Source organism: Myxine glutinosa, chromosome 6, assembly GCF_964187855.1.
Source record: "Myxine glutinosa chromosome 6, kmMyxGlut1.1, whole genome shotgun sequence".
NCBI classification, from domain to species: domain Eukaryota; kingdom Metazoa; phylum Chordata; class Myxini; order Myxiniformes; family Myxinidae; genus Myxine; species Myxine glutinosa.
The window spans coordinates 45679991-45752079 of record NC_136266.1 but is presented as its reverse complement, the minus strand read 5'-3'; the positions used below and the strand labels follow the sequence as shown (position 1 = coordinate 45752079).

General features: G+C 43.5%; 1 protein-coding gene and 1 long non-coding RNA gene across 3 annotated transcripts; one reads left to right on the top strand and one right to left on the bottom strand.

The window, feature by feature from the left end:
* Positions 1 to 49315: 49315 nt before the first annotated feature.
* LOC144892595 (scavenger receptor class B member 1-like) lies at positions 49316 to 54989 on the top strand. Of its 2 annotated transcripts, XM_078779813.1 has the most exons (6): positions 49317 to 49459; positions 50429 to 50502; positions 50612 to 50663; positions 50775 to 50918; positions 51030 to 51070; positions 53806 to 54989. In XM_078779813.1, exons 2-6 carry the CDS (start codon positions 50456 to 50458, stop codon positions 53885 to 53887), a joined length of 366 nt encoding a protein of 121 aa, XP_078635939.1. In that variant the 5' UTR covers positions 49317 to 49459; positions 50429 to 50455; the 3' UTR covers positions 53888 to 54989. The 2 variants fall into 2 exon arrangements, with proteins under 2 accessions (XP_078635940.1, XP_078635939.1); XM_078779814.1 differs by lacking the exon at positions 51030 to 51070 and having other exon boundaries at positions 49316 to 49459.
* Positions 54990 to 59943: 4954 nt separating this feature from the next.
* LOC144892508 (uncharacterized) lies at positions 59944 to 71034 on the bottom strand. The gene is made up of 2 exons (XR_013623710.1): positions 70948 to 71034; positions 59944 to 61060 (listed from the first exon to the last, which is right to left on the bottom strand). It is a non-coding gene; the product is annotated as an uncharacterized LOC144892508 (long non-coding RNA).
* Between the last annotated feature and the right edge of the window lie 1055 nt (positions 71035 to 72089).

Here is a 72089-nt window from a genome sequence, read left to right as displayed (position 1 = left end):
CCAGATAAATAGCATGGGTGAAACAAAACCAGTGCTGTTGTTTTTTTTGACGAAATTTGCCAGATAAATAGCATGGGTGAAACAAAACCAGTGCTGTTGTTTTTTTTGACGAAATTTGCCAGATAAATAGCATGGGTGAAACAAAACCAGTGCTGTTGTTTTTTTTGATGAAATTTGCCAGATAAATAGCATAATAATAACAATTTTGTATTATTTAGTTAACCAGTTTGTGTGAAACCTCAACCTAAATATAAAAATTGATCTGCTTGGTGTTAGTTTAAGGGCTGTTCCAAATTTATCCTGATTATGAGAGATAATTACAGGAAATGTGTACTGTTCTTGTTTGGTGATTATGAGACAAAATCAGCAGAGTGGGAATCGGCAGACAATGGAACAGCTAGCGACGAGTGTTTGTGAGTAACAACCACCCTCTGGTCGAGGCTCATAGGAGGGGTGATGCTTACTGATTCGGCACGCTTACAATAGGTGTTAATGGTGGGATGTCAGAGGTTTTGGTGTGGGTTAATGTTCACACTGTTTTGGAAAATAATGCTCGATGCAACATGATCCTAAAAAGAACCCATCCCCACATCGAAAGATCGAAAGAAGGGAAGGAATGGAAAATTTGTTAAGGTTTGAAATTAATCGGACAAGTGGGTCCCAAGGTATGGTCACCGTACTCGCAAGCCGTTCGCTTTGGCTCTGCGAATGGACCAAACCATTTCATGTAAATAGAGGGGGGGGGGGGGGTTCTGTGGTCGTTCGCTTTGGCTTTGCGAATGGACCAAACCATTGCATGTAAATAGAAGGGGGGTTCTGTGGTCGTTACTGCCACGTGGTTTCAAAGTTTTTGTTGTTGCTTGCACGCATGTTTTTTTTGCAAGCACGTACGGGCAAGCACGTACGTGCGGGCACACCCTAGTATATATAAATAGAGGTAATATTGAGTTATGGAATTAATTGCTTTCAACAATGCAAAGGGTGACAAGATATGGGATTTTAATGGGATTTTAATGGGATTGCATTGTGATTCATTGGGATTATCCATTGGGATAATCCACAACGTTTCACTATCGTTGTTGCAACGTTTTGCTCCAACGTTTTGTAAACATTTAAATGTTGGGTTTTGCTAACGTTTCCACAACGTCGCCACAACGTTTCACTTTCGTTGTTGCAACGTTTTGCTCCAACGTTTTGTGAACATTTAAATGTTGGGTTTTGCTAACGTTTCCACAACGTCGCCACAACGTTTCACTTTCGTTGTTGCAACGTTTTGCTCCAACGTTTTGTGAACATTTAAATGTTGGGTTTTGCTGACGTTTCCACAACGTCGCCACAACGTTTCACTTTCGTTGTTGCAACGTTTTGCTCCAACGTTTTGTGAACATTTAAATGTTGGGTTTTGCTAACGTTTCCACAATGTCGCCACAACGTTTCACTATCGTTGTTGCAACGTTTTGCTCCAACGTTTTGCAAACATTTAAATGTTGGGTTTTGCTAACGTTTCCACAACGTCGCCACAACGTTTCACTTTCGTTGTTGCAACGTTTTGCTCCAACGTTTTGTGAACATTTAAATGTTGGGGTTTGCTGACGTTTCCACAACGTCGCCACAACGTTTCACTTTCGTTGTTGCAACGTTTTGCTCCAACGTTTTGTGAACATTTAAATGTTGGGTTTTGCTAACGTTTCCACAACGTCGCCACAACGTTTCACTTTCGTTGTTGCAACGTTTTGCTCCAACGTTTTGTGAACATTTAAATGTTGGGTTTTGCTAACGTTTCCACAACGTCGCCACAACGTTTCACTATCGTTGTTGCAACGTTTTGCTCCAACGTTTTGTAAACATTTAAATGTTGGGTTTTGCTAACGTTTCCACAACGTCGCCACAACGTTTCACTTTCGTTGTTGCAACGTTTTGCTCCAACGTTTTGTGAACATTTAAATGTTGGGTTTTGCTGACGTTTCCACAACGTCGCCACAACGTTTCACTTTCGTTGTTGCAACGTTTTGCTCCAACGTTTTGTGAACATTTAAATGTTGGGTTTTGCTGACGTTTCCACAACGTCGCCACAACGTTTCACTTTCGTTGTTGCAACGTTTTGCTCCAACGTTTTGTGAACATTTAACTGTTGGGTTTTGCTAACGTTTCCACAACGTCGCCACAACGTTTCACTTTCGTTGTTGCAACGTTTTGCTCCAACGTTTTGTGAACATTTAAATGTTGGGTTTTGCTAACGTTTTCACAACGTCGCCACAACGTTTTACTTTCGTTGTTGCAACGTTTTGCTCCAACGTTTTGGGGACACTCAAATGTTAAATAAACCGGATAAGAATTCACGAGTTATTTAATTATGAGCGATTAATGAAGTACTCATTTAATTAATTACATTTCTTATTAAATTACAGTAATTACATTACAGTAATTACCTGAGGTAATTACAGTAATTACAGTTCCGGTAATTACAGTAATTACAGTAATCATTACAGTAATTGCAGTAATCTTATTACAGTAATTACATTACATTAACTCAGGCACCTTTTGAGTAAGGAAGCTGATATTTGGACATGACACTGACCAAGTGATGTGGCTGTCAAGGAAAATATTGATTTATTGATTAATCATTTAATAAATTAACTCGTTGATTTATAAATGACTTATTTAATTAAAAGTCCTCAGAGATACATCTTCGGATGAAATACTTACAGATTGGTTATGCTATGAGCCAATTGATTAAGGAAAATATTTTGTGATGGCCATATTGGCAATTTCGTGGCCATATTCGTGGCAACTCAGTTAGTGCCACTGCACCTTTAAAATGCATCCCTGCGTTCATTTTTCGATCGATTGAGTTGAAATTTTGAACAATCGGATCTGGACTGTCGCTGTTAACGACTCTAGCACGCACTCGTCCAATCAGGATGGAGCGGTATGGTCCCCGGATTATCACTGCTCGCAGTTTTTAATTAATTTTACTTTTTCTCTTGGTCATATAATTTTGAAGACATGCATGTCATGATAGAGGAAATGTTTGTTCTGTTAAACGGAATAAATGTTGTTTATTTGTGTGGGTGTGTATTTTTGTGTATTTGGATATATTTTCACGACTAATTCCAGTTATCGTCCAGCAAAATGTCTGCTCGTTCTTTTTCCTTTGAGTCGTAAATTCCTGTTGAACTCTCATTAAAATGCGGAATTAAGTACGCTGTGTGATGATGGAGATCCTTGATGACGAATCAGGAATAGTGAATGAGCAAACAAATATCACGGATGGTACACCGGATAGGGAAAATGTAGATGAAACCCCTTTTGCTCAGGTGCTGTGTAGCGCTGCACAAAGATCCATATGAGCGGGGCCTGGGTGCTGTGTAATTAGTACACAAAGAGCCAATTACTAGGGTGCTGAATAAACACAAAGATCCATTTTTTGGAGCTGGTTCTCCCGGTGCTGTGATTTATTCAAAGAACCAAAATCTTGTAAGAATTAAGATATGATTTGTCGACATTATAAATACTTTAATATATGTAACGATTTTTGTAACGATCATCCTGCAAAAGGTCTGCTCGTTCTTTTTCCTTTGAGTCGTAAATTCCTGTTGAATTCTCATTAAAATGCGGAATTAAGTACGCTGTGTGATGATGGAGATCCTTGATGACGAATCAGGAATAGTGAATGAGCAAACAAATATCACGGATGCTGCGGCTGGAGCAGTGGAAGCGATTTTTGAATTGTTCAATGATTATTCGATATTGTTATGACTTATTGTCAATAGGTATACTAAGTGGCCATGAGGTAGCCTGTTGCTATGTACAGTTTTATTCTATTGTTGATTATACCACATAGCTGTGGTGATAAAGGAAATGTTCGTTTAAATAGATGATTATGATAGGACCATGACTATAAGATCATGATGATTATTATGAATGATATCATAGGGTTCAAATGCAGAATGCTGCATGAACTTGGGAAAGAACTTTCAAGCCCTATGGGATAAATTGGGTATTACAAGCGATGGAGTTTCAAAATTTAGCATGATTGAAGGAATTTGACAGTCCCATTTCAGGAGTTTTACGAAATTTATATTGCCAAGAGATTTTGGGTACTATTAAAAGAAAATGATGAGATATTTTTCCCAAAGAACTTTAATATCTGCCATCCATTTTGGCTGTCTCACGAATGAAGGATGAGTTGCCTTTAGTGGTTGCAAAGAAAATTTGTGGAGACCAGGCAAAATGGGGAAATATGTCAGATATGACCCTAGGACAGGACGGTGATTCATCAATTAACATGAGGTACGAACCAGAGGTGACGGTCAATGGATGGACCTGTCCTGACATCATTGGGGAAAGGGCTTATGCAAGGAGTCATCCAAAATGATTAATTTGATTTATTGATGAATATTGATGAATTAATTGAAATTGAATAATTGATTGAATTATTAATTGATTGAATCTAATTGATTGAATTTAATTGAATAAATTTAACTGAATAAATTGAATTGAATATATTGATTGTTTGATTGATGAAAATGCGGTCTCAAGAAAGAAGCTTTGATATCTTTGCGAGATATTAACAATGTGGAGACAACCTGGGAAAATTGAGCAAGGTGGTGAGTTTATATACAGATATATATGTGCGGTTACCATTGTGTGATTTCCCCGTCAACAGAGCGGACACCTGAGGATTCACCCATTTCATACTGACCCTCCGGCTCATCTGCAAATACTGATCTGTGAGATTGGATTGTGCAAAAGCCACGGCTGAGGGAGATTCTCTGGAAATCACCGTGTGAACAGGTGGAGAGACCCTTCCTGGAGGTACGAGTGAAGCTTTAGAGGAACAAACTACAACACATCCAACGCTACTTTGATAAAAGGCAGAATGGGAAATGGAGCCTGCAAGAATACACAAGGACAACCAGAGATTCCACAAAAAGGTACTTGTACACATCATATGTTTGTGTCCCAAACCCATCCCTCTCTGTACCCACCATACCCAGTCGTACCCTGCTGCTCCTGGACTCCGTGTCCTTTCCTCCTGACCTTTTCTCCTGCCTCACCCCTCCCCTCCAAATCTCCCCCATATCCCATCCCTTTCAAATCCCTCCCCTTGTCCCTTCCCTCCCAAACTCCCCCCTCACCCCTCCCCTTCAAATCTCCCCACCCTCATTGCTTCTCAATTTCCCCCCTCTCACTCCCCCTCCTCAAAGCGTCCTCCCCGCTTCTTCCCCCTTCAAACTCTCACCTCCATCTCCCCCAACCTTCTGCCTCGCTCTTCCCCCTCCTCAAATAACACCTCATTGTGGCTCACCCAATCACCATCAAACCTTTTGTCCGCCACATCCTTCCCTTTCTCCGAGCTATTCTGAAATCTCTGACACACCTTCAACAGCTCTCCCTATCTCTTCCACCTCTTCCACATCTTACCCTACCCCTCCTCCCCCCTGTTCTGTATCTGATGCTCCCCCTTCCTCTTCATTAACGGTATGGACCTCAAACATCCGGGGCCTTCGTTCAAACTTAACTGATCTCTCCATACAGGTTGCTTCTGTCAAACCAGACGTGATCTGCTTAACAGAAACTTTCCTCCTTTATGATGTCTCTGATTCCATAGTATCTCTCCCGGGCTACTCCCTCCTCCGGTATGATAGACCTGAGCCTCGTCCTGGAGGCGGGGTTGCTATCTTTATCAAAAACTCTCTTCCTCACTCGCCCTGCACTGCACTCTCTCCACCTCACCCCCAGGAATACCTCTGGCTACGGCTTCCCCTTCGCTCCCACCTCTTGTTCATATGTGTGTTGTACCGTCCACCAAACAGTGATGACTCCATCTACATCTCGCTGTCTGATGATATGGACCAACTTCTATCTACTCATCCCAACTCTCTCTTCCTCATATGTGGTGATTTCAATTGTCACCATGCCAGTTGGCTGGGTGTGGGTACCTCTCTCACCAGCCATGGCTCTTCAGCAAAGGACTTCTGCGACTCACTGGGACTGACACAATCTGTCAATTTCCCGACCCGGATCTCAGTCAACGGAACATCTTCTCTTCTGGACTTGGTTATGACTAACTTCCCTGAAAATGTCTGCTGCTCTTCTTCTGCTCCGATCGGATCATCTGATCATGTCCTTGTTAAAGTGGACATCTCTCTGACCATCCTCAGGGAGCCTGCTCAGCGTCGACGAGTCTGGCATTTCACTCAGGCCAACTGGCACGGTCTTCAAGCAGCCATCAATCATCTGGACTGGTCTCCCATCTCTACCACCTCTGACATCAACTCATCCTGGGAATTCTTCCAAAGTAAATTGCTCTCTCTCATGCACAGATTTATCCCATCTCGTCTTCAGTTGTCATACCCTTCCTCCCGTCCATGGTACACGGAATCTTGTGGTGAGGCTGTTGCCCAGAAACAACTTGCCTTCGTCTCCTGGAAAGCAAATCCAACGGAAGGAAATCTCATTTCCTTTCACAAAGCCCGAAACAAGTGTGTGTCCACCCTCAGGAGAGCCAGGAAACAATATATCTCCGTTCTCAAGACCGAACTCTCTTATCTGTCTCCCTCTTCCAAATCCTGGTGGCGTCTGGTCAAATCCGTTTCTGGTGTTTGTTCCCCCTCCATCCCCTCCCTTACCTCAAACGGCTACACAGCTGACTCCGCACGTGAAAAAGCTGAATGCCTCAACTCTGTGTTTGCCTCTAAATCTTGTGTCCCAAACCCATCCCTCTCTGTACCCACCATACCCAGTCGTACCCTGCTGCTCCTGGACTCCGTGTCCTTTCCTCCTGACAAGGTGGAAAAGTTTCTGTCAACCCTCGACTCTGATTCTGCAACTGGACCCGATGGCATCAGCCCACGGGTCCTAAAATCCTGCTCTGCTGCTCTATCTCACCCTCTCTCTGTTCTCTTCACCCTCTCTTTTGCTCAAGGTCAACTGCCATCTGCTTGGAAATCAGCCAACATCACCGCTTTGCACAAAAAAGGTGCAAAAACAGATCCTAGCAACTATAGACCAATCAGCCTTCTCCCAATTATCAGCAAAGTCATGGAATCCATCATTGCTTCGGATATGAAATCTTTCCTCTTCTCCAATGGCTTGATCTCTGATCATCAATTTGGTTTCAGAGCAGGTCACTCTACTCTGGACATGCTGCTTCTGCTGTCTCAACAATGGATGGAGGTCCTCAATGCCAAACAGGAAATTAGAGCTGTCTCCCTCGACATATCACGTGCCTTCGACACGGTCTGGCACCCCGCTCTGCTCACCAAACTCTCCTCCTTTGGTATCCATGGAAATCTCCACGCATGGCTGGCGGACTTCCTCTCTAGTCGTCGTCAACGTGTGGCCCTGAATGGGTTTCTCTCATCTCCTCTTCCTGTTCAGGCTGGAGTTCCCCAAGGCAGTGTTCTGGGCCCCGTGCTTTTTCTGGTCTTCATCAATGATCTCTCTGACTCTCTCGAAAATCCTCTCTATCTCTTTGCTGATGACTCCACTCTCTGCCGCTCCATTCCTCTTCCCTCAGATCGGCAGTCTGCTGCCTCCTCACTCTCTGAAGACCTGGACAAAATCACAGACTGGTCAAACAAGTGGAACATGTCTTTCAATCCTGACAAATCTCACACTCTTACTATGTCTCTCCGAAAAGATCGACTGGACAACCCTCCCATCTACTTTCTCAACAATCCTCTCCAAGAAGTGCTGTCGCTCAGGATTTTGGGTCTCACTATCTGCCATGATCTTTCTTGGGAAAACCACATTTCCAAGCTGGCCTCCAAAGCCAGTCGCCGACTGGGCATCCTCCGTCGTGCGAAGTCCTTCCTCGGCACACCTGAGCTCCTCACCACATACAAGGCTTTCATCCGCAGCTCAATGGAATACTGTTCTCCCCTATGGGCCGGTGCTCCTGCCTCACACCTAGCTCGGCTTCACGCTGTTGAAACCAAAGCTTTCAGAATTATTGGAATCTCCCGCGATGAAGCTATCTCTGAGGGCCTTTCACTCACTCACCGCAGGCAGGTAGGTGGTCTTTCTGTCTTCTACCGACTCCTCTCCGGCCTTGCACCCCCAGCTCTCTCTGTGCTCTGTCCCCCAAATATTCCTACAGGTCGCACAAGATCTGCCAGCAACCCTCTGATTGTTAAACTGCCGAAATCTCGGCTCTCTGCTCACCTTCACTCTTTCATTCCTCTTTTCTCCCGCCTCTGGAACAAACTCCCTCACTCCCTTCAATCCCACTCCTCCCTCCAGGTCTTTAAAACAGCTGTTCACCACCATCTCTTATCTTCCCCCATCCAAAACCTTGATCTTTTCTACCCCCGCTAATTCACCCCAGATCCACCTTGTTTGAAATTCCAACTTCTTTCCTGGAAGTCCTGGCAGTGTCCATATGTTTTATACCTCTCCCACCGCCCCCTTCCCATGCCCCCCCCGCAAAGCCCTCGCCCTCTCTCAGATCTCTCGATGTCTCCATGTCTCTCGGTCCCTGCTCTCAAATGTTGTGTTTGTGTCCTTCCCCCTCTCTCCCCATCTTGTCTACCGCTCCCGATGTTATATGTTTTATGTGTCGGTTTGTCTTTCTGTGTGATTAATGTTCGCTCTTTCACGAGCCTCGATCTTGTATACAAAAAAAATAAAAAATAAAAAAAAATAAAAAATATGTACGACCGTTATGGTGCAGAAGCTATAAGGCAGGTCGAGAATTGGTATTTGTGGATAAAGGGACATGATGAGGAGTTTCCAAGAGATGGTACATTTGAGCGAAGTCGATTGGAAAGATTGGAACAAAGATTGAAAGCCAGGAAGAGACAGAATCTAACGGTAGACTGGCTTGCATTCCATCTTTGGGATGGTGAATCCAGACAACGGGAACAGCAAGAACGGATAACGGATCTAGAACTTAAAATAAAAAGGATACAGGATACAGTGGAGGAGACAAATGCACAACTGCCCTCGAAATTAGGAATGAAAGGGACAGTTGTCCCATCTGATTTCCAGTTGTCTCCCCAAAAAGGACGGTACAGAGAATTTTTTCGTGTTTCAGGAGACAACGAGAGATTGCAATGGCAACTCAGGGATGTAGAGATGCAGCCCAGCAATACAAATGCACAGGTGCACAGACCAGGAAACGACAGAAACCGGTGTTTCGAGTGTGGACGGATGGGACATTGGAAAAGAGGATGTCCGTATACCAAAAGGAAGACAAGTTCATAGGGTAAACCAAGATCAAGGGTACCAGTGCTGACCGATACCTCAGACAATGATTAGGCCTTCATTGCGACAAATCCCAAATGACGATTGGCCTCAACAAATTAGATTACTGGACAAACATGAATAACTGTCGATGATTCTTGGGTCTGAAAAGTTTTCGGAGCAAGAATTATTCATTTTTTCTTTTGCTTGTAAGCAAATTGATAATTAATTGATCAAATGCCGAAATTGGATCTTTTATGTTGGGCACACAATTTTAAATTTACAAAGTTGGAACAATTGCTTTGCAAATTTTAAACCAAGGGACAAGGGTCACATGATGATCAGGTGGGAATTTCGGACTATTGTTCCACACGATTGATAAGTCAGTGGTCGACTGACATGTAAATGGGTGTGTAGTCAAATTTGGATAAATTATTGTGGGAACTGAAAGGGTAATTTCAATGTGACATCATAGGGGTTTTCTAAGAATAAGCTTTTGGTCCATTTGTGTATTAGCATTTCTAAAATTGAAGGACAAATTTTATGAAATTGAAATAAAATTGACACCCATCTTGATCTGTAAATAATAGTTCCAACGCAAACAAATACGCATAATGCATGTGTGTGTGTATTTTTTGTGTGTCAATGTTAGTTTTTTATTGTTTTGTGTATCAATCTTCCAAGATTGTTGACACCGACAGTGTGCCTGTCTGGAAATGGATAGTTTTATGTGGATGGGATTGAATATGCAGAGAATCCGTAAAATAAAATAGAAATAAAATTTGATTATGAACATTATCTCTTTTGTCAAGGGAGATGGAATATAAAGATTTGATGTGCTGGGTTATGAGCAGCCATTAATTAATAGTAAAATTGTGAGTAATTTGGGGATTCCATTTTTGATAGAATTTATATGAGAATAACAGCTATTTATGGATATGAGCTTCATAAAAAGAAATGAGGGAGTACAAAATTATCCAAATTTGGGAGAGGTCTTACACTGACTTCCCAGAATACTCTGCTCATGGATTTATATATATATATATAAACTTGAATTTTATCAGCATATAAATTGTGCTGCATGTATGGATGTGTATTAGGCATAGATGATATGGGAAAATAGTAAAGAAAATCTTGCTGATTTGAACTATTGTGAGTTTTAAAACGGAATGCATTGTGCATCTTAAACCAAGGGGCAGACATGAACGCGCTGTTACGTTATTTATACTCAGAACGCGCTGTTACGTGTACCTGCAACATATTTGTTAATCTCGCACACCTATATTGGCATACTGGTGTCAGTAGTACTCACTGGGTGCATAGAAATGGATGAGCAACAGTTAAGGGGGTGTAAAAAAAAAACACTTACTTGGATATTTTCTACAAAAGTAGGGGTTTCAATAAGTGGTACCATACACATGGGATTCATCAAATTAAGTTTTGGAGTTCAAACAAAGTCACTGGTTAACAGATGGGAATGGATAGTAAATAAATTCTTCGATGCTGGGTAAATGAAGTGAGATATTACAAAGACTTATTAGAGCTATTGTTCTTCCTTGCAGCAGTGGGAGAAAATTTAGATCCAACATAATGAATCTATAAATGAATGTGATAGGGATAATATCCTCAATTTGTACTAATTATTTGATTGTGGGTAAAGAAATTAATTAATCGTAGTGGATTGTTAACAAGCAGCCTGAAATGTCCTGAGAGTGTGCATCCATGTAATCAGAAATCCCAGATTTGTTTTTACAAACAACATTTTGGTAGAGATCTTATGTGGACGAATACTTGCTTGGTAGATAAAAACGGTACTGCATGCTGGCAGCCACTTCAGTGGCCATTCAGGCCGAACAAATGGAAAAACTGTAATTGAATATGTAATTTACAGATGAGTATTTGGGAAGTAAAAAGGGAATTTATTGATTTGGGAGACATTTTTCGAAGGTTTATTAAAGTGTTGCAATATGACATTTGGCAAGGAAAATTATTGGATGGGAAAATTAGATCTGTTTATAAAATGAGTTTGTTGACCCATTGAAGTTAATTCTTTGAATTGTTGTTTAATTAGCATTTTGAGTTCAAATTGGAAATAGTTTGGTAGAGCTTTGGTTAAAACCTTTGGTTGCAGTGTTTTGGAACAAATTGATAAACCGTAGGAGGTTGATAAGAATAGAAACAAATATGGACCTAAAATAGAAAGATTGTTATGATGATATGAATAAATACTGAGATTAAAAGATTAAATCAAGTGATGTTGCAAATGAAACAGTAGAATTAAGATAATGGCATAACGACAATGTTATGAGTTGTGTCAATTACAATATCAGTGAACTCATATCACCACGAGTGACACACTGTTAGGAAAAAGAGGGAAAAGAAAAAGTGGAGAGGAATTATGGTAATAATACATTATGTTTAATTTGTTGGTTTGAAAAAATTGTTGTTGGGAATTAGGTATTCCCGTTTGTGATTGTAATCATATACAATGCTATTCTTAGTTTAGTAATAAAATACATACCTGATTGAATATTATTTGGGTGACGCATATAAATGAATATAACTTTTGTGTTAAGGAAAAACAACAAATTGTTGAATGTGAAACTGTCGGAAGATATACATGATTATGCTGATTTCATGGTAAGATGTACCCTATCTGATCCAGTGTGTGCGGAAAGCAGATTCAGATGTGACTGAGCATAAGGATAAGACGAGATCACATTTTGGAGGGATTGCTAACGGAATTGGGAAGAAGTTCGAGAAAGAAAATTTGTGGCTAAAAAATGAAGTTAATCGTGGCATACACCCTCTTTCTCAAAGAATGATGAAGACATTCTCCCGTGTAACTTGGAGATGAATGCTTACCTTCACCAAGGAAATTTATGTGACCATTTGCCTGGATCACACTGCAACATATGAAAGAAAGGCGATCACTTACTCTTGTTCGAAGGCTTCGAACATTCACCACATCAGAAGTTGCAGGACAACGACATTTTACCTGCAACCTCTGTGAAATGCGGGGACATATGTTATTACTTCACCAACGTCCGGGGAACCAGCATGGAGCTGCAAAAAACGGCTGTGCCCTTGTCACAACAGCTGTGCACGATTCTGCTGGTTGCTCCTGGTAAGGACCATGAATGACCTGAACACCATGGTCCCAACATCATTGTGGATGCATCCGGCATCCCTGTTCCACATCTTGCTGGCCAATCAACGTCACACCAATACTTGCTGCCCACTCACAATGAGGGAGGAGGCAAGTCGACTACAACTGGGTGAAGGCCGTGTTCAGGAATTACTATGGTTTACAGCAAAAAGTGGCAAGAATGCTACAAGGAGAGCAGGGTCAGTCTATGACTCCGCAATGTTACCACAACAGCGAAATCCTACACGAAGTAGTGCAGGAGCTATGAAGACATTAGGAGAAAATGTTTCATACCAGGATTCAAACACAAGTGATCAGCCCTTCCTTTCAAACAAAGTCAACATTTGTGTGGAGGCAAACGTTTTTTGCCAGATGGTGCAGATGCTTTATAAAACTTGAAAATGAAGTGAAATTGTTGTATCTTGGTGATGGTGAAGTGTTGTTTTGAAAATATATTTGTGATGCAAATGCAATAGATTGAACGATATGGAAGGAGTCAATGACCAACGAAATGTTTTGTGATTCTTGCAGGATGACGGTGTATGCCCAAGGGAATTTGTTTACTTGTAGTGATTGATTGTTTACTTATATTGATGTTTAGATTAATGGTTAATATAAACAAAAACAAAAAGATGAGGGAATTGTGGAAGTGTAACTCAGTGTAACTTATTAATTGGCACTGGTAACTTATTAATTAAACTGGTAACGAAGCAGATACATTTTACATGCAAACTCTGTGAAAGACGAGTTTGTAAATGAGTGTCAGGAATGCGCCCGAACATGATAATCTCTTGTCCACCTGGTCACAGCCCCTGGCTGAAGCACCCCCCTATCGTTTGGTAAACGGAACTCACAACAGGAGGGGAGCGAGCTGATACCAGGACTTGGTACATGCATGACCTCGGGGCATTAGCGGAGAGGGGATTAAGTCCAGTTTGTCCATATAAACGAGAGCAAACGTGGAGTCGACAGGACTTGCTACGAGGAGCTCTGACCAACGGGAGTGGCGGAGGAACATCAGCCGAACGAGAAGGACCATGCGAAAAGAGTTAATCTCAGCCATTGAATTATGCGGTATTATTTGGTAAATGGAATGAAGTGAATAACCAGTTAATAAACCAGACCTTTTGTAAACCTGTGTCCGGTCATTGGAGTCTTGAGTCTCTCAGTTACAAATTCCCCTACAACCTCCTCATGGACCATGGTGCACAGCCAAAGATATTATTAATCCAAAAGGGGAAAAATGGGTAAGTCACGTGGAAGAATGAGCAAATCACCAACCAGATGTCAGATCTGCTGATATTTTTCAGTTTTTTCGACATTCCGAGGCCTCTAACTGATCAACACTCAGCTCTTGTTTGTAAACTTTACTGTAGGGAAATTATATATACATTGGGGGTTATCTCTATACTCAGGTAAATGCTTTGCCTACCTTGTGAGACTTTTTCGAGGAGCAGCAGCAGCAGCAACTCAAGCACATGCGAAGAACAATCAGAAGGAGCACAATTCCTGCAAACAAACACAACCGGTGATCGATTATGGATTACATCTGATTGATATTTCTCAAAACATTATGGACGGATTTGGAAGAAATTTGGTGGACAGGTTGGGTGTGTGACAAGGACGAATCGATGCAAATTTGGTGAAGATCTGGATCTGGCTAGTGTAGTTTTTAAGTGATTCTTCACCATTGGGAGATCGGGCCAAAAACGATATGCAGAAGGATATCTCAAAAGGTTATGGACTGATTTGCGCGAAACTTTGTGGACAGGTCGTGTGTGTGACAAGGGCGATTCGATTCAAGTTTGGTGAAAATTCAGATCCGGATCCGGCTCATATAGTTTTAAGTGATTCTTCACCATTGGGGAAATCGGGCCAAAAACGATACAAAGCAGGATATTTCAAAAAGTTGTGGACGGATGATTTTGATGAAACGTGATTCTGTATTGTGATTTTCTGGTCTACTCTGGGATACAAAAAGTAAACTGTTCACCTGATGGAGGTATGCTCTCTACTGAGTGCAATTCTAGTTTTTATTTGCTTTCTTGTTTGTCCGGGCGATATCTCAGCCATCCTTTGAGCTCGGAGGCTGAAATTTGGGTACAATCGTGACCAAGTACTATATAGGGTATTCTTGATTTATTGATTAATCAATTAATCGATTAATTATTTAATATTTTGATTAATTACTTGATTCATTAATTTTCAAAAAGTTACAGATTCGGATGAAGCAGTGGTGGTTTAGGTATGCCATTTGGTATGTTTGTTGTTTTGGTATATTTAGGTATGTTTAGGTATTTTGTACCCCACTGATAGGTCGGATCTGGACTCGGACCTGAACAAAAATCGAATCGGCTTGTTCTTTTCACTTTAACAACCTGTCCACCAAGTTTTGTCATAAGTCGTCCACAACTTTTTGAAACATCATGGTGTATATAATTTTTGGTCTTATCACTCAATGGTGAAGAATCATTAAAAAAAATTAAAACTTCTCGAATCTGGGATTCAGATCTTTACCAAAATCGAATCGATTTGAACGAAAATCTAAATTGTTACACACACAAGCAGTACACCATGTTTCGTCCAAATCCGTCCACAACTTTTTGAGATGTCATGATATATATAGAGTTTTTGCCCAATCTCTCAATGGTGAAGAATCACTTGAAAAATTATCGGATCCAAATCTGGATGCTGATCTTCACCAACATCGAATCATTTTGCCCTTGTCACACACCCAACCTTTCCAGGACGTTTCGTCCAAATCCGTCTATAACCTTTTGAGATATCTTGCTGAAATACAGACAAACAGACAGATAAACAAACAGGTGTGAAAACATAACCTCCATCCACCTTCGGTGGTCTTTCTATCTTCCACCGACTCCTCTCCGGCCTTGCCCCTCTGCTCTCTCTGTGCTCTGTCCCAACCATATTCCTGCAGGACGCACAAGATCTGCCAGCAACCCTCTTATGGTGAAACTTCCAAAATCAAGACTCTCTGCTCACCTTCACTCTTTCATTTCGCTTTTTCCCCACCTCTAGAACAAACTCCCTCACTCTCTTCAATCCCACTCCTCTCTCCAGGCCTTTAAAACAACTGTTCACCACAATCTCATATTTCCCCCCATCCAAAACCTTGACTTTTTTTACCCCCGTTGATCCACCCTAAACCCACCCCCTATTCCCTGATTTCTTTCCTGATGTAGCCATCTTGTTTATCCCGTGTAACTTGCCGCAGCCCTCTCTCTTCCACAGATCTCCCGATGTACCTGTTCTCTACAGCTGTTGTACTTCACTCTCTGCCCCCCTTCTTGTCTCCCACTCTCTTTATTATATGTTCTGTCTTCGCTCTTATACGAGCCTTGACTTAGTATACAAAAAATACCATGAGAGATTCAAATTCACCCTTTAATCAGCAATAATTTGACTTATTAACAGTATTGCATAAAACATGGGATTTTCTTGATTCAATGCCAAATCCATTGACATACCCACAATGATGACAAACACTGCCAGTGTGAGAGCATCCCATGTGTTCTGCACAGGATTAAAGGATGTGTACATTTCCTGAGCCATTTGCTGAAGACAGGATAAATCGCTAGTGGACACGGTTTCCAAATGTCTGGGATGGTGGTCGATGCCTCGTTCAGCTGAAATAAAGACAAAGAAAGAGAATTGCAAAATTAAATCATATTGTCTTGTGCTTATGAATTTACAATTGATGTGAGTCAGGAGAAGGAAGGGAGCATTTGGGACGTCTGAAGGAGTTGGAGAGAGCGAGGGTTTTGCATTAAACAATTTTAAATTGCTTATGTAAAATGTAGATGGCCTCAAATAAATCATCAACACTTGTGGCCATCCTTGTGCCACACAACAAATCGAAGGGAATCAACGTCCACATCCTCTTCAATCTCATTCTTCCCTCCAGGTCTTCAAGACAGCTGACCACCACCATCTCAGATCACCCCTCCCACACAAAACCTTGGCATTTTCTATGCCTGTTAACCCTCCCCAATCTCACCTCTTTCGACGTTTCCAGTTTTTCCTTCCTGAGAGTTTGCTTCTGTATCTGTCTTGTCCACTCCCTTGTGTTGTTCCTTAACCCTCGTTCTTCCCAACATCCCTTATTTGTCTAAGTCTCTATATACGTATTTGATTCATCATCTCTGTTGTTGGTTTTTCCCCTCTCTTTCTCATGTTCCTTTTGTTCTCATGTTCCGTCGAATGATTCATTCGACGTTCTAGCTCCTTCACGAGTTGTTAGTGTTCAACTTTGTGTTGAACTGGTCGCCACTCCAGCACCAGAAGTCAGGGCAGGTATTTTGAATTTGTCCAGGGTGCCTGTGATACTGTGATAGCTCACCTACACTTTACAAAGGACACTGTGGGAGCTTTAAAGTCCATCAACTAATGCTGGCAAAAAGGACACCAGTATAACGTCCATCTGAGAGACAGCACACAAATTGATGACTTGCCCTGCATGTGAAACATGAGGATGACAATATATACAGTGCATTCAGAAAGTATTCAGACCCCTTCACTTTTTTCACATTTTGTTATGTTGCAGCCTTATGCTGAAATCGTTTAAATTCATTTTTTTCCTCATCAATCTACACTCAATACCCCATAATGACAAAGAGAAAACAGGATTTTAGAAAGTTTTGCAAATTTATTAAAAAGAAAAAACTGAAATATCACATTGACAGAAGTATTCAGACCCTTTGCTATGACACTTCAAATTTAGCTCAGGTGCCACCCATTTCTCTTAATCATTGTTGAGATGTTTCTACACCTTGATTGGAGTCCACCTGTAGTGAATTCAATTGATTGGGCATGATTTGGATAGGCACACACCTGTCTACATAAGGTCTCACAGCTGACAATGCATATCAGAGCAAAAACCAAGCCATGAGGTCGAAGGAACTGCCTGCAGAGCTCAGAGACAGGATTGTGTCGAGGCACAGATCTGGGGAAGCCCACAAAAAAAAATTCTGCTTCATTGAAGGTTTCCAAGAGCACAGTGGCCTCCATAATTCTTAAATGGAAGAAGTTTGGAACAACCAGGACTCTTCCTCGAGCTGGCCACCCGGACAAACTGAGCAATCGGGGGAGAAGGGCCTTGGTAAGAGAGGTGATCTAGAACCGCATGGTCACTCTGGCTGAGCTCCAGAGATCCTGTGTGGAGATGGGAGAAACTTCCAGAAGGACAACCATCACTGCAACACTCCACCGATCTGGGCTTTATGGCAGAGTGGCCAGACGGAAGCCTCTCCTCAGTGAAAGACACATGAAAGCCTCAGTGAAAGAAACATGAAAGCACCTAAAGGACTCAGACTGTGAGAAACAAGATTCTGTGGGCTATCATGTGTCTTTCACTGAGGAGAGGCTTCTGTCTGGCCACTCTGCCATAAAGCCCAGATCGGTGGAGTGTTGCAGTGATGGTTGTCCTTCTGGAAGTTTCTCCCATCTCCACACAGGATCTCTGGAGCCCAGTCAGAGTGACCATCGGGTTCTCGGTCACCTCTCTTACCAAGGCCCTTCTCCCCCAATTGCTCAGTTTTGCTGGGCGGCCAGCTCTAGGAAGAGTCCTGGTTGTCCAAACTTCTTCCATTTATGAATTATGAAGGCCACTGTGCTCTTGGGAACCTTCAATGTAGCAGAATTTTTTTGTAGGCTTCTCCAGATCTGTGCCTCGACACAATCCTGTCTCTGAGCTCTTCAGGCAGTTCCTTCGACCTCATGGCTTGGTTTTTGCTCTGATATGCATTGTCAGCTGTGAGACCTTATATAGACAGGTGTGTGCCTTTCCAAATCATGTCCAATCAATTGAATTTACCACAGGTGGACTCCATTCAAGGTGTAGAAACATCTTCTTTTTTTTTTCTTTTTTTTTGTATACAGAATCGAGGCTCATGAAAGAGCTAACATTTATCAAACAAACAAATCAAACAAACAAGCAAACAAAGTATATAAAAAGGGGAGCGGCAGACAAGACGGGGAGAGAAGGGGAGGAAGCACACAAACACAACATTTGAGAGCAGGAACATCGGGAGATGTGTGGGAGGGAGAGGGCTTGGGGGGGAGGCAGGATAGGTATAAAACGCAAGGACACCAAGGAAAGCAGTTGGAATTTCAAAAAAGTGGATTTGGGGTGAAATTAGCGGGGGTAGAAAAGATCAAGGTTTTGGATGGGGGAAGATAAGAGATGGTGGTGAACAGCTGTTTTAAAGACCTGGAGGGAGGAGTGGGATTGAAGAGAGTGAGGGAGTTTGTTCCAGAGGCGGGAGAAAAGAGGAATGAAAGAGTGAAGGTGAGCAGAGAGTCTTGATTTTGGCAGTTTAACCATAAGAGGGTTGCAGGCAGATCTTGTGCGACCTGTAGGAATATTTGGGGGACAGAGCACAGACAGGGCTGGGGGGGCTAGGCCGGAGAGGAGTCGGTAGAAGACAGAAAGATCACCAACCTGCTTGCGGTGAGTAAGTGAAAGGCCCTCGGAGATAGCGTCATCGCGGGAGATTCCAATGATTCTGAACGCTTTGGTTTCAACAGCGTGAAGACGAGCTAGGTGTGAGGCAGGAGCACCAGCCCAGAGGGGAGAGCAGTACTCCATTGAGCTGTGGATGAAAGCCTTGTATGTGGTGAGGAGCTCAGGTGTGCCAAGGAAGGACTTCGCACGACGGAGGATGCCCAGTCGGCGACTGGCTTTGGAGGCCAGTTTGGAAATGTGGTTTTCCCAGGAAATATCATGGCAGATAGTGAGACCCAAAAGCTTGAGTGACAGAACTTCTTGGAGAGGATTATTCAGAAAGTAGATGGGAGGGTTGTCCAGTCGGTCTTTTCGGAGAGACATTGTAAGAGTGTGAGATTTGTCAGGATTGAAAGACATGTTCCACTTGTTTGCCCAGTCTGTGATTTTGTCCAGGTCTGCAGAGAGTGAGGAGGCTGCAGACTGCCGATCTGAGGGATGAGAAATGGAGCGACAGAGAGTAGAGTCATCAGCAAAGAGATAGAGAGGATTTTCAAGAGAGTCAGAGAGATCATTGATGAAGACCAGAAAAAGCACAGGGCCCAGCACACTGCCTTGGGGAACTCCAGCCTGAACAGGAAGAGGAGATGTGAGAAACCCATTCAGGGCCACACGTTGACTACGACTAGAGAGGAAGTCCGCCAGCCATGCGTGGAGATTTTTCTGGATACCAAAGGAGGAGAGTTTGGTGAGCAGAGCGGGGTGCCAGGCCGTATCGAAGGCACGTGATATGTCGAGGGAGACAGCTCTAATTTCCTGTTTGGCATTGAGGACCTCCATCCATTGTTGAGACAGCAGAAGCAGCATGTTCAGAGTAGAGTGACCTGGTCTGAAACCAAATTGATGATCAGAGATCAAGCCATTGGAGAAGAGGAAAGATTTCATATCCGAAGCAAAGATGGATTCCATGACTTTGCTGATAATTTGGAGAAGGCTGATTGGTCTGTAGTTGCTCGGATCTGTTTTTGCACCTTTTTGTGTAAAGCGGTGATGTTGGCTGATTTCCAAGCAGATGGCAGTTTACCTTGAGCAAAAGAGAGGGTGAAGAGAACAGAGAGAGGGAGTGAAAGAGCGGAAGAACAGGATTTTAGGACCCGTGGGCTGATGCCGTCAGGTCCATTTGCAGATTCAGAGTCGAGGGTTGACAGAAACTTTTCCACCTTGTCAGGAGGAAAGGACACGGAGTCCAGGAGCAGCTGGGTACGACTGGGTACGGTAGGTACAGAGAGGGATCTCAAAGATGATCAACAGAAATGGGAGGCACCTGTGCTAAATTTCAAGTGTCATAGCAAAGGGTATGAATACTTACAGTCATGTGAAAAAGTAAGTACACCCCATGTAAAGTTTTGACTTTTTCAACACATTTCAACATACAGCTATTTGATCTTCATTTCAACAATATTGAAAGATAAAAGTGAAATAATATAACAAATATCATGAAACATTTACATTTTGTAGTCCATTGTATAATTTAAGTAAACATAAATGCAAATTTCGCATGTGGAAAAAGTAAGTACACCCTTGGCTCTGATAGGTGGTATTGCCGCCTTTGGCAGAAACAACCTCAAGTAGGCGTTTCTTATAACTGTCTACCAGTCTCTGACATCGACTGGGAGAAATTTTTGCCCACTCCTCCATGCAGAATTCTTTCAGCTGTGCGATGTTTGAGGGGTTTCTTGCATGCACAGCTCATTTCAAATCCCCCCACAACATCTCGATGGGATTTAGATCCAGGCTTTGACTTGGCCATTCCAGAACCCTCCATTTATTTCTTTTCAGCCATTCCTTGGTGGATTTACTGGTATGTTTAGGGTCATTGTCATGTTGCAAGGTCCACCTTCGGTTGAGCTTCAACTTTCTGACAGATGGCCTCATATTATCCTCAAGCACTCTCTGGTACAATGAAGAATTCATAGTGGATTCTATGATGGTGAGCTGCCCAGGCCCTGATGCAGCAAAGCTGCCCCAAACCATAATATTTCCACCACCATGCTTTACAGTTGGTATCAGGTTCTTGTGGTCAAATGCTGTCTTTGGTTTTCACCAAACATGTCTTCTGGTACTGTGGCCAAACAGCTCTACCTTTGACTCATCTGTCCAGAGCACATTGTTCCAGAAGTGCTGGTCTTTGCCGAGGTGTTCATTGGCAAACTTTAGTCTTGCCCTGATGTTCTTTCTGGACAGCAAAGGTTTCCTCCTGGCACACCTCCCTTGTAGATCAAATTTGTGCAGCCACTTTCTAATGGTAGACTCGTGCACTTTGACATCAACAGTGGCAAGAGCTACCTGTAGGTCCCGTGATGACGTTCTGGGGTTCTTAGAGACTTCTTTCAGCATCTTGCGGTCTGCCCTCTGGCTGAACTTGCTGGGGCGGCCTGGCCTGAGCAAGTTGGCAGTTGTTTGGAATCTGCTCCACTTGTAAATGATCTTCCGAACAGTCGAATGATTGATTTCAAATTGTTTGGAGATCTTTTTAAATCCCTTCCCAGACTCGTAAGCACCTATAACCTTCTTTCTGAAGGCCTCAGAGAGCTCTGCTCTTATGATCTAGGCATGGTGACGCCGCACACTTCAACAACAAAGAGCAAACCAAACTAAATGTTTGAGGTTTAAATGAGACAGGTTCCTCCAAGATCCTCTCTAACGATGTTCTAATCATTTGCACCTGAGCTGATGCACCTGATTCTAATTTTAGGTATTTGAAGCATTGATAAATGTAGGGGTGTACTTACTTTTTCCACATGTGAAATTTGCATTTATGTTTATTTAAATTATACAATGGACTACAAAATGTAAATGTTTCATGATATTTGTTATATTATATCACTTTTATCTTTCAATATTGTTGAAATGAAGATCAAATAGCTGTATGTTGAAATATGTTGAAAAAGTCAAAACTTTACATGGGGTGTACTTACTTTTTCACGTGACTGTGCATACCTGTACACACAAATACATTCGTCGTGGCCCAAAAGTATGTTTATCAGCAATATACCATATTCATTTTCAGCAAAACGCTTTTTTCTTCTTCAAACAATCCTGAGTTGTAAGTTGAAAACTTTGATTATTGACAACTAAATTACATCTCAATAATGCTTGATAACACATAATTTTTTTTTTTTACATCCATCACTTACATTTTATCACAAATGTATATATATATATATATATATATATATATATATATATATATATATAAATATATATATATATATATATATATATATAAAAAAAAAAAAAAAAAAAAATATATATATATATATATATATATATATGTATATATATATATATATGTATATATATATATATATATATATATATATATATATATACATATATATATATATATATATATATATATATATATATTTATATTTATATATATATATATATATATATATATATATATATATATATATATATATATGTATAAAAAAATATATTCACAACAACACAGAACCCCGCACCTGGCACTCTGCGATGTCTTGTATTCGATTAAAACTCAAATAAAAACTTCAGGCGGCTTTTATCCCTGAGAATATTGCATCTCCTCCAATCTTTCCCTTCACTTTCCTGTTTACAGTTTCAAAAACGAACCGAAGCTCCGCCCACTCCCTTTCCACCGACCAATCAACACCGCACCATGTTGTTTCTTCATATCAAATCACGTGAGGATAACGTCGTTTGCACTTAGTATTTTGACGTCAAACTTATCAGGACATCCGTTACAATCACACCATTCACACCAACACTCCATTCAGTGCAAGAACATCACGACCTTGGCGTCGGTATACTGAACTAACTATCTCAATTTGTCATGAAAGTTCCCAACCAAATATTTTTCGCAAGCTGAGAGAAAAAGACAATGGAATGGTGACAAAATAATCTTGAGCCCATTACTTTTTCAAGTCTTTCATATCGATCGTCTTGAATAAAGTCTTGTACGATGAACAAATGCATTTTGTTCGTATTTAAAATGTATCTTGTGAAAAATGCCAGGGGCATAGAAAAGGCCCCTTTATATAATATAAGGGTATGTGCCATGTGGCAAAGTATAGAAATGAAGGGACATTCCATAGCTTGTAGAAAATGTCGAACAATAGAATAGAAGGGACATTCAAATAATCTCATGTGCATGCTGTACTACCCTTGTGTTCTTCGGAGGAACCAAGTAATGCTTTAGAAACGTTCATAGAAAGGGGTGCCAATTTGATTCATCCACCCGCATGAACAAGTAAATGTATTTTATTTTCCAGATGCAGGGCGTTTTGTTCTATAACTATATGTATATAGTTACAGCCACGGGTTTCAAGATCTACTACGATAGGGGTTGCCTCGGTTCGTGTTTATTAAAATATTTGATGGCATTTATCTCTGATACACACACACACACACACACACACACACACACACACACACACACACACACACACACACACACACACACACACACACACACACACACACACTTGTAGTGTCATTTTGAATCTAACTATGGTGGCTATTTTTGCTAACATAATTAGATGGTATTCATAGAATAATTACCCTGCGCAGTCAAGTTGGTGTGAACCAACTCTTCTGGTTTTGAAGGGTTTTTTTTATTTGATCCAATATGGCTGTCAGACCACGTGAGCGAATATATCATAAACTTATATTCTCTAATATAATTGTTGCGTAAATCACGCTCAAGAAATTTCAAACTGATCAGACTAAGCATTGTCCCTGTATAATTATGACGTCATAATTAAGGCACCAATGAGGTCATCATTAAGAACACTTATTCCCCATGCGGAGTTCTTAAACAATGAGCCACGTTTCAAATTTTTTCCATGGAGGAGCAGTTTCAGGGATAGAGGTGCAACGTTTTTCAGTTTTTCCAAGATGGCGCCGGTACCACGTGACCTATGACGTCATAATTATCATTATAATATTCTATAGGAGGAGTTGCTTTCATATGGTGAAAATTTCGTGTCCATCAGACCAACGGTTGCCGAGAATTTTTTTTTTTTTAATGCAGACACGCACGTACGTATGTACGTACACATACAGCCGATCGCTTAACCCCACATTTCACATGGTAATAAATTGATGAATGTTATGTATTAATTCACCTCTCGGAGCCATTCCCACAACAATATGTACCATCACTATATTTGTCTGTTGTCTCCAAAACTCCGAATTACACTTTCATGCAATAATCATGGAAGTCCTCTAAACTATTTTCACCAAGATATCTGAAATAACATATTCCTAGATGAAAAACAACAACTTTATTCTAACTGTAAGATTTGGGTGTGAACACCCTGAAAGCATGAAAATTTCATCAGACTCAGTGGTGTAATGGTTAGAGGGTCTGCTCGCTGAGTCCGGGAGGTCAGAGGTTCAAAGTGTTCTGAACCCCGGCTGAGTCATGGCAAATACTTAAAAAATGGTACGTGCTGCTGCTGTACGTGCTGCTTCCTTGCCGACACTCAGAATTTAAAGATACATTTCGGGATATAGACCAAGGACAAACATTGTCAATTCCCCAGAAGGGAACCTCTATTATCGATATCAACCAGTTTGCACTTCTTTGTCACAATACTTTGTTGCGTCACCAAGACTAGTCAGGTTCACCATGTTTTTTCGTTCAAAATTTTTGGAGATTAGCAAAACTATACATTTTTGGAATATTCAGAGCATGAGGAATCCAAAAATTAATGTTGGCATTTGCGTAGACACCTGCATGGCCGCCATTTTGGATTTTCAAAATAGCCACCATAAATTACATCATTTGCGCTATCTCGGCTTCTAGTCAACCTAGAATCTTATTTAAATATGCCAATCCTATGTTTTCTGGGTCAAGAAAACCATTGGTGGGCTCGTTAGACTTCTAATCCTAACACTTGCTTCACTTTTAGGACTTTCCAGATGTTAGTGATACAAAAAATATTCCGCTCACATCTTCCAACCTATAAACTTTTCATTGAATATGCCTATTCCATGTTTCCAGAGATAAGGAATCCACTTGTAGTATAGCGAGACTCCTAATTATTCTAACACGTGATTCATTTTCAGGAAATATTTATCTTGGCAGCTGATCTGTTTATCTTTCGAACTGAACTAACACTTATCTTGGTGGAGTTGTATAATATATGCTGGATGCTGTTCGGTACTTTCAGGGCATAACTCATGATGGATGAAAGCCCTGATGACAACAACTCCAAGGAGCCTGTCGACTGGAAACTATGCATCTTCTGTCAGGAGTCTAACACTAGTAAAGGGGCAGTTGCTCTGAATCCCAGGACCGAATCCTACCAGAAACTACTTGACGTGGTGACGGAGCGAGCCGGCATACATGATGGACAATTTGTTGCAATTCAAAGACGTCTCCAAGGAACCAAAAAAATGCTGCTCGACAAGGAGACAACATGGCATCGAAGCTGCTATTCTTCTGCCACAAACCAGACAGAGTTGCAGCGAGGCAGACACCGCTTTGAATATTCAGTGTCCTCGGGATGGTATGCCGTAAAAAACGTAGCTATAAAAGATCAAGTTCAGAAATGGAAGCAGATACACCAGGAACATCAATGCCATTCACAAGATCTGCGACAGAACCTTTGTCAAAAGACGAGTGCTTCTTCTGTCAATCGGATAACGGTCAAACTCTCTTCACAGTTAGAACCGGGAACTCGGGGAAGGCACTCAGGAAAGCAGTAGAAATTTCCCAAGATCCAGTGTTGATGACAAGAATAAGCAATCCAATATCGCCAAGTGATGCCCATGCAATAGATGTCAGATATCACAAGCTGTGCTGGACACAACATGTGTTCCATGTCCTCAGGGATCATACCAATGACGAAGCCAAATCCACGACGGCAGACCTGCCCATGCAGATGTCATGCTTGATCGAGTTGATCAATCTTGTTGACATACAAACTCAAAACAAAGCATATCTCCCCATGGACGTCATGGAAACAATATACATCTCCATGCTTGGGGGTAGCAAGGAGGCACAGAAGCACACACCAACGCTGACAAGACAATGGCTGAAGGATAAGATTCTTCAAGATTTACCAAGTGTGACGTCCGTGAGGCAGAAAGACAGACGAAAACCATCAGTGCTTTACTGCCCTGAAGCCTGTGAAGAAGATATGGTCCACATGCCTATGATACAAGACCATGCAAGTGAAATGGACAACACGAAGATGTTATACAAGACAGCTAAGCTAATACGCAGAAGTATTGCGAACTTCACTGACGAGAAGAAACAGTCAGACACGGTTACCGTATTGAGCACGACAGAAAACGTTCCACAAGAGTTGTACAGCCTTATACGTTGGCTTTTGGTAGGACCCAAAGAGGAGTTTCAAACAGAGATGAGGCGCAGGACAGTGGACCAATCAGCACTGACATTAAGCCAAAACATCATGTATGCTTTCAAAACCAAAAGACAGGTGCAACACCGACCCAAGCAGGCGACAGACACATACCGGACACAACAAACGGCATCCATACAACAAGTATTCCTGACCTAAGGTGGCATCTGTTTTGCAAACATCTGGCAGAAAGCAGCAAGTTGCCTCCTACAGTTGGTGCCCTTGAGAAGCACAATGAACGTGTGCGCGTACAGAGTAGGGTGTGGTGCCAAGCCACCGTGATGTGGCAACGTCTGTTCGACCCACTCAAACATGGCTATTATCAGAATGACCATGGTGAGATACTACCTACCACCACGAAGGTTCCACCTGCACCACAGGCCATTGTAGAGTTGGTCAGATGTCAGTGTAAAGCCCATTGCACAACCCAGAGGTGTTCATGTAGGAGACACAACTTGCCTTGCATATACCTTTGTTTGTGTTGTGTGGAAGTGACTGCGAAAATGACGCGGACTGTAATGCCAAAAATGACACTCAGGACAGTGATGAAGATCTGTAAAAGCATATTCCTGAACGGTATAGACCTAGTAGATCCTGTGTATCGGACTTATAGTTCAATCTGATACTAACAAGGCTGCTTTCTTGCTTTATAAACCCATATCTATAACTTCAAAGGACTTTCAATATCATGTATTATGTAATACAGTTATACCACAGATATAATGGTTTTCAATTACCTTTGTTTGTTGCTTTTCTATAACCCTGAGCACTATGTTGAGGCCTTTATTGGATTCCTTGACCCAGAAAACGTAGGATTAGCATATTTAATTAAGTTTCTAGGTTGACGAGAAGCCGAGATAGCGCAAAATATGCATTTATGGTGGCCATTTGAAAATCCAAAATGGCGGCCATGCAGGTGTCTGTGCAAATGCCAATATTGATTTTCGGATTCTCCATGCTCTGATGATTCCAAAAATGTACAGGGTTGCTAATCTCCCCAAATTTTGAACGAAATTATATTTGTTAACATAGTGAATGAACTTTCCCCTGGACCGCACTGTTGCCCCGGTTGCCCCGGCTCTCTGTTGCCCCGGCTCTCTGTTGCCCCGGCGACCGATAAACAAACAATTTCTCAACGTTTCATTGGTGCGGGCGGTTCAAAATCGTACGCAGCATTCTTCGGGATCCCGTAAGAAGTAAAAGAAGAATAGAAATATCATCGAGTGACAAGAAGGAAAGAACGGAAAGGAGTTTGTGAAACAAGATACCGGTATCAAGGTAAAGGAGAGAGGTGATTCTCATTGAGAGTTATTAATTCCGGAGATCAGTGTAACTACCGTCCGTAATACCGTCCAAATAGCTATGTGGAATTCTCTCATGTATGTAAAGTTCTGATGTAGAATTGATCACGAGGCGATGTCAAAGAGAACAATCGTTTATTGCAGCACTCGGAATCATGTTCATGTCGACGACCCCGTCACAAACACCCCCTGACCCCTTGGCCAGAACTTCCCTTCATACTCCAAAACGCGAGCAAGCACTTCTGGTTCCACACAACTGATGTAAGGCCAAGTAAAAAAAAAAAATGTTTCTCGTCCCCGCCCGCTTCCTTTTTGGTCTCCGCCTACTTTTATTTACTATATAACTCTTTTTTTTTTAATATACACTTGTTTAAAAAAAAATCGTTTTGCGAAGAAACTCGGTCTAAAACTTGCCGTTTCCCGTTTCCGGGCGTTTGCTGATCGTATCCACAGAACTCAAATTGACGTAGAAGAACTATGCAGGTCGCTGTGTGGCCCCTCCGCCGCAACGCGGCAGCCATTTTAGTTAGCGCAAGACACCGCCGCTTTCTGCGTACAGATAGGCCTATTGTTAACATGAGCAGTGTGAATGTTCAACAAATATCAGCAATATGCCTTCTTGTGCTGCAATAAACTGTACAAATCGACTTGTGAAAGGTTCTGGGAAAACATTCCACAGGTAAGTAATGTATTTTTCTTAATTATGAAGAGTTTACTCGCCAAACTCTAGTTAAACTTTCACGTTATGCACAGATGTAGTTTTTCGTTTATGTAGTCCCATCTGTTAGTTTGTGTGTGTTGTGTGTGTGTGTGTGTGTGTGTGTGTGTGTGTGTGTGTGTGTGTGTGTGTGTGTGTGTGTGTGTGTGTGTGTGTGTGTGTGTGTGTGTGTGTGTGTGTGTGTGTGTCACCGTCCAATATATAATGTGTGTGTGTGTGTCACCGTCCAATATAAAAATTCACTATACAATATATAGTGAATATAGTCCATTATACAATATAGTCCATTATACAATATAGTCCATTATACAATATATAATATAATGTCCATTATACAATGTATAATGTCCAATTATATATACAATATATATATATACAATATACAATATAATTTATAATATAATATATATAATATAATATAATATAATATAATATATATACAATATAATATATATATATATATATACAATATATATACAATATAATATATATACAATATACAATATATATACTGTTGCGGATATGGGACTTGGCCTCAATATCCGCTTGTAAATACTCACCTATTTCCCCAATACTCCCCAACTATCCCCAATCCCCCATTCCCTAGTCCCATTGCCTGTAAATAACACTCTGTAGAACCGACCTTCCCCTTTTTCCCCCATTAAATGTCGTGCCCAGGTCCACCGCATCTCACGTAGACAACTTTCGGACATCTTGCTAGTTATTCTTAGTCTATGTCAGTTAAGGACTCGTTTCCATTAATTCTGACTCTTTGTTGCACCAGAATGTGATTGTATGGCACCAGTAGTGAGTTTAGGACCTCCCCATACCTCCTCCCCTCTTCCCCATGAAACAACAACAACAACAACTACAACAACAACAACAACTACAACAACAACTACAACTACAACAACAGAGGAGATTGGGGGCGGCGCGGCGTGGGGAGTGTGCGTCCTCACACCGGCTTGGTTAGCCGCCATTGCCATGTGCGCCCACGGGGTTACCACGAAGGGGCTGGCTGTCAGCCCCTCGTCAGGGGCGGAGCCCGGTAACCCCCCGCAGCCAGTAAGAAGGGCGGACTGATTCCATCTGGGGCGGAGCTAACTAGCTGAGGGCGTGTCACTCCCCGCCGGATATGCGCAGCGACTTACCGGATGTGAGGTCAGATGCGCCCCGAGCTTGAAGAGGAAAGAACCAGTCGCGACCTCCGAGCGCTGTGACCTCCCTGCATCTACTGGACCGTACTGTACCCTGTCCCTGAGCCAAGGTGCACCTTGAGCCATCGACTACCTGCTTTCCTTGCCATCAATCCCCGTGTGAGTCAGTTTTGTCCTGTTTATCTGTCGTCTGTCGGGGCTATTATAAGACCGTAATTAAGTGCCTACCTTACTATGCTGTCCCTCTCATTCCTGTAATCTAACCTTCCGCCATAATATAACCTCCTCCGGAGGTCTTGAGAACCGTATACCTGGTGTCGTGTCATTTTAATCCCAGCCGTTGTGTCCTTTTCCTTCATTGATCTAGCGTAGCGCGACTCGGCCAAGGTTCGAGTATAATCGGGTAACTTGTGCGGACACGGCGGCCATTCCGCTCGGCCCACCATAAGATCAAAGTCGTGTCTGTAACAATTGGTGTCAGGAGTGGGATTCGGACCTGGGACTAAATTTATTAGGCCCAAATTTTGGAACACCAATTGTACCACTAGGGTAACAATTGGTGTTGGGAGGTAGAATTCGATCCGGAGCGTGTTTCCCGCGCTCGAAATTATAACGGCGAAATTCGATTGTGTTTTACCAAATATAAAAACCCGAATTTTGAAAGTCGCGCTATGGCAGACCAAGTCGGCTGGGGTCCGGTAGGGGAGAGTGAGGCAGGGTCGGTCCAGGACCAAATTGAGGGACGCGAGGAGAGCGAAGCAGCGAGGGTAGCAGAAGCACAAAATAGCGTCGTTGCGCCCGACGTTGCGGGTGCGCAAAATGGCGCCTCGCTGGTCACCGCGCCCGCGACCGTGGCAGCGCCCCTGGTGGATTCGAACCTTTTCCTCCTGCAAATGAGGGCCCTTATGGAACAAATGGGAGACCAAATGGTGGGAATGAGGGCTGATAGTGAGCGGTTGGGAAACCAAATGGGGGTAATGGGGAACCGGATGGATGCTCAGAGTGAGCAAATGAGGGTTGATAGTGAGCGATTAGAGGGCCAAATGGGGGTAATGAGGGACGAAGCGAGGGGTACCGGTGAGGAGTTAGACAATAATTTTAAGGGATTAGACAAGAAATTTGGGAAGTTAGACGACAAATTTGAGGGGTTAGACAACTGGATAAAAGAGGTGAAAAATGGGTTAATGGGGGTAGAAAATAGAATGGCTGCCCAGGAGAATCAGATAGAGGGAATGCAAAAGGGGTTAGAGGGGTTAGAAAACAGGATGGAAGGCAAATTGAGGGACATGAGGGACCAAGCGGAAAGGGAAGTTAAACAAATGGGGCAGCAGATAGAGGGGGTCAGAATGGGGGTAGAAACCAAACTGGATGCTCACAGGGAGGAAATGGAGCAGATGAGGGTGGCATCTGGGCAGGAGATGCAAGTGATGGGAGAGGAGATCAGAAGAGGAGTGAGTGAGGAGGTCGGAGGAGTGCGCGAGGAGGTGAGGCACTGTAAGGAGCGCATGGAGAAGGAGGTGAGAAAGGGGACTGTAAAATTGCAAGGGGGTATAGAGGAGTTGACGCTGGGAGTAGAACAACTGACAGTGGGACAAAAGGAGTTGGGGGACCAGGTAAAGAAGAACACAGCGGTAATAGAGGGGTTAAAATCGACGCAGAAGGAGATGAAAAAGGACGTAGGGGTAATTAAAAAAGAGTGTCAGACGGTACATGAGGACTTGACGAGAAAAATGAACAAAGTGGTAGAGGTGATGGAGGTTAAAGAGCGGGAGGTGCGGGAGCACATAGAAAAAAATAAAGTGGAGTTAGAGGAAGAACTTAAAGGGGCGCACGAGGAGATGAAGGAGGTGAAACAGAAATTAGAGGAAGTGGAAGAAGGGGTGAGCGAAATTAAGAAGCGACGGAGAGAGGATAAGAAAGAGATAAAAGAGGAGGTAAAAGAATTGGTCCAAAGTCTGTGTTCGGATCGTGATGATGTGCTCATTAACCGGATGAGGGATTCGCAGGTGATGGAGGAGAAGCGAAGAGAAAGAGGACCCGGTGTAAGTGGTGACCAATATGGTCGTGCGTATGATGCGCCAGGTGATTTGATAAGCTTGGGGGTCGAGATAGACCCGGGTGTTCGTGAGAGGCCAAGAGTGAGGTGTATGGTTGGTCCGGAGGGTATGGAACGAGAGGTGTGAGGTGTGGGTGAGCAAGGTTGTGGTGGTATGGAATGGGTAGCGGGTTGCGGAGGTGTGACCCATGCATCGACACCAACAGGGGTAGTTGTTGGAGGGACCGGGGAGGCACGAGAGCCCCTTGGGGGTAATGTACTGTGGGGGCCCGGCCGGTTCGGCCCCGTGCTGACCCCGCAAGGGGCGACGCACGGGGTCCGGCAGGCGGGCAACGACTCGCATACGAGGTGGTCCCACAAGGTCCCACTCGCGCCGTATGACGGCAAGAGTGATCTACGCGCGTACCTGGCGCAGTTCGACTGTGTGTGCAAGGGCAACGGTTGGGGTGAGGACGAAGGTGGAGTACACCTGGTGGCCGCATTGCGCGGCGTGGCGGCGGAGGTGCTGACGGCATTACCAGCGGGTGCTCTCACCCTGCCAGCCCTCCGCGACACCCTAATTAATCGATTCGGAATAGAACAGCAGAGCGAGCTTGTTAAAGCTCAGCTCGCGCTGCGAAAGCGCAAGCCCCAGGAAGCCATCGGGGAACTTGCCCACGACATTCGCCGCGCAGTGGGGATCGCACATGCTAGCATGGCAGCGGATTCCCGGGAAAGCCTGGCGCTGGACCATTTTATCCAGGCCCTCCCGGACATTGAGCTCCGGCAACAGCTCGCCATGTGGCGCCCGCAGACTCTGAGCCAGGCGGCTGACGCTGCGGCCCGTTGGGAAGCAGCGAGGCCCCTGGCCCGGGGGGGCGAGCGTCTCGCAATGGCGGTCCGCCAGGTGGGCATGGTCCGGAGGCTGGTGGACCAGCGCCTGGCGGGACCTGGACCATGGCAGGCGGCCCCGGAGGTGGCCCGCGGTGGACCACGAGCGGGTAATCCAATTCGGACCTACAGGGGGGGAAATTTGGAATTCCGGAGACAAGCACCTTACCAGGTGAGGTGCTACACTTGCAACCGTCTGGGTCACCTGGCGCGGCACTGTCGAGCCACGCGCCGGGATGATCCCCGGCGGTTGAGGTCCTCAACTCCGCCCAGGGGGGAGCGGGTTAGCCGACCCCAGACACCCCCCCGCCAGACCCCGGGAAACTAGAAGGTGTCGGGCACGTAGGGCGGTGTTCGGCAGAAGAGGATGGAGGAGAGCCCTCATTGACGCGACAGGTCATTTATTGTGGCCAAATTGGAACCGGTAGCCTGACAATTAGATGCAAAATTGCCGGCGTGGGGGTAGACGCCGTAGTGGACACAGGAGCTAGCGCCACGATCATCAGCCCTGTGGTCCTTGATTCGAGCGCAGGTGGCTGGGATAAGATCCAGCGCCTGCAAAATTATAGTTTGCAGCTTGCTACCAGGGTAACGGCCCCGATCATAGGGCGTGGTTCTGTGACCCTCAAGTTAGGGTCGGTAAGGAGGGAGATAGATGTTTGGGTGGCGGAGGTGTGCGACCCATGTTTAATAGGGTTGGACCTGTTGACTGCCAGCGGCTGTAAAATCGACTTGTGCCGGGGGATCCTGCAGGTGGGAGTAGAAGAGCTGCCGTTAGGGGGAGTGAGCACGGCCGAGAGAGCGGAGCTGGAGGCTTCCGAGGCCGTGACCATCCCCCCAAGGGCCGAGGCGATAGTGCCGGCCCGGTGGGCAGCTCGCCCAACGTGGCAGGAGTCCTGCGGCCTGGTCGAACCGGTGGCAGCGCAGTCCATACCGGGTTTAATCGTGGGCCGCACCCTTGTAAAAACGGACGGACCGGTAGTGGCCGTCCGAGTAATAAATATGAGTACAGAACCACGCACTATAGTAAGGGGCACGAGGGTAGCTGGCTGCACCCCAGTTGAGGAAGTCGCGACAGTGAGGGGCGAGAACGTCCAGCCGAGCCGACCCCGGGGGGAGCCTTCAATAAGAAGTAGGAATTGGCCCGATCCCATTTGCGAGATGGTAAATCGTAGTCGCGTAGAGTTGGGAGGTACCCAGAGGGAGGCCTTACACAAACTGGTTGGGTCCCATTTGGACCTCTTCTCCCTGTCCACCGAGGATATTGGACGTACGGGCCTGGCGAAACATCAGATCCACACCGGTGAGGCCCGGCCTATTCGTCAGGCCGCCCGACGGCTCCCTTGGAGCAAGAGGGCGGAAGCTGATGAGCAGGTTGAAAAAATGCTCGACGCAGGTGTGATCGAGCCGTCGGGAAGTCCTTGGATGTCACCTGTTGTGCTGGTCAAAAAGAAGGATGGGACCACGCGGTTCTGCGTGGACTATCGCCAGCTAAACAACGTGACACTCAAGGACTCATATCCCCTGCCAAGGATTGATGACACCCTCGATGCCGTTGCGGGCTCAAATTGGTTCACAACTTTGGACCTCAAGAGTGGGTATTGGCAGGTGGAGATGGATAGGGCAGGGAAGGAGAAAACGGCATTTTCCACAGGTAAGGGACTGTATCAGTTTACTGTGATGCCGTTTGGTTTGTGTAACGCCCCCGCCACCTTTGAAAGATTGATGGAGCATGTACTAGGCGGCATGCCATGGCAATCATGCCTGGTGTACCTGGATGACGTCCTGGTACATGCCCAAACGTTCCCCCAGGCAGTAGCTAATTTGGACCAGGTGTTCGGGTGCCTCAGACAGGCAGGGTTGAAGCTGAACCCGAGTAAGTGCACTTTGTTTGCAAGAGAGGTGGCCTATCTAGGTCACGTGATCGGCCGCGAGGGGGTAAAAACGGACCCAGACAAAATTAAAGCGGTAGAGGAGTGGCCCGCACCACGTACCATCAAAGAGGTGCGGGGATTTTTGGGACTCTGCTCCTACTACCGGCGCTTTGTGGCGAAATTTGCGGAGTTGGCCCGTCCCCTCCACCGGCTTACGGAGAAGGGGACGCGATTTAATTGGACACGGGAGTGCCACGAGGCCTTCCAAAAATTGAAAGGGTGTCTGACATCCGCACCCCTTCTAGCTTACCCCACTAGCAACGGGCATTTACCCTGGACACGGATGCGAGCCAGGAAGGATTGGGCGCAGTTTTGTCTCAGACACAGGAGGGCGTGGAGAGAGTGATTGGTTATTATAGTCGGGCCTTAAGTAGGCCCGAGCGAAATTATTGCGTCACTCGCAAAGAGTTATTGGCTATGCTGGCTGCCATGAACCATTTCCACCCGTACTTGTACGGGCGGAAATTTTTGGTTAGAACTGACCATTCCTCCTTGCAATGGCTCCTTCGGTTCAAGGAACCAGAGGGCCAAATTGCAAGGTGGTTGGAAAAGTTGCAGCAGTACGATTTTGATGTGGCCCATAGGGCCGGGAAGGCCCATGGTAATGCGGACGCACTCTCTCGGCGTCCTTGTCTGGGGGAAAACTGCAAATTTTGTGCGAGACACGAGGAGAGGGAACAATTGGGCGATTCGGACCCGACCCTCGTTGTCCGGGCAACCCGGGTGAGAGGGCCAATTTTGCCACTAACCGCAGATGAGGAATTCGGAACTTTGGCATGGAGCACGGCCCAGCAGGAGGATCCTGTCCTGGGGCCAGTGTTCAATTGGGTCAAATTGGGGCAAAGACCTAAGGGGGAAGAGGTCACCCCCCTCGGGGCGCAAACAAAGGCATATTGGGCTCAGTGGAAAACTCTGGAATTGAAGGATAACATCTTGTATCGCAAGTGGGTGGAGGTTCCCTCTGATAGAACTTCCTGGCTGGTGGTAGTCCCAAACAAATTTAAGACCGATATATTGCAACAGGTGCACGGTACCCGCCCCGGCGGCCATTTGGGCAGGACAAAGACAACATCGCGGGTACGCCGGAGGTTTTATTGGGTGAATATGGGGCGCGACATACAGGACTGGTGTCGGAGATGCGACGCCTGTACTGCCAAAAAGGGACCAGCATGGAGGATGAGGGCCCCCCTTCAATTACACCAGGTGGGGGCCCCCCTAGAGCGGGTGGCCATGGATATCCTAGGCCCACTACCCCGCACCCGCCTAGGTAATAAGTACATCCTCGTTGTGATGGACTACTTCACCAAGTGGCCGGAGGCCTACGCCCTCCCCAACCAAGAAGCAGGGGTGGTAGCGCAGGCCTTCGTGGAAGGATTTGTGTGCCGGCATGGGATTCCACAGGAGTTGCACACCGACCAGGGACGAAATTTTGAGAGCAAATTGCTAAAAGATGTGTGCAGTCTCCTGTCAATTCGGAAAAGAAGAACCACGCCCTTGCGGCCACAATCTGACGGGATGGTGGAACGGTTCAACAGAACATTGATACAACAACTGGCACTGTTCACCGCCACCCGTCAGGTTGACTGGGACGAACATCTCCCGTATTTGCTTATGGCCTACGGAACCAGCCAGCACGGGGCCACCGCATGCAGTCCAGCGTTGCTTATGTATGGGCGGGAGTTACGGGCTCCCGCCGACTTGCTATGCGGTCCCGTGCCAGACACAGTGGTTAACCCGCCGAGGGAGGGGTACGCACGTCACCTAGAGGAAGGCATGGAGCTAGTCCATGCCTTCGCCCGCCGCCAACTCCATCTGGCGGGGGAAAAGATGAAGCGCAGGTACGACGACCGGAGCCAGGGGAGTCAATACGCTCCGGGGATGAAGATTTGGTTCTTTAATCCCCGGAGGCGGAAGGGAAGGTGCCCAAAGCTCACCTCCCCCTGGCAAGGCCCAGGAGTCGTCCTGTCGCAAATCTGTGACGTGGTCATTAAGATCAAAATGGGGCCACGAGCCCTCCCTTGGATCGTCCACGCCGACCGGATAAGGCCTTACACCGGCGAGCAGGCGCCCCCGTGGATTGCCTCGGCTTTAGATGCCGAGGCGGGACCCAGTACCTCTGAATAAGGGGGGCTTATTAGTGCCAGAGGACTGGGGGATTGATGAGCGATGGACCCGGTGGGTAAGGGTGGCATCCCTGCCACCCTTCCCATAGGGGGGGCAAAGGAGCAATAGCTTATGGGGTGTATGGCAGTGAAAACTAGCCCGGGTGGGTTAGGTTATATGTGTGATAGGGATTTAGCGTAGATGACATTAGGTGACGTTAAGGTTAGTTAGTGACTGATACCTGTAGTGGGGACGCAGGTAGTTTAGTGTGGATGATAATGACGTGGGAGCGCAATAGTTTAAAGGGACGACTGGGAAGCGCAAGTTTCAGAGGGGAGTAGTTAGATGAGATGATGCTGTGTGAGAACTGGACAGGTGTGTGGAGCAGTGTATGAGTAGTGAGTGTGTGGATCAGCACGAATGCGCTTGGGGAGAGAAGGGTGCAGGTGGCACCAGGTGTGAGAGCACAGGTGTGCAAGTACAGGTGTGTGGAGAGAGTTGGAGTAAGTGGTACGGAGTGGTGTGCATGGTGCGAAGGTGTGAATGGGGGAAGAGTGGACCCCCATCACGGATACCCGGGGCGGGTAGTGTAAGTGTTAGGTAGAGGGTACAGGTAAATTGTGGTTGGATATTGGCATCTGTGGTGCGGTTGCAGAATGGTGTTGTGAATGGGTGCATTAGTGTTGTGGAAATGGCTGGGCGTGTAGCCTGTTAGTGTGTGTAGTTGGTTGGGCACTCCACCACTGTGAGGATGTCGGCCAGGTGAGGCCGCAGGTGGGCTCTGGGAGCCGGTAGTTGTGAGTGGGTGCCTGAGGATCCCGGGTGTGGATCGGGCAGCCCAGTGCCAGAGAGGGCACCGAGTGGGGAGAGCGCCAAAGGGCCTTCCCCAGGTAGTTAGGTTAGGGTAAGGAGCAGGTAAGCTCGGAGGCAACTGCAGTGGTGGAGGTGTGCAGGTGGGTAGACCCGCTGGGAGAGGTACACGCCACAGCCCAGAAATTGTGCGAGGGCACCGGGAGATGAATCGGGGGAGTGAGACCCCAAATTGAAAAGCACCACAGTTTGGCCAATGGGAATTGGTTTGTAGAACCCATAGTGTAAGAGGGCCAATGGTTTGGCCGGAGAAAGACCCCGGGTAGTGTAAAGTTGTTAAAGTCATTTAGGGAAATAGTTAGGATTGATGAACCTGTCGCACCATACGCAGCCACTTACCTGTGGTGATGATGACTCCACACCTGTGTTTTCCTTGTTCTGTGTGCAGGAAATGAGAATTGCGGTGTGGATTGGTGAGACGCATCACGACGTGGATGAGACATTGGGGTGATTCCATCTCTCCCTCCTTAGGAGGGACTGATGATGAATTGGTAATGGCAAATTTTGATGTTCAGTTGGAGATGGCAAATTTTGATGAGAGTTGAAAATGGCAAATTTGATTGGTTAGGAGGGAGAGAAGACGAATTTGGTTTATGGGAGGAACGGGGAAGACAGTAGGGATGTTTGTTGATTTGTAAAGTAGATGTTTATGGGTAATGTTGTGTTTTGTGGATACAGTAAGGGGTAAGGGAGGGGCCATGTAGGTTACCTGGTGGGGGGGGGGCGTACGGTAGGAACGTACCTGTCTCACCTGGTTCCCATGTGCCCCCAGTGTGCATTACCTTACATTGCGTGCACTTTTGCGCCCTTACCACCTTACTCACTTGTCTTCTTCTTTTGTCTCCCACCTCTGAGGATCTGGCTTTGGGGTAGAGAGAGAGGAGAGAGAGGTGCTGGCTACGCAGTTGTGGGCCTGCACTTTCGCTGCTTGCTGCCTGGATCGATACACCATATGGACCGCAATGTTGGTGGCCACCCACAATGGACCGCAGTTCTTTTGCGGCCAAGCACCACCCGTGGATGGACCTATGGGTCAACGTGGCACCTATGCCATACAGGTGAACCACTTTTAGTTGACACCACTGAAGGCCACAATACAGAAATGGACGCGGTTGGCACCTTTCTTTATTTTTGAAAGAAGCCAGAAGGCCAAGTGCACCACACGAAGAGCAAGAGACACCTGCAGGGTTAGGGGTTGTTGAATTTATTTTTATTCATTGAACAATGGTGACTGCACCGGATGGTGCTGACTGTGTGATGGGGTGGTGCTTTTGGTGCTGGGAAGGGGTGCTCTGCACGTTATTAAAGGCCGTAAGGCCACAGAGCACTCGTGGGTTGGTGTATCGATGCTGGCATGCGTGCTCTCTCTCTATGCATAACATCTGCATGTGTTCCTCCAAAAACAGGTCCTGGATCGTAGTGTAAATATCAGCGTAGTCTTGTAAATAATGCTCCCTACCGGCTGTATGTTTAGTTTGCGAATTCTTTCCGCGATTCGGTTATCCTGTGGGCGTGTTTCTGTGAGGAGAAGGGTGCAACGTCGCAGGGGGACATATTTACTCATTTGTGAACATCTGTAAAACTGTCGCACTCAGGGTAGAGTTAATAGTAGAGGGAACTACATCTGAGTGCCACACTAAAATAGGTAAAAATTTATCGGGTCGGGACGCCCCGAGGGTAGAGAAGGGTGCAATGTTGCGGATATGGGACTTGGCCTCAATATCCGCTTGTAAATACTCCCCTATTTCCCCAATACTCCCCAACTATCCCCAATCCCCCATTCCCTAGTCCCATTGCCTGTAAATAACACTCTGTAGAACCGACCTTCCCCTTTTTCCCCCATTAAATGTCGTGCCCAGGTCCACCGCATCTCACGTAGACAACTTTCGGACATCTTGCTAGTTATTCTTAGTCTATGTCAGTTAAGGACTCGTTTCCATTAATTCTGACTCTTCGTTGCACCAGAATGTGATTGTATGGCACCAGTAGTGAGTTTAGGACCTCCCCATACCTCCTCCCCTCTTCCCCATGAAACAACAACAACAACAACAACTACAACAACAACAACAACTACAACAACAACTACAACTACAACAACAGAGGAGATTGGGGGCGGCGCGGCGCAGGGAGTGTGCGTCCTCACACCGGCTTGGTTAGCCGCCATTGCCATGTGCGCCCACGGGGTTATCACGAAGGGGCTGGCTGTCAGCCCCTCATCAGGGGCGGAGCCCGGTAACCCCCCGCAGCCAGTAAGAAGGGCGGACTGATTCCATCTGGGGCGGAGCTAACTAGCCGAGGGCGTGTCACTCCCCGCCGGATATGCGCAGCGACTTACCGGATGTGAGGTCAGATGCGCCCCGAGCTTGAAGAGGAAAGAACCAGTCGCGACCTCCGAGCGCTGTGACCTCCCTGCATCTACTGGACCGTACTGTACCCTGTCCCTGAGCCAAGGTGCACCTTGAGCCATCGACTACCTGCTTTCCTTGCCATCAATCCCCGTGTGAGTCAGTTTTGTCCTGTTTATCTGTCGTCTGTCGGGGCTATTATAAGACCGTAATTAAGTGCCTACCTTACTATGCTGTCCCTCTCATTCCTGTAATCTAACCTTCCGCCATAATCTAACCTCCTTAGGAGGTCTTGAGAACCGTATACCTGGTGTCGTGTCATTTTAATCCCAGCCGTTGTGTCCTTTTCCTTCATTGATCTAGCGTAGCGCGACTCGGCCAAGGTTTGAGTATAATCGGGTAACTTGTGCGGACACGGCGGCCATTCCGCTCGGCCCACCATAACATCAAAGTCGTGTCTGTAACAATACAATATATGTACAATATATATATATACATATACAATATATACATATACAATATAATACATATACAATATACAATATATACATATACAATATACAATATACATATATAATATACAATATACAATATACATAGTATACATATACAATGTATACATATACAATATACAATATATACATATACATATACATATATGTACATATACATATAGTATACATATAGTATATACATATATACATATATACATATGTATATATGTATATATACATATATGTATATATATACATATATGTATTATACATATATACATATATACATATATACATATATACATTATACATACATGTATACATACATACATACATACATACATGTATACATACATACATATGGATATGTATACATGTATACATATGTATACATACATACATGTATACATGTATGTATACATATACATATGTATATGTATACATACATACATATACATGCATACATACATACATGTATACATGTATACATACATTATACATACATACATGTATACATTATACATATATGTATATATACATATATACATTATACATACATATGTGTATATATATATACATATATGTATATATATATATATATACATATACAGTATACATATATACATATATACATATATATATACATATATACATATATACATATATACATATATATACATATATACATATATACATATATACATACATATATACATATATACATATAGTATACATATACATATAGTATATATACATATACATATAGTATACATATACAATATACAATATATACATATACAATATAATATATATACAATATACAATATATATACAATATAATATATATACAATATAATATAATATATATACAATATACAATATACAATATAATATATATATATACAATATACAGTATATACAATATAATTATACAATGTATATACATTAATATATAATGTCCATTATACAATGTCCATTATACAATATAGAATATAGTCCATTATACAATATATAATGTGTGTGTGTGTGTCACCGTCCAATATAAAAATTCACGTCCACTCATCCACTTCCACTAGGCCTAGCTAGCGCACACGTTCGCCTATTCAGTTCTTGCGCTAACTAAAATGGCGGCGTGAGCGCGCGAGCGGGGCCACCGCTGTGTGTGTGTCGTGAACGGGCATAGTTCTTCTACGTCAATTTGAGTTCTGTGATCGTATCTTGTGCATTAATGATCTGAACTATTATGGATCCCGCCCTCTAACGGAACTTCCTGGTTAATACATGCTGGGCTTAACGCAGACACTTTGTGCTAAAGACGGTTAATTCTCGCAGCGGTTGTGCACTGGGCAAGTGCAATTTACGTGTAAAAATCTTGCATTTCATACTTTTAATGGTACAAATTTGAGTAGGGAATATGACGATATTCGTGTGTGTAAGCATACGTTCGTCGACAAAAGTTTTGAAGTCTTGGTTCGCGAGATCAGTTGTAGATGAGAAGCGAACGTTGAACGATCTCTTCGCTAAATTTGCCAGTGGAGAATTTGACGATGGAGATGACATTGGTGATGGATACCAAACAACGAATGTAAGTTTGGGTCGTGATATAGCGTAAATATTTAAGCCATATCAAGACATACATTTTCTAGTGTAGTACTTGTTTTTAAATACTTGGTGCTTAAAAAATCCATATGTAGCTGTAACGCTATATTTGGATGGCCTAGTCCTAGTTGTAGTTACATGCTTGTACAAATATTATGCCTTGTTCTGAAAGTTTGGTATTCATAGTTTGACATACATATTTATAACAGTGGCTTTTGTAAGTTTGAAGAAGAGAGAACTGAGAAGGAAAGAAAATCACAATTTCATTTTTTGCATAAGTAAAGCAGTGCATGGTTAGAATGTTTAAAATGGTTCTCACTTTATGGATGACATGTACAAGATTGACATAAGTCTCACTGGGATTTCTTACTTTAATATTTATGGAACAGACCATAAGATAGACCAAGTCCTATAGTCATTAGTTTCATGATGTGGGGGGAGGCAAACTGTTGATTAAACATATATTATTTAGTCCCACTTCTGGTTTTGCAAGAGGGAAGGATCAGCCTGCCAATGAAACTACAGTAGTTGTTTTTTAGGATTTCATCAATCTTTTGGTCTGTTCTCTGAGTCGTCCCCAATATGAACAATTCTTGTACTATTAGTGTATTATTGTGTATTTATATTAAACAAGGACACATACCAAATTTAAACATTGTCATTGTTTCTTTTTTGTTTTATTCAAATATAGATTGTCCGGTGTAACACATGACATGTTCCATTGATTGATTGATTCTATTCATATGCCATTTCAGTTAAAACATATATTTATTTGCTAATTTGGAAATGAAATTGCAGACCTTTCGGTAACAATCAACACTGGCATGTTTCACATTACATTGGACAAACTATAGTCTTTATGTCAGCCACAGTGGTCATTCAATTCATGGCAGCCATTACATCTCCTTTTCCCACAAAAAAAGAAAAGTAAAAAAGTAAAAACAGCAAACCCTTGTAATACCATTACATGTCTGCACTGTCATTAGATCATTACAACACCACACCAGTAACCCAGAGCAGTTAACACGAGATAACCAAAGTGTATAAATGCAAACATCAGATAAGCAAAGTGTTTTATAGATCAAGACGGCATGGCCCTTTCACAGCTTGGCCAGACCTCGTATAGACAGTTGTCAGGTTCTGTGACGGAGGCAACCTGTGACTAAAACTGGCAGAACACTGGAGAGATTGATGAACCATCTCTGCCCTGGTAGCACGAGTGACGTCACAGTCATGATTCACAGGTTCATTACCAGACCTTGCAGATGGTTCGCTGTTCCCACTCATTGTGGCTTCAGAACTCTTGTTTTGGCTCGAAGATCGATGGGGCACCGCATCACATGCCGGTAGATCCTGAATGTGAATTCGGTCGCGTCGGAGTGTTTGACCATTTGGTGATGCGAGCAAATATGACCGTGGCTCTTCACACATGGAGAGAACCGTGGCCGGCTCCCAACAATGGGTGTTGTGGTTCTGAACGCGAACTCGCTGTCCAGGGTATAGGCCCGACATTTCGTGTGTCCGAGCATGCCAATCGTGGTGGAGCTTTTGTAAGTAGCGGTGCCTCTCCAGCTCCTCACGGATGAGGTTGTCATCGTCGTGGACGTTGGTGATTCTGGTTGGTACCAGCGATTTCATTTTTCTGCCCAATAGCAGTTGAGCAGGACTTGCCAAGCTGTAGCTCACCGGGGTAGACCGCCAAGCTAGCAGTGCCAGATGAAAATCGTTTCCCGCAATTTTTGATTTACGGAGGATGGATTTCACTGTCTCGACCTGGCGCTCAATGAATCCATTAGATTTTGGGTATGTTGGGGATGAAGTGACGTGGTCAAAATTCCATTTCCCAGCAAATAAACGAAATTCTGCGCTGGACAAATGAAGACCATTATCACTCATAAACGTATCAGGAATTCCGAATTCAGAAAAAAATCTGTCCCAAGGTCGCAATAATCGTGTGACTGGGAGCAGACTCGGGCAGTTTGCGAACAAGAGGAAATTTGGAATAATAATCTGTGATGACAAGCCACTGGGCTGCATCAAAATAGAACAGATCACATCAGACTTTGCTCCATGGTCTGAGCGGAATGTCATGTTGCTGTAGTGGTTCAGGCAGCTGAGATTTCCGGTGTCGTTGGCAGGTCGGACAGCATTCCACTAGCCGATCAATGTCCTTGTTAACGTTATACCAGTACACAGTATCCTTCGCCAGCAGTTTAGTTTTCTCATGTCCTTATAAAAGGTCTTTGTCCGAGGTCACCGAGTTCGATCGGTGCAGCCGATTGGTGCAGCTGATCGGTGCAGATGTGCAGCGCAGCTGTGCAACGATCAGTGCAGCCGTTTGTGTGGCGCCAGGGAAAATAACGTTATGTGGGGGCCCAAACCTGAAAATGCTGGAGCCTAAGTTGAAATTGCAAAAACAATATGACCTATTTTACTCCAGGAGATCCCAGAATTACCCACCCAAAATATCGTTGCGATCGGTTCAGCCGTTTTTGCGGTACCTTCAAACGGACGGATAGACAGACAGACGGACAGACATTTGGTGAATTATAATAAGATGATCATGAATGCCCCCCAAGCGTAAACGTGAATCACATCGAACCAGCACATCTACCTTTAATGTTGCCTTACTTTCATCCAGGTCGTTGAGGAGATCGGCATGCCACCCATACGCCACCGTGAAGAGCGTATAAAGCGACCAATGAACGCCTTCATGGTGTGGGCGAAATTGCACCGAAGCAAAATGGCGAACGTGATGCCAAACCTGAGTAATGTGGAGGTGAGCAAAGCCCTGGGGGTGGCATGGCGTTCCCTCCCAGAACAACAGCAACGTCCCTTCTACGAGGAGGCTAACAGGCTGTATAGAGAACACCACAACAAGTATCCCGGTACGTTCGAGGTCAATATTCCTCTCTTCGGGTAAAAACAACCGAAAGAATGAATAACAAACTTTCCATTAACAACTTTATTTTTGGATTAATTCATAATGTAAAAGTTGTTTTGTGGTTTAAGCCCTTGCCAGACTGGTGTTGGCCGGTTAGGGTGCTGGACTGGGATGGTAGGGTCTTGAGTTTGAATCCCGGTCAGCTGTTGAAATAACACCAGGCGGGTTGATTCAGCCTTCCTTCCGAGGTTGATCCGAAGTTGATCCTTCCGAGGTCGGCAAAATAAGTGCCAGCTTACTGGTAACAGGGGCACTGCATCAGCGCCCCCAGAATATGATGCAGCCAATTAAGCATCCACAAGCTGCACATGAATAAACAAACAACAAAGACATCACATAGCGCACGATACTTCCAAAATTCACCCAAACCCCCCAAAAGAAGGTTTCTTTGGAGACATCAAATTGTCCATTTCACTAAGATTAAAATTGACGATCTTAATCATAGCTCGAGTCAATCGGATGAAAATTGATGATTTTTATGATGAAAATTGATGATTTTAGAGGTTTGATCTTGAGTTGACCTTTTGACCTCAAAAATAGTTTGTTTCCCTATTTCGTGACTCAATGTGCAAATGCTGTTCAATGTTAAAGTCAATCAGATGAAAATTGATGATTTTCCAGATGAACATTGATGATTTTCGAGGTTTGACCTTGAGTTGACCGTTTGACCTCAAAAATAGTTTGTTTCCCTATTTAATGACTCAATGTGCAAATGCTGTTCAATTTTAAAGTCAATCAGAACGAAATTGATGATTTTCCACATGAACATTGATGATTTTAGAGGTTTGGCCTCCAGTTGACCTTTGACCTCAAAATCAATAGGCTTCTCAGTTGTGACTACCTCTTCAACTTGGTAAAGTTTAATGATGATCGGTTTTTCTGTGACCTTGACAAATTGGCAAGTGACAAACAGACACACAGGCAGAATAACAAAGTCGACCGACCAATAGCCTTTGATTCTGCAAGTAATAAGCTCTTGCTTTTATTTCCATAAATATGGCCAAAAATATGTTATTTCAGCAGAGAAATGTCCTTTAATGTAAGGGAAAGTGTTTTCATTTTCAGGATGGGTGTACACTCCGAAACGGAAACCACTCAAGGTACCTGTGGCTCCGACTCAGCCCCCTCTCTGGCGGGTTGCTCACCAACCTTTAAAGACCCCGCAACAGCAGCCATTCAAGTAAGTAAATGTGAAAACTCATTTCGCGCAATTCACATGGATAAGATTATTGAGACCAACGATTGACTAAAAGCTCATCAATCTGTCTTTCTACTTTGTTTTTTTTTCAGCTCAACATACCCGTTTAGTTCCTGCCTTTGGGGCGAAACATACCGACGGCTTGAGGAATTTTTCAAACAACTCCCCCATAAAGTTCAACCTTTGATTGAACATTGCAACAAAACAGGGTGGCCAACAGAGTCTGTCCAGATTCTCCCATCACCTCACGAGGCTGCTGAACCGGGCTGCGGAACCTTGTCCAATATCTCTCGTCACCTTATCCGGTTGCCTAACCTGCGTCAAGATTCATTCTGAGCTCACCTTAACCAGTCAGCTGGGCTGAATCTAGTTTCTGACATCGACTCAACATTCAATCTTAGCTCACCTTAACCAGTCAGCTGGGCTGAATCTAGTTTCTGACATCGACTCAACATTCATTCTTAGCTCACCTTAACCAGTCAGCTGGGCTGAATCTAGTTTCTGACATCGACTCAACATTCAATCTTAGCTCACCTTAACCAGTCAGCTGGGCTGAATCTAGTTTCTGACATCGACTCAACATTCATTCTTAGCTCACCTTAACCAGTCAGCTGGGCTGAATCTAGTTTCTGACATCGACTCAACATTCAATCTTAGCTCACCTTAACCAGTCAGCTGGGCTGAATCTAGTTTCTGATATCGACTCAACATTCATTCTTAGCTCACCTTAACCAGTCAGCTGGGCTGAATGTAGTTTCTGACAACGACTCAACATTCAATCTTAGCTCACCTTAACCAGTCAGCTGGGCTGAATCTAGTTTCTGACATCGACTCAACATTCATTCTTAGCTCACCTTAACCAGTCAGCTGGGCTGAATCTAGTTTCTGACATCGACTCAACATTCAATCTTAGCTCACCTTAACCAGTCAGCTGGGCTGAATCTAGTTTCTGATATCGACTCAACATTCATTCTTAGCTCACCTTAACCAGTCAGCTGGGCTGAATCTAGTTTCTGACAACGACTCAACATTCAATCTTAGCTCACCTTAACCAGTCAGCTGGGCTGAATCTAGTTTCTGACATCGACTCAACATTCATTCTTAGCTCACCTTAACCAGTCAGCTGGGCTGAATCTAGTTTCTGATATCGACTCAACATTCATTCTTAGCTCACCTTAACCAGTCAGCTGGGCTGAATCTAGTTTCTGATATCAACTCAACATTCAATCTTAGCTCACCTTAACCAGACAGCTGAGCTGAATCTAGTTTCTGACATCGACTCAACATTCAATCTTAGCTCACCTTAACCAGTCAGCTGGGCTGAATCTAGTTTCTGATATCGACTCAACATTCAATCTTAGCTCACCTTAACCAGTCAGCTGAGCTGAATCTAGTTTCTGACATTGACTCAACAGTCATTCTTAGCTCACCTTAACCAGTCAGCTGGGCTGAATCTAGTTTCTGATATCAACTCAACATTCAATCTTAGCTCACCTTAACCAGTCAGCTGGGCTGAATCTAGTTTCTGATATCAACTCAACATTCATTCTTAGCTCACCTTAACCAGTCAGCTGGGCTGAATCTAGTTTCTGACATCGACTCAACATTCAATCTTAGCTCACCTTAACCAGTCAGCTGAGCTGAATCTAGTTTCTGACATCGACTTAACATTCATTCTTAGCTCACCTTAACCAGTCAGCTGGGCTGAATCTAGTTTCTGACATCGACTCAACATTCAATCTTAGCTCACCTTAACCAGTCAGCTGGGCTGAATCTAGTTTCTGACATCAACTCAACATTCAATCTTAGCTCACCTTAACCAGTCAGCTGGGCTGAATCTAGTTTCTGACATCGACTCAACATTCATTCTTAGCTCACCTTAACCAGTCAGCTGGGCTGAATCTAGTTTCTGACATCGACTCAACATTCAATCTTAGCTCACCTTAACCAGTCAGCTGGGCTGAATCTAGTTTCTGATATCAACTCAACATTCAATCTTAGCTCACCTTAACCAGTCAGCTGGGCTGAATCTAGTTTCTGACATCGACTCAACATTCAATCTTAGCTCACCTTAACCAGTCAGCTGGGCTGAATCTAGTTTCTGACATCGACTCAACATTCAATCTTAGCTCACCTTAACCAGTCAGCTGGGCTGAATCTAGTTTCTGACATCGACTCAACATTCAATCTTAGCTCACCTTAACCAGTCAGCTGGGCTGAATCTAGTTTCTGACATCGACTCAACATTCAATCTTAGCTCACCTTAACCAGTCAGCTGAGCTGAATCTAGTTTCTGACATCGACTCAACATTCAATCTTAGCTCACCTTAACCAGTCAGCTGGGCTGAATCTAGTTTCTGACATCGACTCAACATTCAATCTTAGCTCACCTTAACCAGTCAGCTGGGCTGAATCTAGTTTCTGACATCGACTCAACATTCAATCTTAGCTCACCTTAACCAGTCAGCTGGGCTGAATCTAGTTTCTGACATCGACTCAACATTCAATCTTAGCTCACCTTAACCAGTCAGCTGGGCTGAATCTAGTTTCTGATATCGACTCAACATTCAATCTTAGCTCACCTTAACCAGTAAGCTGGGCTGAATCTAGTTTCTGATTTAGTTGTGGCCTCCATTTCTGCCTGCTCATCGTCCGCTTGCCTTCTTCAATCCAGATGCCTGCAGGTAGTTTTTGTCAGGTGTCATACCACTTTCATACTCGCTCTAAATCAGTGTTATCTAGACTGTAGAAACTGCAGTGTACCATGCTTTTGCTCAGTTAAATTTGTTATCGTGGTACAGTACCTCGTTTAACTGCTGTCACCATCCATTGGATCTTTCATGTTCTGAAGCTTTTTTTGTTGTTTTGCTCACAATGACAGTCCCTTTATCAATCTTCCCGTTTCACTCCAAGATCTCTCTGGATGGATTTTGTTGGCGAGAATGTGACCGATGGAATAACGGTCTACAAGTATCGGTTTGCGCCGTCCCTCTTTACATCACCGCCTCCTGATTCGTTCTACCCTCCATCTCAGCACGACCCTCTACCCACGGAAGCTTCACCCTCGCCGTCGCCTTCCACGGATGAAGCTTACTGTCCCTGTTTGAAGTCTGGAACGATCAGCCTCAGCAAGTGTCGAAAGGGTCAGCAAAAGAGCTCGTCATTGGACGTGACGCACAGAATGCTGGGTTTGCTTAACTTTAACAAATGGGAAAACAAAGCATCATTCTAGGAAGTCCAAACGCAAACATGTTGCAAGATGCTCTGGGTGCTGCCAAAACGTCGCTTTTCTTCCCATTTTGTGAAGTAAACGATTTGGTAAACCAGCTGCATTCCAAATGACAGCTTTTCTAAAGTTTGTGGTATTTTATTCCTTGATATGTTCCTAAAAATATTGATATGTTCACATATTATTTTAATTGTATCATTAGAGTAGGCCATTGTAGGATGATGCTATGTTTACTTATTGTAATATCTTGCTTTTTTTTTTTTAAATTAAAACTTCTAAAACAAAACCCTTTTTATTTATTGTACAGGTGTGCCAATCTACCTCTCCCAGCCTCACTTTCTGGATGGTGACCCCAGCTTGCAGCTGTCGGGCCTTGCTCCTGACCGTGCCCAACATGGCACTGAAGTATTAATCCACCCGGTAACTGCCTTAACATGCTTATTACTACTATTTGATAACTTTGCTCTTAAACTATTGACCATCGTCAATCTTGTAATTTGGAATTGGGTTTTTTGGGTTTTCTACTGAGGATTATATGAGGCTCACGTATTTTGCAATAAGGATTATTGAAAAAGTAAGTGACTATTAATGACAGCATGACACAAATCTACAAATAAAATTAATTTGGGTCAATTATGTTATTATTTTGTATGCAGCCTATGGCTGCTGGTTGCATCATTTCTGGGAGCACAGCTGTGCCCCTGATGCAGTGCCCCCTGTTCCCAGTAAGCTGGTACTCATTTTGCCGACCTCGGAAGGATGACGAGCTGAGTCAACCCACCTGGTGTTGTTTAACGGCATGACGGGCTAAAACTAAAGACCCTATGATCTTAAGCCAGCCACCGTAACGGTTAAGCCAACACCAGGCTATTAATTTAGGTGATGGAGATCCAATCCTGGAATGAGATGAGAGATAACGGACCATCTACATATCACATGTGCAGGAGAGATTGAGAATGAGAAGGAATGAAAAAAAAAGATTTTACTTTGTGAAGAAAAGTTATTAGTGGTTCAATGTTTGGCCACTTATGTATTGTGTACAACTACATGGATGATGCGCTTGTTGTAAAATTAAAGGATGTTTACGAAGCCACGATGTTGCAAATGGAATCTCGTGTTAGACATGAGTCAAAATCCAATTCCTTGAGGCCTGACTGTGGTTTATAGTTTCATAGTGAGTCTGAAATAACTGTGCTGATAGTCAGAAGTAGTTCAAAGTGTTATTGCAATTTGCCTTGCATACTTTTTAAAGTTTCATACTTTTTGTGTCGAAGACACATTAATTGAGTTAATAACGATATATGGTTTGAACCTGGCTCAGAACTTGTATCGAATTGACCATCGTTGCAAAAACCATTTACTGAGATATTGGTGCTTATTCCTTTTCAGCTTACAGGAGTTCCCCTCAGCGTGAACATGAAGTTTCAAGTGAATCTTCTGATCGAGTCCATGTCAGACTTTCCGTAAGTAATGTCCAAATTGCATCCATTGGCCATCTTGGTTTTTATTATTATTATTTTTTTCCTGTGGCTCAGCTAACCACTATAATTCCTCTTCTGCTGTCTTCCACAGAGTAACGAAAAAGTTCTCCAAAGTTTTGCTGCCGTTGATATGGTTCTCGGAGGTATGAACGGAAGCTAGATTGGAAAAGGTCTTCGTTATTTTGCGTTTTCTATTTGGCCATATGATGTAATCGAGCTTCCGTCTCACCATCCGTATCTGCCCCCCTTCAAAGGGAGGCGACGTGACGGGAGGTTTTCGTGACAGAATCTACACCAACCTTGTCTTGATGCCTCACGTCGTATCATTGGCCGCCTGGGTAGCTCTGGGCCTCGGTGTGGTTCTGTGCCTCATTGCTGCAGCTCTTGCTGCCCGAAAGGTGAGGAGCTTCAGTGGTCAGTTTAGACTTCACTAATCAATAGGGTGTTCATGGTAGTGGTGATAAGTAGAAATTGAGAGTGTTTGAATGTTGCATTCATGTATTTTTCAGAGAAAAAATGGAAAAGATCACAGAAAGATTGCTCTTCAAAGGTGAGCTTGAACTTTCATGAATGAGAAATAGATATTTATACCGGGTACCTAACATGTTGTGCCATGTTGGCTCGCATGTGCTGAACAACACTATAGCACATAATTTTATGAAATTACAATAATTTGCATAAACCATACTTCAGTGGGATGGAGGGGTAGAGGGTTTTATCTACAAAAAATGTTGAGCGGTGTCGGAGCGGAACATGATTGAAGAGCAAAATGCATGCATCAAATTTTGATTCAATCGTCACACATTGCTCTGCTGTGTCTTAGTCACTCAATGAATATGAATGAATGAATGAATGATCGTTTTAAGGCCATTTTTCCCCGCTAAAGCGGGGGTTAGCCTTGCGGGCCCCATGACAATCATGGTTCCCTGTTTGAGGCAATGTTTTTATGGCCGGATGCCCTTCCTGACGCCAACCCTTGGTCACGCTCTTACGATGTGCAGGGATACGGTGTACCTATTCTAAATTGGGGTACACACCGTGATCATTCATCCCAGCAAGCTGGTACTCAATTTGCCGACCTCGGAAGGATGACAGGCTGAGTCAACCCACCTGGTGTTATTTCAATGGCACGATGGGCTTGATCTCGGGACCCTAAGATCTCAAGCCAGCCACGTTAACCGTTAAGCCAACACCAGGCTAGTTATTGTGGTTGTTGTTGCACCATCCTTTATACAGAACGTCCAATGAACTGCCGCACTAGTTTCATGGCTTGGGTTACAATCCTGGATGGGTCGCCACTCTGCCGCAGGCATGATGCACTCCGAATATACAGACTTGGCATTTAATATGGAATTTTTTTTTTCTTGACTTGGGTTTACTTTCTGAACTCAGTATATCAATCTGGTGAGTTTCTTTTACCCTTCGTTGATGTCTTTGTTGAAGGAACCATGTCACTGATTGTCTTTCGCAGCAAGAAGTCAATAACAGGATTATATCACAGGTGGCGTGACAAAATGTAAGGACAGGTACATTTGACGATTGGCTTCACAATCAGGTATATAAGTGTTGTTGCGTTCTGTATTAGTGGAAAACAACTGCTGCATGTCTACAAAAGTTATTGCCGCTTCCTCTGGAGATGGTCCGTCAACTTGACAATGCTGTTTGTCATGGAGTGGTGGCTTTACGAAATTCTGGTATGAAACAGCGTGCTATTGCTCAGCAGTATGGCATCACTCGAGGTCAGGTGTCAAAGATCCTGAAACGAAATGCTCAGAGGGGTGTCCCTACTCCAATACCGAGGCCAGGACGTCCACGCAGAACCACAAGGAGAGATGATCGGCAGCTGCACCGGTTGGTCTGCAATGGCCGTACCAAGTCAGCTAATCGGCTTAGGGCTGAGTGGCAGCAACTGACAAATGTGCCTATATCCAGAAGGCTAGTCAACCAACGACTGGTTCAAGCAAGCTATCGTGCCAGGCGTCCCCTGAGAAAGCCACGCCTGACCAGACAACACAGCCAGCGCCGATTGCAGTGGGCCAGAGAGCACCGTCAATGGCAGCCAGGACACTGGAATCACGTGACCTTCAGTGACGTCTAGATTTCTGGTCTATCGTCAAGATGGCCACGTCCGAGTGCGCAGACAAGTGCATGAAGCCCACAACGAAGATTGTATAGTGCCAAGAGTCCAAGCTGGAGGTGGTGGGCTGACTGTTTGGGCTGCTTTTCATGCAGGGGGCAAAACTGACCTGGTTGTTCTGAATGGAAACCTGAACCAGTTCAAGTACAGGGTCATTCTGGAAGAAACATTGCTTCCATTTGCTCGTGCAGCCTTTCGAGGAAACTTTGTCTTCCAAGATGACAATGCACGGCCTCATCGTGCTCGCATGATCCAACACTTTCTTGCTGACCGTGGTGTAGAGCATATGGAGTGGCCTGCCATGTCCCCGGATATGAATCCGATAGAGAACTTGTGGGCAGAATTAACGCGTCGAATCGACAACTTGGACCAGCAGCCGACCTCTGTGCGTGAATTGCAGCAGACTATTGTCACTGCATGGCAAGCGATTCCTGTCCAAACCTTGGCAAATCTCGTGAACAGCATGCCTCGACCTGTGTGTGCTCTCCTGAATGCTCGTGGGGGTTACACGAAGTACTGAACTGTAATTTTACTGTCCGTAATCCCAGTCATAATTTAGCTTTTGTTTTTGTTGAAATTTTTTATGGCTAATGTGCAAAATAAAGAGGTACTTCTGGAAAACGTACAGAAATTTAATACAGTACTGTCCGTGAATTGAGTTCGATATCGGTTTACATCACTTTCAAGGATCAATTTATTTGCTTCGAAATGTCAAATGTGGTTTTTGTTTCTTTTAAAGGTCACATTAACAAAATCTAGAATAATTTCAACATAATTCCAATGAACTTTTGGTTCCAAGTCATCTTGAAAAGCAAGTTCACCCCCAAAAAAAATATTCCATATTAAATGCCAAGTCTGTATACGTATGAATATTTTTAATAATCAATTTGTTGTAAATGCGAAGTACGAATGTCATCAGTAACATAAATTATTACTTTGTCGAACTGTTGGGGGTGCAAAATTAAAGTCCCTAAGGTGTTTCTATTAGTCTGCCTGTGTATGCATACAAACGCGAGCACATATACTGACCGAAAAAAAGAAAGAAAAAAAAAATGTATATAAATAAATACCCTCATCCCTTCGGGAACAGACTAGGTGTGTTTTGTCATTCCAGTCATCGTCATTGTCTCATTACTTGTTGTTTCCAGCAATGGGAAGGATTCAGAAGCGGAGATACCAATGAAGCCGAAACTACGCATAGAGGATGAAACGAGGCACCAAAGTCTCTGAACAAGCCACCTATCTTGAGAATATCTCTCAATGGTCCATCTACATTTATTTATGCCCCTCCTCCTTTACGAGAACTGTTTGGGGGTTTTTTTGTGGGTGTGGGAGGAGGAGGTGGAATTGCCTGCACCTCTTTTTCACCGCATTCAAGCTGCTTCCATGTTAAAGCATTGCCGAAGTATTAACATGAATTATTTTGGTTATCACGTTCAAGAACACTGAAGTTTTCATTTGTACAGATCATATCCTGTAAACAAAATGCAGTAACTGTTTATCATTGGGCAGCTGGTGGAATTCAGCCATATTGCTTGTATTACATCATGTTTTTGGTGTTTTGGGAACAATCTGGAATATTTTTTTTTTATATATATATTTCTGGAGGGGCAGAGCTTTATGCAAACAGCTGTAATTTGTAAAGGTAATGTGAATAATTTTGTCTGTTCATCGAACTTTGTGTGATGTTTTTCATGTAAAGATATTCTGGGAGAGCCATACTTGAAACAACTTTGTATAGAATGGATGCCTTTGTTATGAGTTGTGGCACAGAGGTGTGTTGTGGTTTTGAAACGGTTTTGTGCAAATCTTTTGATTACTAAGACGACCTTAAGATATAAAATGAACAAAAAGAAAAAACTTTTTTTTTTATACCGCCAGTGAATTTTGGGAATTTGAGGCTATCTATTTACGTATGCAAAATTGTAGATTTCGATTTCCTCCCCCCCCTTACCCTAATTACCTTATTTTCCTTTTCTCCATTTTATTCCCCTATAATTTACCCCTCCCACCCCAACCTTGGTGCTTATGTTATATATGGGTGGCCTCATGAAAGTATTACAGTATATCCCAAACGAAGCATTTTCTCGCTGGTGCATCTTGTGCGTTGGTGGGGAAAGTTGGCACAAAGTTCAAATATCTCAAATTACTTTATCAGGTAGTTTGGTGTCGGATTACTTGGTGACCGATTCATGGTGCAATCCTTGGGATGTTGAGTGATCTGGTCTCTTTTTGGTAGTTCTCGCTGTTTATTGGCCTTTGCTTTCTCGGCTGTACAAAAGTGCAATTTTGTAAATTGAAAATAAAGGAATTTTTAATTTTGAACATAAAATGTTTCACTGTGTGATTTTAAAGATTTTACACGTACAGTATTTATACACTTTTCTACATGCCAGCAAGAGGCTTTAAAGTGATCACGGTGAGTGAAATCACTGATCTGATGAAAAGGTTTTCATTTTTATTTTTTTCGATAATTACCTCTGCCACCAAAGGTGGATGGAAGTTGTGTTTTCACCCCTTTTTGTATGTCTTGTCTGTCTGTGAACAGGATATCTCAAATAGTTGTGGACGGATTGACTAAATTTGGTGGACAGTTTGGTATGTGAACTGGACGAAATGATTAGATTTAGGTGAACATCTGGATCTGAGAATGTAAGCGATTCTACACCATTGAGGGCAAAAAACGATATCAAGTTGTGAACAGATTCGGATGAAACTTTGGACGTTGTGGACGGATGAAACTTTTGACAGGTTGGGTGAGTGACAAGGACATGCGGATTAGATTTTGGTTCGGGTCATATCTGGATTCCAACCTTATCGATGGGATACAAAACGTCAACTTTTCAGCATGGCGGAGGTGAGGTGCAGTATGCTCTACCGAGTGCCGTACTAGTTTTCTGATTGGATCAATCAAAAGTTGCTCTTGCCATCAACATTTGGATGTTGGGTATACTGGTGGTATTCATGTGATTGGAATTTCATTCGTTACCATTCATCAGCCACATTACTTTCATTCAGTTGCATTTGTCAGACAAAAAAAAATTTTTTTTTGTAGGAAGGTACAAAACACCAATCTTATCTAGATTAACTCTCAATTGGTACTTGTTTCTGAAGGACATCCTGATTACAATCACTTTCACCACCTGGATTATTTGATTTGCGTTATCCAAATAGGGTACTTTTTGGGCTTATTTCACATAATGACTGACTTATGGTCCACTTTTAATGTTTAAAAGGATTAGAACAAAGACAATCCGCATGGGGAGGATATCCTTCTTAAGGAACTGCCCCCATTGAGTGCTGAGAAAAATGGCGCCATTGTCATGACATTGCTAGTACCCAGAGTGCCCCAGGAAGTGACATCACTTCCTCCAAAACTCGCTGTTTTTCTCATATAATGGCCCTTTGTTGTCTCAGGTATTCATCTGTGTGGCAGCTTAACTACAGGCCTTAAATACTGTTAAAAAAAACCCCACATTACAGTCGATATTCGATTGTGTCAAGGGTCGAGGTGTTGAGGCAAATGCACTTATCATTGTGGGGGTGTAAAGGCAAAAGGAGTGGTAGAAGATGAGGGGGGATGGAAAAGGAATGTGTAGAATATATGTGGGATGGGGGTGTCCGTTCTGCCAGGGTTTGTACATAGGATCTTCATGGACACTTGTGACTCATTTTTGTGGAGGGTTTCACCTGGTACATGGAGATAAAGCAGACAATGACAATTTTCAGAGGTGTTTTAATAAATAAGAACTGTTCACTGTGATATGCATATACTTATAGTAAAGCTTTATCAAACATTTATAGAACTAGCGGGGTCACCCGTGGGAATCCCACGGGCATGGATGTGTGTGACATTTCGACATATTGAGTTATATGCTGCACATTCATTTTTACAAAATGGTTACTGGCAAGTCATCAGATCCAGAAATGGTGTGATGAACACAATTTATTTATTTCACATAATATGTGACCCCTCACTCCTCTCCACCTGACACTCTCCTGTCTCCACCTGACACTCTCCTGTCTCCACCTGACACTCTCCTCTCTCCACCTAGCACTCCTCTCCTCTCCAAACCCTCACATCCCTCTCCTTTCCAATCCCTCACCTCTCCAATCCCTCACACTCCTCTCCTCTCCAATCCTTCACACGCCTCTCCAATCGCGCCTCACACTCCTCTCCAATCGCGCCTCACACTCCTCTCCAATCGCGCCTCACACTCCTCTCCAATCGTGCCTCACACTCCTCTCCAATCGTGCCTCACACTCCCCTCCAATCACTCCTCTCCAATCGTGCCTCACACTCCTCTCCAATCACGCCTCACACTCCTCTCCAATCGTGCCTCACACTCCTCTCCAATCGCGCCTCACACTCCTCTCCAATCGCGCCTCACTCGCCTCTCCAATCGGCTTTCCCCGTCTCGTTTCTCTCCTTTTTCTCCCGTCTCGTTCTTTTTCTTGCTCCAAATCGGCCCGTCGGAATCGGAAATCGGCCCGTCTCGCCCGTCGGCCCGTCGGAATCGGAAATCGGCCCGTCTTGCTTTTGTGCTTGTGCGTAAATAAATTGTGTTCATGACACCATTTCTGGTGTTGGGCTAGCGGCTAGGGTGCCGGCTTAGGATCCTGGGTTCGAATCTCGGTCGATCGCCGAATTAATGCCAGGGGGGTTGACTCAGCCTGTCATCCTTCCGAGGTCGGCTAATTGAGTACCAGTTCACTGGTAATTCCCTGTTTGTCGTTGAAGGCGGCAAAAAGGGTTGGCGTCAGGAAGGGCATCCGGCCGTAAAACATTGCTTCAAAAAGGGGACAAAAAAACAACAACTACCACGGTCCCCGAAAAGGCCAACCCCCGCTTTGCGGGGAAAAATGGCCTCTAAACGGTGGTTTTTACACCATTTCTGGATCTGATGACTTGCCAGTAACAATTTTGTAAAAATGAATGTGCAGCATCTAACTCAATATGTCGAAATGTCACACACATCCATGCCCGTGGGATTCCCACGGGTGACCCCGCAAGTTTGCATTGACGTTCGTCGATGGACTCGTTCGCCCGTCTCATTCGTTTTCTTGCTGCATCCTGTTCAAGTCTGCGTTCTTCATCGATCGTCTCATTCATTTTGGAAATAGAAGTTTCCACGCAACGCATGAATTGTCACGATCCTCAAGAGGAATTTGTCTCGTAATCATCAAATGATAAATGGCAAGTAAATTATATTGTGGAAAATTAAAGATTTCAAATAAACCTATTTAAAGTGTATTCGCACATAACTAATTTTAAAAAACGAAGAAATATCTCTCGGTAATTTCCTGAAACATATTTTACTTCCGGCTAATAATGTTGAATTAAATAAAAACGAAGAAATATATGTCGGCATCATTGTTGACGTTTTTGTGACGACTGTCATCAAACGAAAAAGTAATATATCTTAACGGAAAAGCAAAAGCGAATTTTTAATATATATCGACACGTTGCCGTCGGTGTCATGTTGGGCGGTGTATGATACACCATGACGCGATTTTTAAAAATATATCTCTGCATTTTCCCGCGTGTGTGGAATGTTCTCAATTATTGCTGACACCGAGTCCAAAACCATCGATAAAAATGAAATCATATGGTGAGTTAGATTGGAGATAAAGGCGTGAGAGAGACTCAATGGCCTTGAAGTTGAAGTTACAGGCGTTTGAGAATTCATTTCGTTCTATAAACGGCAACTTTCATTGGATTTCCTTCCCGTTTTTTTTCAACCGAGTCGAAAACTATGTTAGCGACTGTGAAAAATGAAATGATATATCGAATTTTTAATATGTATCGACACGTTGCCGTCGGTGTCATGTTAGGCGGTGTATGATACACCATGACGCGATTTTAAAAAATATATCTGCATTTTCCCGCGTGTGTGGAATGTTCTCAATTATTGCTGACACCGACTCTAAAACCATCGATAAAAATGAAATCATATGGTGAGTTAGATTGGAGATAAAGGCGTGAGAGAGACTCAATGGCCTTGAAGTTACAGGCATTTGAGAATTCATTTCGTTCTATAAACGGCAACTTTCATCGGATTTTCTTCTCGTTTTTTTTCAACCGAGTCTAAAACTATGTTAGCGACTGTGAAAAATGAAATGATATATCGAATTTAAAATAGATATCGACACATTGCCGTCGGTGTCATGTTGGGCGGTGTATGATACACCATGACGCGATTTTAAAAAATATATCTCTGCATTTTCCCGCGTGTGTGGAATGTTTGTGGAAAATTAAAGATTTCAAATAAACCTATTTAAAGTGTATGCGCACATAACTAATAAAAAAAACGAAGAAATATCTCTCGGTAATTTCCTGAAACATATTTTACTTCCGGCTAATATGTTGAATGAAATAAAAACGAAGAAATATATGTCGGCATCATTGTTGACGTTTTTGTGACGACTATCATCAAACGAAATAGTAATATATCATAACGGAAAAGCAAAAGCGAAATTTTAATATATATCGACACATTGCCGGCGGTGTCATGTTGGGCGGTGTATGATACACCATGACGCGATTTTAAAAAATATATCTCTGCATTTTCCCGCGTGTGTGGATTGTTCTCAATTATTGCTGACACCGAGTCTAAAAGTAAAACCATCGATAAAAATGAAATCATATGGTGAGTTAGATTGGAGATAAAGGCGTGAGAGAGACTCAATGGCCTTGAAGTTACAGGCCTTTGAGAATTCATTTCGTTCTATAAACGGCAACTTTCATCGGATTTTCTTCCCGTTTTTTTTCAACCGAGTCTAAAACTATGTTAGCGACTGTGAAAAATGAAATGATTTATCGAATTTGATTTGAAATAAAACTGGGGGAGAGCAAGACACCACGGGCCTACAAAACAGGACTCAAAGCTATGCGAGTTAATAAAATGGTGGATATTTGTTTATAGCCACTCCCAGAATGGGTGGAGCTATGGGTGGAGCTACTCTGCAAACCGAGTAAGCCACACCCCGGACAGACACCCAACAGATAGACAGACAGACAGACAGAATCATCTACGGCTATTATAATATAGATTTCTGGTGTTGGGCTAGCGGCTAGGGTGCCGGCTTAGGATCCTGGGTTCGAATCTCGGTCGATCGCCGAATTAATGCCAGGGGGGTTGACTCAGCCTGTCATCCTTCCGAGGTCGGCTAATTGAGTACCAGTTCACTGGTAATTCCCTGTTTGTGGACATGGACATGGACACTTGTGACTCATTTTTGTGGAGGGTTGCACCTGGTACATGGAGATAAAGCAGGCAATGACGACAATTTTCAGAGGTGTTTTAATAAATAAGAACTGTTCACTGTGATATGCATATACTTATAGTAAAGCTTTATCAAACATTTATAGAATAGTATGAGTAAGTACATCTTAAAACAAATAAAATTTTAACCTCATTATCAAGATATTCGATATATAAATCAATGTTTACTTGGTTGATGGAACAAGTTGAAAACGTGGTTGTGCAAGGGATGTGTATTAGAAGGTTTTATATAGATTGACAAAAAAAAACCATAGCTCCCAGTTCAGGGTGGTGGGATGACCCAATTCTCTAAATATGTATGACATGGGGGCATCACATGTTCTGAAATACCCCAAATGTGGGTGAATTAACATAACTCCATAACAACTGGTTCTTTGCTTATTCTGTAAACTTAGACCTCAAACGACCATTGTTGATGGATGCAACAAGCCGCTTTCTAAAGTGTTTACTATAATTCACAGACCAGTGTTTGTGTGTATGTGTGATGTTTTTGTCATGCTACTCCTACAGTTCTGGCCTGATTACATCCAGACTTGCTATGTAGGATCAGCATGATCCCAGTTAGTGTAATAGCGTTGTTTTTATCTTTGCAAGTGCAAAGGGGGATGCCAATTCTCTATGTAAATGTGTATCGTTTAGCGCCACCTCCAGGTGGGAGAGGGTACTACAAGTTCCACCATTTACAGTACAGTATTCCTGTCCCCACGTTTTCCAGATCAGTGTGGTGTTTTGAATTAAGCAGTAGGCATTTTTTTGCTTCATGCACACAACCCAAGCTTTAAAAAATTTATTTTTGGGGGCAATTGAGGGGTCAGTTAATTGCCTATACACTGCCCAGGTAAAGATTATATGTCAAAAGAACGTGTTGCATGCTTTGAACAAGGTCGTCCATAGGGTTAGGGTACTCTGCTCGTCAGAGACAAATCGTTGAACAGAAACTTTTTGTGAATACAATGAGTTTATCACGACACAGCGACTCCTCACAACATAATGTATATATATTCAGGACAGTGTAGTGATAACACAGCCATGGACCTCCACCAAGTGAAAATGCACAAATTTCTTGTGCGAAGATTTACAGGTCGAAATTGTAGTTGTCAACACCAGCTTTGGTACGCTGCAAGTAAAAAGAAATGAAAAACAATGTAAACATTAATGATGCTTTTGCTATCATTGATTTCAAATCCTTGTGTTAGCTTCGCAGATGTGGTTGGGTTAAAAGTGCAAAAGGGTCCTGAGTTCAAAGCTCCATGTCTCAAATTTTTTTTTTCTTCCACAACCTGTAACAATTTTACGTGTTGGCCTCATGGTTAGGGTGGCGGGCTTGGGAGCCTAAGGTCCTGAGTTCGAATCCCATTGAATTAACGCCAGGTGGGGTTGACAGCCTGTCATCCTTCCGAGGTCGGCAAAATGAGTACCAGATAACTAGTTATAGAGGCACTGCATCAGCGGCAGACGTGCCCACAGAAAAATGATGCAACCAGCATCCAGGTGGCTGCACACGAACCACCACCACTTAAACACTGTAGAACACAAATCCCCTACTTTTCACTTTCAAAAACCTTTAGTTTAGCAGTATTTAGACAGAATATTACAGCATTTTACATCACAATTTGCTCTTTGCAGGCCCGGCCCATGTCTTTTTTCTTTTCTTCTGAAGACTGCGCAGGGTAAGGTGTTCCTTGAACTCAATAGTTGGTCTTGCCTCGATAGAGTAGCGAGACAATTGTATCGCCGGTGTGTGTGTCAATGTCTATATTTCCACTTTATTTTTTTTTTCTCTGCAACCATTTGTCCGCTCGATGGAGAATATTTATTGATAACTCTGCCATCTAGGATCACGTGGCATGGCAACCATGTTGGATTGAAGGAAAAAAATTGAAACTTGGCAGATGTCATAAAGTCCCCATGGGATATATAGGATGATGTCGGTGAAGTGGTATTCCAGCCATAATTGGTTGAATCAAAATAAAATCCTTATCTGAAAATTCATATACAGGGTGAGTCAAAAGTAGCGGCCGATTTCTGTTTTTTCGGCTGTCAGATTCTTTCTAGGATGTCATGTTAATAATCGTCTTGCAGATTATTAATTTTCTTAATTTATTTATTTTTGTTTGTTTGTTTTGCAGGTTATTGCTGAGAGTTTGGAAAGTTACTGAAGTTGTACCAAATTGAACCATGAATTACCTTTCAATGAATCAACGCATTGCGGCCGTGAAACATTACTACAAATGTAATGAACAACCAACGATGGCGGCACGCCGTTTGGCACAGGAATTCGATATTAAACCCACCCCAGGGAAGAAACATACGATTGATTGTCGAGAAATTTGAAGCAACAGGGTCGGTAGCCACTGCAAAGAAGTCCGGTCGTCCAAAAACGGCAACGAATGTAGCTAAGGGTTTCCCCCGTAATAATTTTCCCCCGAATAAATGGTTAGATAAACATGTCATTCATTTATTTATACCTTCTTGTACACTGCAATACAAATGGCAAACAAACAATCAACTGACAGAAATATATATATATATATATATATATTGTTACGGTACCCGACGTCGGCCTATGGTTCCCCTTCGAGGGGGGATTAAGCCCCTCGTCTGTTACTGACCGACGTGGTCCCGGGGGTATGACGCCACGCCCGGTCGGCACTGGATAGGGTTTTAGGCCCACAAGTCCTATGACCTAAATACCAGCGCTTCCCGGTACGCGAAGGAACACCCCCCCGCTCACGGCCGCAGCGTAATGGATGTTGTGCCGAGCGAAGCGAACCGCGGCGTGAGCCGTTTACCAAGACTAGACCCGATCCTGAAACGTTGGCCAAATCGTGCCACAGATATTCAATGAGGGAAAAGACAATGACACGGATGTGAAGAAGAGGAAGACGAAGGCAAAAAGGTTTGAACTACGACTATTATTTATTACTATTTACAGGACCAAAAGAAACCAAGGAAGAAGGAAAGATAATAAAATAATGACAGAAGGAATCAAGGAGACACAGTGAAATGCTAGCTTATCTACACAGGCTTAACTTATACCCCAAGACAGAACAAACAAAGACGGACTCACACGAATGGGGAATTTGCAGGCAGGAATGATTGGAAGGAGGAATGGGAAGGTTCAGCTGGGGCAGATGGTTCGGGCTTGATCCCGCACGGGACGTCGGGCTGGACCTCGACGGCCACCGATGCCACCGCAATCTGGCTCCCGCTGGGTAACGGGTCGAAGCTGCCTGGTGGAGCCAAAACTGCTTGTGGAGCCAACTTCTTAACGGGCGCAACTCTCCGTGGGGATCCCTTCCTCTGCCTTTACCAAGCTCGTCTGGACTCTTCTCTCAAATGCAACCACCTTCGACTCCTTGCGCAAACGCAACCACCTTCGACTCCTTGCTCAAACGCAACCACCTTCGACTCCTTCCTCAACTCCTAGGCTTCCGCGCGCGCTTATATCGCCCTCGGGCAATCAAGCCGCCGGCCTCCAGGACACGCCCATTGGTGAGGTCGCCTCGGCCCTGATTGGTGGGCACGGGCTCTCTGGCTCCACCCTTGATGACGATCGGCGGGCCACGCCCTGGATTCGGCGGCTCCTCCCCCTTCTTCTCAGAGCCCACCTCGTGGCTAATGGAGTCGCGGTGAAAACCGCCCAGCAGCTGCGGCGAATGCAGTTGGCAATCGAGGCTTTGGGAATGGGGCTTTGGGAATAAAAGGGGATCTATCTATTTGAATTCGGTGCAATGGAGTGTCAATTAATGGAAGACAAAGCCTTAGCCTAATACACAGAATAAGGAAATAACTACCAACAAGCAGGGAATCTATGATTGGCTAAACGTGATTGTATATGGCCTAACTATGGGACGCCCTTTGACCTTTATACACAACAACTGGAGGAAGGAGGGTCCACAATAAAACAATTTAAAAAAACACAATTCTCATATCCACAACAATATAAACAGAAATCGGGTGCTACTTTTGATACCCTGTATTTGATCTATGACTGAAGTGAGTGAAGAATTAAATTTATGACAATCGGTCACGTGGTCCAGTGGCCATATCAGATTGAAAATAAAAAAGGAAAAAATTGTTCCTCCAGAACTGCTTAACAGATCAATGTGAAACTTTATCCATATGATCGACCAGCCATGGATAATGTAGTTTGAATTGTTTATGCCTCTGCCGACAGAGTCGCCGGAGGCATGTTTTCAGGTTGTCCGTCCGGCTGTCTGTCCATCTGTCCGTCCGTGATAGGTTTTCGTTACCACGATAACTTGAGAATGGTTGAAGGGATCTTAGTCAAACTTGGTGCAGGTATGTATAATGAGGTAAAGATGAACTGATTAGATTTTGGGGTCACGTGCTCAAAGGCCAAAAGTCAGAGTTCATGTTAGGTTAAAAACCCTGTTACCATGATAACTTGTGAACCAGTGATGGGATTCTGACCAAATTTGGTACACATGTAGAATGATGGCAAGATGAACTGATTATATTTTGGGGTCAAGAGGTCAAAGGTCAAAGTCTATCATAGGTCTAACTTGAGAACGGCTGAAGTAATCTAATTCAAACTTGGTAGAGGTATGTATAATGATGTAAAGATTAACTGATTATATTTTAGGGGCAAAGTTCAAAGGTCAAAGGTCAAATTCTGTTATAGGTCTCTAACTTGAGAATGGCTGAAGTGATGTAATTCAAACTTGGTGAACATAAATATAATGATGTAAAGATTAACTGATTAGATGTTGGGGTCCTGAGGTCAATGGTCAAAGGTCATGTCAGGTAAGAATGTGATAACTTGTGAACAGCTGAAGGGATTTCACTTAAAACTTGGTACAGGTACACTACCGGTCAAAAGTTTTATAACACCTCAATTTTTCCAGTTTTTATTGAAATTTAAGCAATTCAAGTCAAGTGAATAACCTGAAATTGTACAAAGGTAAGCAGTAAACTGCTCGAGGTTTAAAAAAAAGTTTAGTTTAGCAAAAACGGGAAAATAATGCAAATTGCACAGTTATGTTGTAAAAAAAGGCCTTCTTCAGGGAACAAGTAATGGGTTAACAACTCACAGCTGTTCCGCAACAACGCAAGTAAATTAAGCCTTGAAAGTTGATGCAAACAATTCCTACAGGTGTCCCAACCTCTGCTGATTACTTGCTTAGAAACCCCCTGTCTGTATAAAAGCAGTATTGGAACAGACTGTTATTACACCCTCTGAAGCATTATTTGGACAATATTGCACTGCAGGAAGTAGTATATTGGAAACTGGAGGAAACTCGAGGGAGCGGAAGACAAGATGGGGAGAGAAGGGGAAGCACACAAACACAACATTTGAGAGCAGGGAGATGTTCTGGAGGGATAGGGCTTAGGGGGAGGAGGCGTGGGAAGGGAGGTGGGGGGGGGGGGGGTGGGAGAAGTATAAAACACAAGGACACCAAGGACTTCCAGGACAGAAGTTGGTATTTCAAAAAAGTGGATTTGGGGTGAAATTAGCGGGGGTAGAAAAGATCAAGGTTTTGGATGGGGGAAGATAAGAGATGGTGGTGAACAGCTGTTTTAAAGACCTGGAGGGAGGAGAGGGATTGAAGAGAGTGAGGGAGTTTGTTCCAGAGGCGGGAGAAAAGAGGAATGAAGGAGTGAAGGTGAGCAGAGAGTCTTGATTTTGGCAGTTTAACCATAAGAGGGTTGCAGGCAGATCTTGTGCGACCTGCAGGAATATTTGGGGGACAGAGCCCAGAGAGAGCTGGGGGGGGGGGGGTGTGGGGGAAAGGCCAGAGAGGAGTCGGTAGAAGACGGAAAGACCACCAACCTGCCTGCGGTGAGTGAGTGAAAGGCCCTCGGAGTTAGCTTTATCGCGGGAGATTCCAATGATCCTGAACGCTTTGGTTTCAACCGTGAAGACGAGCTTGGTGTGAGGCAGGAGCACCAGCCCAGAGGGGAGAGCAGTATTCCATTGAGCTGCGGATGAAAGCCTTGTATGTGGTGAGGAGCTCAGGTGTGCCAAGGAAGGACTTCGCACGACGGAGGATGCCCAGTCGGCGACTGGCTTTGGAGGCCAGATTTGAAATGTGGTTTTCCCAGGAAAGATCATGGCAGATAGTGAGACCCAAAAGCTTGAGTGACAGATCTTCTTGGAGAGGATTATTCAGAAAGTGGATGGGAGGGTTGTCCAGTCGGTCTTTTCGGAGAGACATCGTAAGAGTGTGAGATTTGTCAGGATTGAAAGACATGTTCCACTTGTTTGCCCAGTCTGTGATTTTGTCCAGGTCTGTAGAGAGTGAAGAGGCTGCAGACTGCCGATCTGAGGGATGAGGAATGGAGCGACAGAGAGTAGAGTCATCAGCAAAGAGATAGAGAGGATTTTCAAGAGAGTCAGAGAGATCATTGATGAAGACCAGAAAAAGCACAGGGCCCAGAACATTGCCTTGGGGAACTCAAATCTTTGGTTCATCACGCAGGGTTTTTGTACGCCGTCGAATAGGCGAAAGGATGGTTCCTCAGTGTGTGACACCAACTGTCAAACATGGAGGAGGAAGCGTGCTTGTCTGGGGCTCTTTTGCTGGATCCAGAGTCGGCGTCTTGCACAGAGTGACTGGCACCCTGAACCAAAAGGGCTACCACAGCATTTTGCAGCGCCATGCAATACCCTCTGGTATATGCCTAGTGGGTCAGGGGTTCATCCTACAGCAAGATAATGACCCTAAACACACCTCCAGGCTATGTCAAAACTACCTTCGAGGAAAAGAACAAGATGGTAGGCTTCAAATCATGGAATGGCCAGCACAGTCTCCAGAGTTAAACCCCATCGAGCTGGTTTGGGATGAACTGGACAGAAGGGTGAAAGCAAAGCAACCGACAAGTGCAACACATTTGTGGGAACTTCTGCAACAGTGATGGGAAGAACTTCCCGAACAATATTTGATTTCCATTGTGGAAAGAATGCCACGAGTGTGTTCGGCGATTATATCTGCAAAAGGTGGCGACTTTGGTGAGTCAAAAATTTAAATTAAATTTTGTTAAACAAAATGATTCGATGATTTATTTTTTATCTCCAATTGTTTATTTGTTCTATGCTTAATCTCAGAGTACATTGAGACATTAAACTGCGTAAATTTCAATAAAAACTGGAAAAATTGAGGTGTTCTAAAACTTTTGACCGGTCGTGTATGTATCATGATGCAAACATGAACTTATTAAATTTTGGGGCCAAGAGGTCAAAGGTCAAAGGTCATGTCAGGTAAAAATGTGATAACTTGAGAACAGCTGAATGGATTTAAAGCAAACCTGGGACAACTCGTTATTGTTTCCTCTTAATTCATTCAATTTAGCCTCAATGTGAACAAAAGTGATTGTTAAATATCCTCTAAGTGTGGTAATCTTCATCCTGATGAAGCAGCACTTGAATGGAAGGAAGGAAGGAATAATCAGTAAAGTTACGGATAATGGCAATGTATGTGACATAATACGGTGCGGCATGCATACGGGTATATGGGTCATAAAGCATTGGGTCATAATAGTAGTGTGTACAGTTAACCATGGTATTTTTGTTCAGAATGAGCACACGAGGTGAGACAATGCGCTCTTCCGAGTGCCGTTCTAGTTACCCAATGGCTCTGCGCGAGGGACGGGGCTTTGCAAACACTTCTGTGCATTGCCCATCTGTCTGGGCTGTAACGTTTTTTTACAATTTGAGCTTTTTTCATGAAATTTTAAACAATGCTTCATTATGAGAATGTGGAGAAGACTAATAATTTGGTCTAAAGTCATTGGCATATAAAATCATCAGTTTTCATCCAATTGATCTGATATTTTATGAATTTGCATATTGATTCACCAATTAAAAGTTAAAAGCCGATTTTTTTTTTAGATCAAAAGGTCAAAGGTCATGGTTACATAAAATCGACAATTTTCACCCGATTGACCTGAAATTTTAATAATTTGTATATTGGGTCACTGAATTGGTTCACCAATCAAAAGTAAGAAGCCTATGGATTTGTTTTTAAATTTAAATGGTCAAAGGTCAAAGTTGTATAAATTTGTCAATTTTAATCTGATTGATTTTGAGCATTTAAACAGGGTTTGCATATTGAGTCACTGAAGCCAATTGCTTTTGAGGGCAAGAGGTCAAGGTCACCTAAAACGGTCAATTTTTTAAAAAGTTTTTTTCGTCATGATTAGCATATGGAAGAAGTGGATTACACAAACTGACTTTGCATTTTCAGATGCTTTCGACTTTATTTTATTTTACCAATGGGAAAACACCATTTTTACCAGTGTTTTTGGGAAGTTTGAATTGTTATTAATTTAAATATTATTCTTTTCAGTTGATTTTCAGTTGATCATATCATACAGGTGATGCTAAGAGAAAGCTATAAATTCATCAACTTGAATAGTCTGCAGAACAAAAGGTATTGGAAAGGTACAAATTTGTACTTGCAGCTTTCAAATACTTTTTCTGATTGTAGTTTTTAACTTTTTCATACCTCGGGACTAGAAAGCGACAAATATGTACCTTTCTATTATCTTGCCTGGTTATATTATCTCACTACTGTATATATGTACATATATAAATATATATATATATATATATATATATATATATATATATAAATATATATATATATATATATATATATATATATATATATATATATATATATATATATATATATATATATATATATACATATATACAGGTATATATATGTTGTTGCGGATCGCCCGAAGCCCATTCCCGTTACAAAGGGGGGATTAAACCCCTTCCCCCCCCCCACCCCCCCGGGTCTTTGTGTCCACGAGGCCGAATCACCACTTCCGGAGCAAGCGTGAAAAAGGGTATCGGGTCAACATCGCACGTACCTTTAACCCACCCTGCTACGAAAGCGGGGACCGAACCCCACACAAGGCACGCTTAATCGAGTACGCCCGAGCGGTATGCGTATCACGTGACTCGTGCCGTTACTTTTATGGAACCCGATTCGAGCGGTTCTAGTCGTACCATGCGAGGCCAATCAATGGAAGGGACGGGAACGGTCAAATAAGAGGAATAACGCCATTTATTATTTATGTACAATGATTCACAGAAGGAAAGGGGACACAGAGCAGAAGCTTAATCAATCTTAACTTATCCCCAGACACAGGGCCCACTCACGCACACGGAGAGAAGAAAAGAAGAAGTCCGCGCACCAAACGCGCTTTGCCGTCGGTCGCTCCGGGGCAGCTCGCCCGGCGTGGCTCTCTGGCGGTCACGGCACATATGCAGGCGAAGGCAGGCAGGAGGAGATCGCGCGTCTGTGGCCCGGCACGGGTCGTCCTCTCAAGCGCACGATTAATACAGTGCAGAGTGCAGGGCACAGGGCACGGGGCAAGTTCGTGTACAATCACGATAACCAACAATTCAATGCACTCGTTCTGCGGCGCGTTCTCAAGCTCAACTCAACTCCACTCACTCTCACAGGGGTTCCGACTCAACTGAACTGACGCGCAAGTCATCTGAGGTGGGGGGGCTCGGAGCAGGGTTTTATGGCTCCGCCCCGGCCTTACTCGAATGTTCCAAGCCCCACCTCCCGTTGCCGTGGTTAGCCACTCCCCTCGAGCTCTGATTGGTGGCTCATGCTTACCGGCCACCCCCCCCCCCTGCAGCGCCTCCCTTCGGCCTCACCAGACTTGTTCAGGCCTGTCACGTTGCATGCTTGCGCCAAAAGATCGCCCTACTCATGGGCCTGCTCAACGCAAAACTAACACAGGAAAGGACTACGCTTACATTCACGAAGAAATAACTAAACTATCGCGAGGCTTCATGTTGTGGTGCGTCTACCGACGAGGGGGATTATCCTTTATTCCAAAACCGTAACAATATATACGCAAGTATATATATATATATATATATATATATATATATATATATATATATATATATATATATATATATATATATATATACAGCAATACCCCGGCCTACGTCATTAATTGGTTCCATAAGCCGTGACGTAACTCGGTTTTTGACGTAAACCGGGCATAATGCCTTAAAAATGCCTTAAAATGAAGACGTAGCTTCGGAAAATGAAAAGCGCTTTTTCAGTGACATATGCGAGAATACGTTCCCCATCATGAATGATGATCGATACCGTCGACCGTGGCAGCCCTAAGTCATGCGCTATCACCGACACTTTTTCACCTTTTTCATACCTTTTAATCAGATTTAACTTATCTTCCATCATAACTACATTACGCTTGGAAACACCAGCACTATCCTTCTTAGGACCCATGGCTAACACAGACACAGTAAAGGAATAATCACAAAAATAACAGCGGAAGGCAAAGCAAGCACGCGACCACAGCACAGGACAAAATGCATATGGCGTCGCCTTTGTTTTGAATGAGAACCAGCAGCTACGCGTACGTATACTGTACTTACATTTTAAAATATTTTTAATGTGCTTTTTATTGTATTTTAACTTGTTTTTTTAGCTTCTTTTATTGTTAATTTTTATGTACTATTTTATTTATTTTAAATATATTTTTAAGGAAAAATTAATTTTTTTCACGTCCTCCTATTATGATGTAGGAGTGACGTAAAGTCGCACATAATGACGTTCGCTGAACTGAAATTTACTCTAGATGAGTGGCGTAAAGTCGGATTTGACGTAGGTCGAAATGGTGTAAAACGGGGTATTGCTGTATATATATATATATATATATATATATATATATATATATATATATATATATATATATATATATATATATATATACACAAATATATATTTTTAGCTTACTCCATGCTCGGGGTACACATACAATTCTCTGTGGGGGGGGGGGGGGGGGGGGGGGGGGGGTGGGGGGGGGGTAACATATCTGGTTGTTCTGCTTTTGTTTTCCTTGTGTAGCCCCCACCTCGAGTGGCCTTCTGGTTTTGTGGCCGGCAATATCCCATTAAAAAATAGTAATAATTCCAAAAAGGAAAAGTATATACACATTTGGTTATCTCTATATTCACGTAAATGCTTTGCCTACCCTGTGAGACTTTTTACAGCAACAGCAGCAGCAGCAGCCTCTCAAGCACATGGGCAAAATAATCAGAAGGAGCACAGTTCCTGCAAACAAACACCACCGGTAATCGATTATGGGTTAGTTTAATTCATATTTCTGAATCAAATACATTTATTTTCTTGTCAATCAGTTGCCACCACTGTGATGTCAATTATATAGATATGACAAATGCTGACAAATTATATATAGATATGTCAACTATAAAATACAAACTGCTGTTTGCATGAGTTAGAGTAAACTTTTACTCTGCATCTCCTGCCTTAAAATGCGGAAACTCCCAGCACTCAAAATGGTCGAGCTGAGACCTTCACTGGGGAGTTGTGGCCTGTTCTAAGGATGAGATGCCTGGTGTCACCACTGTTATAACTTGAAGATATAGCATAATCATGAAACAAATGTCATGGATCAGAGGAGATGAAGAAGAACAAAATATTTACAGTTTAAAGCAGACTCAACTTCTATCGTGACAACAAGCAGCAATGTTGCTTGTGTTAGGGAATTTATATTCTGAAACATTATTCAGCTGGGGCCAAGTGAAGTGTGGTCGAGGCCGTTTATTCCTAGTATAAAGTCTGGTGTTGGCTTCACGGTTAAGATGGCTTGCTTGAGATTTTATAAGATCCTGAGTTTGAGCCCCTTTCATATTATTGAATTAATACCAGGTGAGTCGATTCAGCAAAATGAGTACAACATGACTGGTTATAGAGAGGCATTGCAACAGTGGCAACAGTGCCCTGAGAGAATGATGCAACCAGCAGCCACAGGCTGCACACAAACCTCCATTCCTGGTAGGTGAAACACCCTGCAACTCATGCCTGCAGAAAACGGATTTTTTGGAACGGTGGCCGCATTTCCACCAATCATCACATAACCTTGTCTTAAAAACATATCCATGGGGAGGCGCATTTGTTGAAAGTTTAGTATCAATTGCTCAAGTGGTTGCAGAGAAAAAAACTAATTTTAAAATGAATAAAAGTGAAAAAGTGAGAGCTTCGGCTGATGTTCCACAATATAGTCAAGGATGCTTGTCGATGCCGATTACTAGTATCTTATACATAAAGCTCATTCTAACCACTGACTCACTCACTGACTGACTGATATTAATG

What these genes read in the sequence shown, in the direction of transcription:
- LOC144892595 (XM_078779813.1), top strand. Translation starts at nt 50,456, where the DNA reads ATGAAGTTTCAAGTGAATCTTCTGATCGAGTCCATGTCAGACTTTCC. An exon ending in CGTTGATATGGTTCTCGGAG is followed by an intron (nt 50,664 to 50,774) that starts GTATGAACGGAA and finishes CCCCCTTCAAAG; the next exon opens with GGAGGCGACGTGACGGGAGG. An exon ending in CAGCTCTTGCTGCCCGAAAG is followed by an intron (nt 50,919 to 51,029) that starts GTGAGGAGCTTC and finishes TGTATTTTTCAG; the next exon opens with AGAAAAAATGGAAAAGATCA.